The 70,555-nt window shown below is 45.9% G+C and overlaps 4 protein-coding genes and 1 long non-coding RNA gene across 8 annotated transcripts; 1 reads left to right on the forward strand and 4 right to left on the reverse strand.

Annotated features, from left to right (window-relative positions):
- Positions 1-11,742: 11,742 nt before the first annotated feature.
- Positions 11,743-29,977, forward strand: LOC100273824 (uncharacterized). Of its 2 annotated transcripts, XM_008669325.3 has the most exons (23): positions 11,743-12,080; positions 12,344-12,755; positions 12,848-12,979; positions 13,389-13,477; positions 13,608-13,697; positions 14,235-14,952; positions 15,251-15,876; positions 15,986-16,271; positions 16,366-16,489; positions 20,305-21,827; positions 21,926-22,000; positions 22,433-22,556; positions 22,691-22,793; positions 22,864-22,947; positions 24,344-24,494; positions 24,580-24,809; positions 24,899-24,994; positions 27,058-27,207; positions 27,286-27,429; positions 28,059-28,172; positions 28,768-28,950; positions 29,097-29,141; positions 29,667-29,977. In XM_008669325.3, the coding sequence occupies exons 1-23, from the start codon at positions 12,021-12,023 to the stop codon at positions 29,799-29,801; spliced, it is 5,694 nt and encodes a 1,897-aa protein (XP_008667547.1). In that variant the 5' UTR covers positions 11,743-12,020; the 3' UTR covers positions 29,802-29,977. The 2 variants fall into 2 exon arrangements, with proteins under 2 accessions (XP_008667547.1, NP_001315972.1); NM_001329043.1 differs by lacking the exon at positions 21,926-22,000 and having other exon boundaries at positions 11,816-12,080; positions 29,667-29,971.
- A 25-nt stretch (positions 29,978-30,002) lies between these two features.
- Positions 30,003-31,741, reverse strand: LOC100194246 (uncharacterized). Its single transcript, NM_001139287.1, has 3 exons — positions 31,682-31,741; positions 30,465-31,603; positions 30,003-30,291 (listed from the first exon to the last, which is right to left on the reverse strand). The coding sequence occupies exon 2, from the start codon at positions 31,510-31,512 to the stop codon at positions 30,481-30,483; it is 1,032 nt and encodes a 343-aa protein (NP_001132759.1). The 5' UTR covers positions 31,513-31,603; positions 31,682-31,741; the 3' UTR covers positions 30,003-30,291; positions 30,465-30,480.
- LOC100283937 (uncharacterized) lies at positions 30,007-34,060 on the reverse strand. 3 transcript variants are annotated; one of them, XM_008669837.4, is made up of 4 exons: positions 33,789-34,060; positions 33,357-33,703; positions 33,071-33,271; positions 30,007-32,381 (listed from the first exon to the last, which is right to left on the reverse strand). In XM_008669837.4, exons 1-3 carry the CDS (start codon positions 33,987-33,989, stop codon positions 33,112-33,114), a joined length of 708 nt encoding a protein of 235 aa, XP_008668059.1. In that variant the 5' UTR covers positions 33,990-34,060; the 3' UTR covers positions 30,007-32,381; positions 33,071-33,111. The 3 variants fall into 3 exon arrangements, with proteins under 3 accessions (XP_008668059.1, XP_035820710.1, NP_001357493.1); XM_035964817.1 differs by having other exon boundaries at positions 31,479-31,588; positions 33,092-33,271; NM_001370564.1 differs by having other exon boundaries at positions 32,080-32,381; positions 33,092-33,271; positions 33,789-34,050.
- A 738-nt stretch (positions 34,061-34,798) lies between these two features.
- Positions 34,799-35,486, reverse strand: LOC103647649 (uncharacterized). Its single transcript, XR_562947.3, has 2 exons — positions 35,288-35,486; positions 34,799-35,031 (listed from the first exon to the last, which is right to left on the reverse strand). It is a non-coding gene; the product is annotated as an uncharacterized lncRNA (long non-coding RNA).
- Positions 35,487-56,103: 20,617 nt separating this feature from the next.
- Positions 56,104-59,419, reverse strand: LOC100284672 (ATPUP5). Its single transcript, NM_001157567.1, has 2 exons — positions 59,257-59,419; positions 56,104-57,248 (listed from the first exon to the last, which is right to left on the reverse strand). The coding sequence occupies exons 1-2, from the start codon at positions 59,309-59,311 to the stop codon at positions 56,173-56,175; spliced, it is 1,131 nt and encodes a 376-aa protein (NP_001151039.1). The 5' UTR covers positions 59,312-59,419; the 3' UTR covers positions 56,104-56,172.
- Positions 59,420-70,555: the final 11,136 nt, after the last annotated feature.

A 70,555-nucleotide genomic window follows, 5' to 3' on the forward strand; every position in this document is an offset into this window, starting at 1 on the left:
TGAAAACCTCATCATCCGCAACCTCCCCCTGTTCCTCTCCGACACCGCTCGAGCCTAGCTGGAGAATCTGCCTCCGGGGCAGATCTCCAACTGGGACGGCCTGGTCCAAGCCTTCGCCGGCAACTTCCCGGGCACGTACATACGTCCTAGGAACTCCTGGGATCTCCGAAGCTGCCGCCAGCAGCGGGGAGAGTCTCTCTAGGACTACATCCGGCGATTCTCGAAGCAGCGCACCGAGCTGCCCAACGTCACCGACTCGGACGTCATCGACGCGTTCCTCGCCGGCACCACCTGCCGTGACCTGGTGAGCAAGCTGGGTCGCAAGACCCCCACCAGGGCGAGCGAGCTGATGGACATCGCCACCAAGTTCGCCTCTGGCCAGGAGGCGGTTGAGGCCATCTTCTAGAAGGACAAGCAACCCCAGGGCCGCCAGCCGGAAAATGTCCCCGAGGCGTCCACTCAGCGCGGCACCAAGAAGAAGGACAAGAAGAAGTCGCAAGCAAAACGCGACGCCGCCGATGCGGACCTTATCGCCGCCGCTGAGTACAAGAACCCTCGGAAACCTCCTGGGGGTGCCAATCTCTTCGATAAGATGCTCAAGGAGCCGTGCCCCTATCATCAGGGGCCCGTCAAGCACACCCTTGAGGAGTGCGTCATGCTTCGGCGCCACTTTCACAAGGTCGGGCCACCTGCGGAGGGTGGCAGGGCCCACAACAACGACAAGAAGGAGGATCACAAGGCAGAGGAGTTCCCCGAGGTCCACGACTGCTTCATGATCTACGGTGGGCCAGTGGCGAACGCCTCGGCTCGGCACCGCAAGCAAGAGCGTCGGGAGGTCTGCTCGGTAAAGGTGGCGGCGCCAGTCTACCTAGACTGGTCCGACAAGCCCATCACCTTCGACCAAGGCGACCACCCCGACCGCGTGCCGAGCCCGGGGAAGTATCCGCTCGTTGTCGACCCCGCCATCGGCAACGTCAGGCTCACCAAGGTCCTCATGGACGGAGGCAGCAGCCTCAACATCATCTACGCCGAGACCCTCGGGCTCCTGCAGATCGATCTGTCCTCGATCCGGGCAGGCGCGACGCCTTTTCACGGGATCATCCCCGGAAAACGTGTCCAACCCTCGGACAACTCGATCTGCCCGTCTGCTTCGGGACTCCCTCCAACTTCCAAAGGGAAACCCTCACGTTCGAGGTGGTCGAGTTCCGAGGAACCTACCACACAGTACTGGGGAGGCCATGCTACGCCAAGTTCATGGATGTCCCCAACTACACCTATCTCAAGCTCAAGATGTCGGGCCCCAACGGGGTCATCACTGTCGGCCCCATGTACCGACACACGTACGAATGCGACGTGGAGTGCGTGGAGTACGCCGAGGCCCTCGCCGAATCTAAGGCCCTCATCGCCGACCTGGAGAGCCTCTCCAAGGAGGCGCCAGACTTGAAGCACCACGCCGGCAACTTCGAGCCAGCAGAGACGGTTAAGTCCGTCCCTCTCGACCCCAGCAACGACGCCTCCAAGCAGATCCGGATCGGCTCCGAGCTCGACCCCAAATAGGAAGCAGTGCTCGTCGACTTTCTCCACGTGAACGCCGAAGTCTTTGCGTGGAGTCTCTCGGACATGCCTGGCATACCGAGGGATGTCGCCGAGCACTCGCTGGATATCCGAGCTGGAGCCCGACTCGTGAAGTAGCCTCTGCGCCGATTCGACGAAGAAAAGCGCAGAGCCATAGGCGAGGAGATCCACAAGCTGATGGCCGCAGGGTTCATCAAAGAGGTATTCCATCCCGAATGGCTTGCCAACCCTGTGCTTGTGAGAAAGAAAGGAGGGAAATGGGGGATGTGTGTAGACTACACTGGTCTAAACAAAGCATGTCCGAAGGTTCCCTACCCTCTGCCTCGCATCGATCAAATCGTGGATTCCACTGCTGGGTGCGAAACCCTGTCTTTCCTCGATGCCTACTCAGGGTATCACCAAATCAGGATGAAAGAGTCCGACCAGCTCGCGACTTCTTTCATCACTCCCTTTGGCATGTACTGCTACGTCACTATGCCATTTGGTTTGAGGAATGCGGGTGCGACGTACCAAAGGTGCATGAACCACGTGTTCGGAGAGCACATTGGTCGAACGGTCGAGGCTTACGTCGATGACATCGTAGTCAAGACGAGGAAAGCCTCCGACCTCCTCTCCGACCTTGAAACGGCATTCCGGTGTCTCAAGGCGAGAGGCGTAAAACTCAATCCCGAGAAGTGCGTCTTCGGAGTCCCCCGAGGCATGCTCTTGGGGTTCATCGTCTCCGAGCGGGGCATCGAGGCCAACCCGGAGAAAATCGCGACCATCACCAACATGGGGCCCATCAAGGACTTGAAATGCGTACAGAGGGTCATGGGATGCCTTGCGGCTCTGAGCCGCTTCATCTCGCGCCTCGACGAAAGAGGCCTACCTCTGTACCGCCTCTTAAGGAAGACTGAGTGCTTCACTTGGACCCCTGAGGCCGAGGAAGCCCTCGGGAACCTGAAGGCGCCCCTTACGAACGCACCCATCCTGGTGCCCCCCGCTGCCGGAGAAGCCCTTTTGATCTACGTCGCCGCTACCACTCAGGTGGTCAGCGCCGCGATCATGGTTGAGAGACGAGAAGAAGGGCAAGCATTGCCCGTCCAGAGGCCGGTCTACTTCATTAGTGAGGTACTGTCCGAGACCAAGATCTGCTACCCCCAAATTCAGAAGCTGCTGTACGCAGTGATTCTAACGCGGCGGAAGTTGCGACACTACTTCGAGTCTCATCCGGTGACTGTGGTGTCATCCTTCCCCCTAGGGGAGATCATCCAGTGCCGAGAGGCCTCGGGTAGGATTGCAAAGTGGGCAGTGGAAATCATGGGCGAGACAATCTCGTTCGCCCCTCGGAAGGCCATCAAGTCCCAAGTCTTAGCGGACTTTGTGGCTGAATGGGTCGACACCTAGCTTCCAACGGCTCCGATCCAACCGGAACTCTGGACCATGTTTTTCGACGGGTCGCTGATGAAAACAGGGGCAGGCGCGGGCCTGCTCTTCATCTCGCCCCTCAGGAAGCACCTCCGCTACGTGTTGCGCCTCCATTTCCCGGCGTCCAACAACGTGGCTGAGTACGAGGCTCTGGTCAACGGGTTGCGCATCGCCATCGAGCTAGGGGTCCGACGCCTCGACGCTCGCGGTGACTCGCAGCTTGTCATCGACCAAGTCATGAAGAACTCCCACTGCCGCGACCCGAAGATGGAAGCCTACTGCGACGAGGTTCGGCGCCTGGAAGACAAGTTCTATGGGCTCGAGCTCAACCACGTCGTCCGGCGGTACAACGAGACTGCGGACGAGCTAGCGAAGATAGCTTCGGCGCGAACAACGGTTCCCCCGAACGTCTTCTCCCGGGACCTACATCAACCCTCAGTCAAGACAAACGACACGCCCGAGCCCGAGAAGGTCTCGGCCCTGCCCGAGGTGCCCTCGGCTCAGCCCGAGGCACCCTCGGCCCCCGAGGGTGAGGCACTGCGCGTCGAGGAAGAGCAGAATGGGGCCCTGCCTAATCGAGACTGGCAGACCCCGTACCTGCAATATCTCCACCGAGGAGAGCTGCCCCTCGATCGAGCCGAAGCTCGGCGACTGGCGCGGCGCGCCAAGTCGTTCGTCTTGTTGGGGGACGGGAAGGAGCTCTACCACCGCAGCCCCTCAGGCATCCTCCAGCGATGCATAACCATCGTCGAAGGCCAGGAGCTCTTACAAGAAATACACTCGGGGGCTTGCGGTCATCACGCAGCACCTCGAGCCCTTGTTGGAAACGCTTTCCGACAAGGTTTCTACTGGCCGACCGTGGTGTCCGACGCCACTAGAATTGTCCGCACCTGCCAAAGGTGTCAATTCTATGCAAGGCAAACGCACCTACCCGCTCAGGGTCTGCAAACAATACCCATCACCTGGCCGTTTGTTGTGTGGGGTCTGGACCTCGTCGGTCGCTTGCAGAAGGCACCCGGGGGCTACACGCACCTGCTGGTCGCCGTCGACAAATTCTCCAAGTGGATCGAGGTCCGACCCCTAAACATCATCAGGTCCGAACAGACGGTGGCATTCTTCACCAACATCATCCATCGCTTCGGGGTCCCGAACTCCATCATCACCGACAACGACACCCAGTTCACTGGCAGAAAGTTCCTGGACTTCTGCGAGGATCACCACATCCGGGTGGACTGGGCCGCCATGGCTCACCCCATGACGAATGGGCAGGTAGAACGTGCCAACGACATGATTATGCAAGGACTCAAGCCATAGATCTACAACGACCTCAACAAGTTTGGCAGGCGATGGATGAAGGAACTCCCCTCGGTGGTCTGGAGTCTGAGGACAACGTCGAGCCGAGACACGGGCTTCACACCGTTCTTTCTAGTCTATGGGGCCGAGGCCATCTTGCCCACAGACTTAGAATATGGTTCCCCGAGGACGAGGGCGTACAACGACCAAAGCAATCGAACCAACCGAGAAGACTCACTGGACCAGCTGGAAGAGGCTCGGGACATGGCCTTACTACACTCGGCGCGATATCAGCAGTCCCTGCGACGCTACCACGCCCGAGGGGTTCGGTCCCGAGACCTCCAGGTGGGCGACTTGGTGCTTTGATTACGACAAGACGCCCGAGGGCGGCACAAGCTCACGCCTCCCTCGGAAGGACCGTTCGTCATCGCCAAGGTTTTGAAGCCCGGGACGTACAAGCTGGCCAACAGTCAAGGCGAGGTCTACAACAACGCTTGGAACATCCGACATCTACGTCGCTTCTACCATTAAGATGTTTTCAAGTCGTTCATATACCTCGTTTACATATGAAGTCTAACCATCAAGGAAGGGTCAGCCTTGCCTCGGCAAAGCCCGACCCTCCCTCGGGGGCTAGAAGGGGGGAACCCCCTCTGCGTCAAAATTTTCCTCGGAAAAGGTCTTTCTGCCAGAACGTCTTTTGTGCTTTTTGACTACTTCAAAAGAGGGATCCTGAAAACGACGGAGTACACGTAAGCAGCCAAGGCCGACCGAGCCGAGGGACTCCTACACCTCCGGGATACGGATACCTCACTCATCACCTTCTGCGATAAGTAACTCACGCTCGGATAAGCGATTCCGCTGACCAAACAAGTCTTAATGCTCAGAAACTTTTCTGCCGAAACGATTTTTCGTGCCTTCTCGACTATATCGATAGCAGAATCCTACGGACGAGCAAGAGTACACGTAAGCGGCAAGGCCAACCGAGCCGAGGGACTCCTATGCCTCCGGGATACGGATACCTCACTCATCACCTTCCGTGAAAAGTAACTCTCGCTCGGACAAACAATTCTGTTACCGACAAATAAGTCCAGATACTCGAAACAAGAGGAAAAGAAACACAGCTTTACAACGCGACGACAGTATGTTTGGGCCTCGGCGGCCGCAAAAAACATATGCATACTACAGGCGAACCGATCCTGCAGGCTCAGACGTCGATGGAGGGGGAGCAGCAACACCCTCGGCGTCAACTCCACCTTCGGTGAAGTCCGACCGAGCCTCGGATGGCAACACGGGCGAAGGATCTCCGCTTCGAAGGACGACGTCAGCACCACGCCCGGGCCATCGTCGCCAGGGTCTCCTCCAGGAACCCGGCCCGAGCAGACGGCTCGGCCGGCCGCCCCAAAGCCTCAGCCAGCTGTCCCCCGAGGACACCAGCTCGGCTCGTGGCCTCGGCAACTCGACTCCGGCGCTGGTCCCGCCAGTGGACGGCCCGGCCAGGCTCCAGCCGACGAAGTCTTCTTTTCGAGCCAACTCTGCCTCTGTTCATGCTGACACCGCTGCCTTCGGCCCCGGCTCACCGCAGAGTGGCCGAGGGTTCCTTTAACTAAGCAAGAGAAGCCTCGGGCGGCAAGGCCGACCGAGCCGAGGGACTCCTACGCCTCCGGGATACAGATACCTCACTCGTCACCTTCGCACGAGGCGACTCACACTTGGTTAAGGGGTTCAGTTAGCCGACAGGCGAGTCCTAGTGCTCGAAATAAGGAAAAAACACGACTTCATGCCAAAAATACATACACGTTCAGGCCCCGACAACCACAATGAACAGACACCGGCATTCAAGGTGCCATTACAAACGGAACTCCGGTTCCGCCCCCGCGGGTATGAACAACCTCCACACCGGAGAGCCTGCGGGGCGACAAGCTCCGGGCGACTCGCCAGCGACCTCTGCAGTAGCAGCGATGGTCCCAGGACGGACGCTGCAGCTGGAAGGCTCTCGTTCGCGTCCCCACTCAAGGGACGCGAACCAGACATTAAAGCCAAAGAACCGGAGGTCGGTCCGCGGGCAGCGCTGACGGGCTTGTCGGCGGAGAAGCTTTCTTCGGCTGCCACCACGTCAGCACCGACGGCGGCGTCCGCCTGTCCACCAGCGCCGCACCAGCGAGCGCCGGCCGCCCCAAAGCGCACCGGCAGGTCCTCACTCCCGTCCTCACCACGAAAGCGAGGACAGAATGTTGCATCCTAGCTGGGCAGCAACAGTTTGCCTTCCCCGGCATGGCTGGAGGACGCCTCCTCCACAGAGCTGGAGGATGGTTTCCACCCCCAAAAGCTGGAAGAAGAGGTGGCCAGCCGACTCGTGCGGGAGGTAGAGCTCCAGCTCACCTCGCTCTCCGCCCCAGCAAGGATGATGAACATCCTTGAAGCTGAGGGAGGGGCGGAGGCCGCAGCCCGGCTCGCTTCTCCCCACCATCAAACTGGTGGTCACCGTCTTGGGTGACCACCGGTGAGGGGATGCAGCCGGGCTGCCTGATGAAAATCCTTGAAGCCGAACGATGGCTGAAAGGTACCAACTTCCACGAAGTTGCGTTCCTCCAACGACAGCAAGACGAAAGCGACGCGAGTGCTCCCCATCCGGGGGCTCGGAAGGTGGAAGGGCGCGATGCATGAGGAGAGTGCGAAGACATGGTTGCCATCCAAGGGGGTCACCCTCCTTTTAAAGGCGACTCTCCCCACTTGCGTCCTCAGCCGTCGCGGGCCGAGTCTTCTCCAACACGCTCCAAGGTCCCCCCCCTACGACACGAGGGCTGGGTCCCACGCGTCATGCAAGCTGGCCTAGGATAGAAGGAGCCAAAACCGCCGCACGCGGTGCGCGCAGCTGCCCAGCGGTTACAAGCATCCCTCCACTATCGCCTGGACCAGCGGGTGAAAGGGCGGACCGCCATGCAGGCGACATGCAACCGCACCAAGGGGGCGCACCCTTTCGACTTCGACGCGTCCAGCATGGAGGCCCAAGCCCACACGTCATGTAACCGACGCGCCGGTTACTACGTGCGAGAAACTGCACCGCCACTCGCGCCAGTACCGCGCCTTCTCGACTGTGGAACCGGTGCCGCGACTCGAGGCGACCCTGCGCATGACCCAACGGTGCCAACCGAGCACATCGGTCATGGGTCAGTCAGCCGCGGGAGAAGGCGCGACGGTCGATACGGCCAGAAATGGGCCAACAGTAATGACGGTGGCAGGCGGGCGAAAGCAGCAGTCAAGTTGTCAGCAAGCTCACGCCCCCTCCTGGGACAGCAAAAGAGCCCTCTCTCATGGAGTGAAGATGACGCGCCCGTGTTCCGTTCCTCGAATGGCTCGCGCACGCACAACGGCTGCCCCGCGAACCACTCGTCCCGTCACATTAACTCTGCGGCAGGACAGGCAGCACCTTTGGCAGGCGAAGCAGGCGACACTTCACCTCCACCATAATGACCGCGTCAAAAAAGGTGCGCCACGTCGTTCGATTTCGTATCCTTTTCCACTTTCTCTTTCTCTCTCTTGCCACAGGGACCGGGAAAGGGGATACTCCGAAAGGGATCCTTCTCCACGAAGGAAGCGGGCCCCAAACCCCCCTACTGATCAGAGGTTCGAAGGCTGGCCCCTCGGAAGGGTTCAACAGCCGCCTCAGAGCACTCGGGCTCTGCGCCCACTACTGGTCAGAGGTTCGAAGGCTGGCCCCTCGGAAGGGTTCAACGGCCGCCTCAGGCCACCCGGGCTCCGCGCCCACTACTGATCAGGGGTTCGTAGGCTGGCCCCCGAAGGGTTCTGACAGCTAGGGCTGGGCAAAAAACCCGTAACCCGAAACCCGAACCCGGAATACCCGAACCCGAACCCGAAATACCCGAAACCCGAATTTTGTTCGGGAATTTCGGGTAGTAACTTGCAAAACCCGAAATTATTCTGGGTAATTCGGGTATCACAATCGGGTACCCGAAATACCCGAATTACCCGAACTTTCATGTGTCATGTACTCATGACATGCTTAATTCTTAATTTGTACATCTATAATTAAGTGTAAGTGTGCATAACTTGTAATTGTACATTGCTTGTGTTTTATATGTCCATGTATATCATTATTCAAACTATATTTTTATACTAATTTAATAGGGTGTATGTGTTTTTATGAAGCCAACACAATAGTTCGGGTAGTTCGGGAATACCCGAACCCGAACCCGAAATTCCGGGTACCCGAATTTTTGGGTATTGAAAAACCCGTTGTAATTTCGGGTATCGATTCTCAAAACCCGAAATTTTAAAAACCCGAATTACCCGACCCGAAAATTTCGGGTAACCCGAACGCCCACCCCTACTGACAGCCGCCTCAGAGCACGCAGAGCGAGGGATGACCCTGGGTACGTTCGATACATAACCAAGGCTCGGGCTACGCTCCCGAGGTACCCTAGGACATTTCCGAGACCGACGGGAACGATTTTGTAACGGAATCCCACCAGAGGGAGGCATCGAGCCCTCGGACCCCGTCAAAAGGGGACCGGGTCCGGCGAATCACCCGCAGGTACTTTTGGAGCGCGCCTCTGGGCCACTAGCCGACCCCTAACGAATGGGGCACGGGCGTCCACTCGGATTACCCATTAGCAACTCACTAGAGACACCATGTTCGGCGCCCTCCGAGGGCAACATGGCGCTTTCCCCCTCCTCCTTGCGGAAAGGCGACACAGGGGCGTATGAAAAAAGCCGAGTCTGTCCTTGACCGTCCTCTCGCTCTGTGCGGAGGCTCGGGGGCTGCTCTCGCAAACCCGGCCCCGGCCAAACCGTTGACAGCGTCAACATACCAGCCCGAGAACTTGGGACTCGACTATGCACCCGGGTTACGACCAGTTCGCATGAGGGAACAACCAGACCGGCCGAAGCATCACGAAACGCGTTAAGACCTCGAAGGAGTCAAACCACTCCTTCGAGGCCTCGGGGGCTACACCCGGCGGGTGCGCTCGCGCGCACCTACCGGAACGAAACGCAACCGAGAAAGGCCGGTCCCCTTGCAAAAAAGTGCGACAAAAGCCTCCAAGCGAGTATCAACACTCCCTTCGAGGCTCGGGGGCTACTGTCGGGGACCATAATTAGGGGTACCCCCAAGACTCCTAATCTCAGCTGGTAACCTCCATCAGCACAAAGCTGCAAAGGCCTGATGGGCGCGATTAAGGTCAAGGCCCAGTCCACTCAAGGGACACGATCTCGCCTCGCCCGAGCCCAGCCTCGGGCAAAGGCAGCCGACCCCGGAGGATTCACGTCTCGCCCGAGGGCCCCCTCAAGCAACGGACACACCTTCGGCTCGCCCGAGGCCCAGTCTTCGCAGAGAAGCAACCTTGGCCAGATCGCCATGCCAACCGACCGTATCGCAGGAGCATTTAATGCAAGGATCGCCTGACACCTTATCCTGACGCGCGCTCTTCAGTCGACAGAGCCGAAGTGACCGCGGTCACTTCGCCGCTCCACTGACCGACCTGACAAGAAAACAGCGCCGCCTGCGTCACTCCGACTGCTGTGCCACTCAACAGAGTGAGGCTGACAGCAGCTAAGTCCAGCCTCGGGCGCCATAGGAAGCTCCGCCTCGCCCGACCCCAGGGCTCGGGCTCAACCTCGACGCTGGACGACGGACTCCGCTTCGCCCGACCCAGGGCTCGGACTCAGCCTCGGCTCCGGAAGATGACGAACTCCGCCTCGCCTGACCCCAGGGCTCGGACTCAGCCTCGGCTCCGGAAGACGACGAAGTCCGCCTCGCCCGACCCCAGGGCTCGGACTCAGCCTCGGCTCCGGAAGACGACGAACTCCGCCTCGCCCGACCCCAGGGCTCGGACTCAGCCTCGGCTCTGGAAGACGATGAACTCCGCCTCGCCCGACCCCAGGGCTCGGACTCAACCTCGACCTCGGAGGAGCCTCCGCCTCGCCCGACCTAGGGCTCGGACCGACCACGTCACAGGGGGCCATCATTGCCCTACCCCTAGCTAGCTCAGGCTACGGGGAACAAGACCAGCGTCCCATCTGGCTCGCCCCGGTAAACAAATAATGATGGCACCACGCGTGCTCCATGACGACGGCGGCTCTCAGCCCCTTACGGAAGCAAGGAGACGTCAGCAAGGATTCGACAGCCCCGACAGCTGTCCTTCCACAGGGCTCCAGCGCTCCTCCGACGGCCACGACATCACATGAACAGGGTGCCAAAACCTCTCCGACTACCACGACTGCATGTACTTAGGGCTCTAGCTCCTCTCTGCTAGACACGTTAGCACACTGCTACACCCCCATTATACACCTGGACCCTCTCCTTACGCCTATAAAAAGGAAGGTCCAGGGCTCTCATACGAAAAGGTTGGCCGCGCGGGGGAACGGGCCGGCGCATAAGGCTCTCTCTCTCTCCCACGCGGACGCTTGTAACCCCCTACTACAAGCGCACCCGACCTGGGCGCAGGGCAACACGAAGGCCGTGGGTTTCCCCTTTTGTCTGTTTCTTCCCCCCTTCGTGCTCCATCTCGCGCCGACCCATCTGGGCTGGGGCACGCGACGACAATTCACTCGTCGGTCCAGGGACCCCCCGGGGTCAAAACGCCGACACTTGCAAACTGCAAGATTTCATTGCTCTCTCTATATATAGATACACACATGACTGCTTATACAATGTTGCCGTCACAATGTAATACACTTTCGTAGTTTCATATATATTATTATACCTACAAGTTGTCCCTGTATATCAACTACATTTTTTCTTACTGTGTACATTGACAAGGTCAACTCTATGCATCTTTCAAAAAAACCCACATAGGGAGCGAACAATTTATTAGGGCTTGTTCATTTATTTTCAATCTATATAGATTGAAGGAGATTGATACAAATTGAGAGAAATTGTGATTTACTAGGGATTGAAACTCCTTTAGGGCTTGTTCGGTTAGCTCTCAATTCATATGGATTGAGTGAGATTGGGTGAGTTTAAATTCCAAACAAGTCAAACTTTTTCTTATTTTTTTTTCCAATCTTATCCAATTCATAGGTAACGAGATTAACCGAACAAGACCTTAATCTCCCTCCATCTATATGTATTGGTATCGAACGAACAAGCTCAGTTTTTTTCACCATCCAATCCTATCCAGTCCAGTGAGTAAGAATATAATTAAGCTGGTCGCTGCTCTATTTTCACCATCCACCAGCTATGCGACTTTTTTTTTACAGCGTCCCTAGTCTGGCGCAAGGCAGGGCAAAGGAGAGAGGCAGCAGTAAAAATCGGGGAACGACATCATCGAAAGAAAGAAGACAGTGGGAATCAATCAGTGCTTAGACCGCTGACACCACTGTCGGCCGGTGCACCGCAGCGCGTCCCGGCGGCGTTTCGCCGGCTTTGCCTTTGCTACCGCATGGTCAAATGGACGAGGTCCACCGAGACAATAACCACTGCAAACCCATCATCTCGGCGTCTGGCCGCCTGACGCGACAAGACAATCAAAAGCGAGCCCGACCAAAGCGCCATGCGTCCCCACTCCCCCCACCCCACACACACGCTGCTGCAGTAAACCCGCCGCTGCGCGAGCGCAGGTTACCCCATTACTCCATGTCCCCACGCCGGCAGCAGCGGGCGTCCCTTACCGCTTGCAAAATCACTTTTCACCTCTCACATTCTCATCCTCTCCTCGCTGCGGTTAGCCGGGTCACCAACCACCGACTCAACTGAACCACGCCCCTCGCTGCCGCGGCGCCGCGCTATGGACGGTGCGTCGTGGCCCGCGCGGTGGCCTCCGCCGGTGCCACCGCTGCCCAGCCAGGTACGTCCCACGTGCGCATCTCGGGGGGGGGGGGGGGGGGGTCTGGACTTCTGGTTCTATCGTTTAATGCGGGGTGGGGGTAGGTCGTGTTCGACACCCAAACAGTCCGGGAGTTGGTTTCGTGTTTTAGTGGCTTGCGAATGGTGTGTGCGCACGATTTTGCAGTTGAAATGCTGCCGTACGGGATTATTTCGACGTTTCATTGCTTGAGTGTCCGTACTTCGCCGCTAAACATGGCGTTGTTACCGTGCGTGTACATGCAGATGGACGGCGTCACTCTGCGCCACCTGCTCCGCCCCTTCGCCGCGCAGGAGGCCGCGGCGGCCGGCCGAGTGGCAGCAGCGCCAGAGCAGCTGTTCGCAAGTCATTCGACCCTGCAATCCGGGCCGCCTCCGAGAGTGGGGCCGAGCAATGAGTTGCTTACTCAAGTTCCGGGGAACTATTGCACTTTCGATCTTGCGCCGGACCTCACTCGGGCAAATGCGAGCAATGCTGCTGGTACCATTGATTTTACTCGGGCTGGTCCCTCCAGCAGTGCTGCCACTCTGCCCAAGTATCCGAGACATGGATTGCCAGCTAGCAGTAGCAATGAGCAGTCCTCTTTTGGAGCGCTTTTCCCGAACAGAAGTGCTAATGGAATGGGTATTTTTACTTGTCAAAGTTCGGCTAACGAAGGTAAGGTTCCAGTGAATTTGGAGGCAATGACTACATGTCCATAATCGTAGCTTTCCTGTGATCTGACCACTCGCGGCAATTTCAACTTGCAGGAATAGCAAATGTTGGTGTGCAGTTTCAGGACTCAAGTGTCCATGGACTGCAGAAATTGCCATTCAAATCGATGACTCATCAGCATCCTACACTGCCTGGTGATCGAATCCGTGTCACCTGTATGAATGTTGGTGGGTTGAACTTGCAATGTTGTTACAACCTGACTTGACTACCACAGTATCACTGTGGCGGTAGTCTTTGAGATGGCTACAAAGTTACACTGAACATTTTTTTGCCACATCTAAAATCTGTACCTGGGATGTCCTCAAGTAAAGACAGTCATTTGAATATGCACGATTAGTTGTGTGCAACCAAAACATTTACATCCTCCTTGCAAGAAAAAAACATTTATGCCCAGCTATTGGACGATGTTCCTGCTTTCAGCATTTTAATAGCAATATACATTTGGTAAAAGCGAGAAATTTTGAGATTACTATTGGTTGATACTTATAACAATATCTTGATGCTATTTCCCAAATCAATTATCCTCATTTGACATACATTGTTGAATCTCCTGACATGCCCATGGCACTTGAATAGGCGGAGAGTTTTTTGTGGGCGAAGCTGGGCTTTTTGGAGTTATCTGCTTGTGTCATCGGTTGCGAATGTCTGTAGCTAAATTCTGCGAGGTGCTAAAGGATTGTCCTAACTATTTTCTTGGTTTCACATTTAACACTGCCATATATTTTTTCTGCTGGTAAAGCTATCCAATTTATGCCTGAAATTTTAAAGTTATGTGCTCGCATATGCTTGTTACAGCATGCTGGAGGAATTCCAGAAAAAGCTGGTGAAATTGTCTGCTTGGAGAATGGCATGAGTATTGCACAATGGTTCAAATTCTGCATAGGGGTGAGTATTACATCAAGCCGTGGTCCCATCTGTTGTAGTTTGATTGGTCCAAGTTACATATTAGTAGAAGTAAATGCCTTTTGTCCATGAATTAGTTGCAAAATATAACTCATGTAAAAGACTTACTACAACAATGAATTAGTTGTAAGATTTCATTATACAATATAAAATAGTGAAGAGCTAAAGAGCATAAGCATAGTTGCAGCTCTTGGCGAGGTCGGGTCAAGTTACGGTTCCAGTTTGTAATTTCCTTGGGGAACTTGCTCAGCAAGATCCCCTCTTTTGTAAGGCTTTTCTTCCTCTCTATTATAAAGGATGCGCAGTTCTCCTGCGCGTTCGATAAAAAAATAGTGATTACAACTGTCCTTATTTAGTTGTGCTCTTCCTGCACACCTTTTTCTTTGAGACATTTTTCTCTCTGTATGGACAAAACAAAGCTCAGGGATGCACAGTTCCAGCATGACTGATGTGCATGTTGTTGCAGTTCAAACATTTATGCAGAGCTTTCATTACATACCCCCCTTTGTATGTATCTAGGTCGGAGGATCTATTGCTAACACCAGGTGGGATTGGCCGGAATGGGCACATATGAAAAGTTCTCCAGAAGAGCACATATTGAAAAGTCTTGCATCAAGAAACAGTGGAACAGGAAAAATGGGGTTGTTAAGTAGATATGGAAAAATCACTGGACATATGAACAAACCGGCTTATTCCAATGATCTGTCCGTTGAGGGTGGAGGGCACACTAATGTTGAGAAGCTAGTAAACAGGACAGATGAAACATATTACAGAAAGAGTGTTGATGTGCATGAAACTTTTACAAAGAACTCTGCTTTACTTCAGAATTCCGCTGTGGTGAATTTAGGGCCCGCTAAAAACCATCCAGTTCATGCATTCGACTTGAACCCACTTACCACTCCTAGTGGAAGCCCACACTTTGAAGCAAGCATGGGAAGACATTACAATGGAAATCATTTGGCCCATAGTCATGGAATCCATTTGGAGAAAAACTTTGATGCGTCATTTTGTAATCCTATGCCACGTTTTACAGGAGTTATGAACCATGATAGTAGGGCGTGCAGACCAAATTTCTCCAATAAAACATTCCAGGACACTTTGAGCAATGCTTCAAACACTGAATTAAAGCTTGGGCAATCTTCTTATCATCAATCTATGACTACTCTTTCCCCATTGGGGCAATCAACGATGATTGAATTTCAGAAACCCCAAACACATAGGCCTCCGATAAATCAAAGTGAGCTTGCCTTTTGTACCTTGTTTCTTTCATTATTTTCTTTGTGCATTGTCATTCAAAGGTACAGTTTTGTTTCTGCTTCGCATGCCAAGACTCTTAAGTGTCAAATTGAAAGGCCACAATTAGAAACTGTTAAATATTTTTTATTGATATATGTTAATTTTTTGTACGATTTGGAGCATCATAGTAGAAACGTCTGATTTGATTCATAATTATACGTGCACATCCTTTGAGACTTGAGAGCACTTTTTGCTTGTGGAACACATATGACATGTAACACCATGATCATGTGGCTCAGATCCTTCTCCAAAGCAAGCAACAAAGATCAGCAAAAGTCTATCCGAACATAATGAACCATCCATTAGTACCGGAAATAAGAAGCAACCACTTGAAGTTGTTAATGGCATGAAGCGTTCTGAAGGTGATGAGCTTACAGATGATACATCCAAGAATTCATTTATCTCATTATTTCTTTCACACCTTGAGAGGAATAATACACCCGAACCCATCGATGACATTCTCAACAGTAATGAGCACTATCTTCCTAAGGCCCTGGATGTTGCATGTGGTTCTGATCATCCAGAAAGTGCCACTAGACAGATTGAAACAAGGGTGCCTAATGATAAGCACTCAAAGTTGGCCTCAGCCATTGTTCATACGAAAAGGAGATCAGAGGGCATTTCTCTTTCAGTGGCTTCTTCTGGATATAATCCTCAAGATGCATCCCATGCTAATAGTCAGGAACACTTGATTCATGGTGATTCCTTGTCACATTTGCTGCCTAGTCAACCTAACACCGGAATCTCGAAAATTTCTGCAAGGGTTTCATGTCATGCAAATTGCATGAGCTGCATTCACGTGGGTAATAAATCCCATCAGGTTGCACATGGTGAGATTGGGGTTCCCTGTTTCTATGATAAAATGGTAAGTTGACCTTGTTGCACATAGCAGAAGCAACAACAAGCACATCCATCAAAACGGTTGTTTTTTACTTCTTTATTACTTTTCTATAATCCATGCATTTTTTTTGCAGGCCAGGGGCCATGGTACTTTTGAGCGAGTTGATGACTGCACACATAGAAGTTTGAGAGCTTTCACAAAAATCAGTTGCGATAATGGGAAATCTTGTTGTTCTTCTCGTGAGCTTCTACCTAGCTTTTGCCAAAATGATCAGCCAACATTGGGAAAATCGATTTGTGGATGCTGTTGCAAAATTCAGGAAGATGCTTCCAAGCTTGGTTTTATACCTGGTCACATGTGCAGAACTCATTTTTCTAGTGATGTTGGTCCAGTTCTAGCCAATAAGCCTACTATTGAAGGTTGCTTTCTTCATCTGCAATGGTTGTTTCTATGATGAACAACTATTTAAATGTTTCTAAGCTTTAATTCATTGTAAACCCTTTTTTGTTTTAGGGCTAGATGAATTTTGTGCTTGCAGTTGCTCCACTTTTACACAACGATCATCATTATGTTCTCGGGAATACGTCTTGCAGTCTTCCTGTGACTCATGTCCCATTAATGGACTGCACTGCAGAAGGTAAATTGGTTTATTTGATCCTCCTGTTTTCCTTGTTGCTATTCTTGCTGGGTATTGCCATCACACTATGAACCTTTGTTTTCCTTACTGTTTACATTGATCAACGTTTTAACCCCGTGATTGTAACCAAGATGCACTATTATGGTTGTGATCGAATTGCTGCCTTATTCTGGGTATTTGTAGCCGAGTTGATTATGGTCTGAGTAGCACTCCTCAAGTCCTGGGTTCGACTCCATGTGGGAGCGAATTTTAGGTTGGGGTTAAAAAAAGTCACTCGTTGGTTCCCTTGGTCAGCATGGGTGAACCGACCTATGGTCGGCATGCCCTCGTACAAGGGGCTGGTCGTGTGGGTTGGGCCTCAAAGCACGGGTCAAGCCCGAACCAATAGGGGGCGACATCCCCACGTATGGGGGAGTCAACTTTCGTGGCTTTTCTCGTCCAGGCTCTGGTTGAACTCTTCTTAGTGAAATACCGTGGGGATGGTATTTCCCCCACCGACTGAGTTTTTTCTTCTCATTTTAGAGAATATGTATTCTAGCAGCATACATACCATAATTTAAATTATTTGTGAAAGTTCTGTAGTTTAGGGGTTTAGAGTTAATTCCTCTATATTCTGATGTAGGAGCATCCTAATAAAAAAAACCCTGCTAAATACTTCTTTCCTCTAACAGTTCCCCTTATCCCAAATAACATACAAGTCAGACAACATATCACCCCAAATTCGAGGGAGGGGTTTTTTGTTGCATAAACCTTAGTTTTGACTTTAAATGTTATATATGGGAACTCTTGGACATGCTCTAATAGCTCAGGGGGCTTGACACGCTTTTTTCCATCATTTAATTCAAATTATGATATCCTTTCTGAGCTGTGATCCTTCCTGTTTTTTTTCCTGAGTGCAAGGATATAGTTACTGTAACATTTGTGCCAGACTAAGATTTTTTTTTAGATAATGGAAACCAGGTCCCGGCTTTGTCCTCTATGAAAGGAGGTACAGCCTTACAAACAAAGTAACATCAAAAGATCAACACTCCCAACATAGAGTGCAATCTTACACCACAATTCTTAAAATAAACACGACACCCAACAGACATACTATAACCTCAATATGTAATCCTGTTCGTAAAAGTCCAACCAAAATAAGAAAAAAATTGCATAGATGCGACTTCGATCCGTCGACACGTCTCCTTGATTATCTCCTGGTCTTCAACCCTCTGCAAATATCCCCAAAACCTAAGCCAATGGGTCGCCCGAAACAGAACCTGCAAATAAGTAACCATCGGGGTTTTGTTAAACACTAAGTCATTCCGACTTATCCAGATAGCCCAACATAAAGCTGCAACACCTGTAATAATCAGATTTTTAACTTTGAGGTGCACCCCATGCAACCAAGATCCAAAAATATGTTTAAATGATCTCGGGGTACTTAGACCAAAACACCAATATAAAAGCCTCCAAAAGAATCTAGCGTAATGACATTTAAAAAACAAGTGTTGTATAGATTCATTCGAATCACAGAACACACATTTTTTACTTCCCTGCCATCTACGCTTAGCTAGATTGTCTTTCGTGAGAGCTACACCTCTAATAAGATACCACATAAAGATATTAATTTTCAAAGGTATTTTCATCTTCCAAAGCGGTTTGAAATAGAAAATCTTGGGATTACTAATAAGAGCATTGTACATCGAACGGACCGTAAAAAGCCCCGAGGTTGACAAATTCCATTTGAACTCATCTCTCCCAGTGGATAGATGAGTATGAGCAATACTCAAGACCAATCTATTCCAACATAAAAGATTACCACCCACCAGCGCTCTGCGGAAAGAGATGTTTAGAGGAATCCTATTAAAAACATTTGCCACTGTATCACTTTTTTTACGAGCTATATTATATAAGGACGGAAATTTTATCATTAGAGGTTGTTTACCCGTCCACGTGTCCTCCCAAAATCTAATCTGCTTCCCATCTTTAAGAATAAAGGAACCAAGACCAAAGAATTGGTCTTTAACTTTCAGTAGCCCAGACCAAAAATGAGAGTCACCAGGTTTTCTACCTACCTTTGACAAGGTACAAGATTTGAGGTATTTGTTCCTAAGTAAATTCTGCCATAGACCGTCCTCATTAATCAATTTAAATAACCATTTACCAAGCAAACACTTATTTTGAACCTCTATGTTCTGAATACCTAGACCTCCTTGGTCTTTAGGTTGACAAAGAATATCCCAACATGCAAGTCTATACTTTTTTTTATGATGATCTCCTTGCCAGAAGAACCTAGAGCGATAGTAGTCTATTTTTTCCAGTACACCCTTAGGCACTTCAAAAAAAGACAACATAAACATAACTAAGCTTGTGAGAACATAATTAATCAAGACTAACCGGCCACCTACCGACATAAGTTTTCCCTTCCAGCTGCTCAATTTCTTTTCAAACTTTATCTCTATGGTTTTCCAATCACTATTACTTAACTTTCTATAATGCATTGGGATCCCCAAGTATCTGAAAGGAAAGCCGCCTTTTTGGCATCTAAATAGAGAGAGATAGAGTGTTTCTTCCTCCTCAGTCAGACCAAAACCAAAAAGCTCACTTTTATGATAATTTATCTTTAACCCTGAAACTTGTTCGAAAGTTATCAATAAGAGCTTTAAATTTGCCGCTTTTGCTAAGTCATGTTGCAAAAAAAAGGACGGTGTCATCCGCATATTGCAGAATGGATAAACCCCCATCCACTAAATGCGGGATGAGTCCTTCGAATTGACCCTCCTCTTTTGCTCTATTTACCAAAATAGCAAGCATGTCTACAACTATATTGAATAAAATAGGAGAAAGAGGGTCCCCCTGGCGTAAACCTTTATAAGTCTGGAAATTTGCACCAATATGGTCATTCACTTTAATGCCAACATGACCACCTGTTGTGACTGAATTAATCCAGGCACACCACTTTTCGGAAAAACCTTTCATACGTAATGTTTGTTGTACAAAAGGCCATTTGATCTTATCATAAGCTTTCTCAAAGTCAAGCTTCAAAATCATCCCACAATCCTTTTTTCTACGCAGCTCGTGAATAGTCTCATGTAGAACCACTACCCCTTCCATGATATTCCTGCCTGGTATAAAAGCTGTCTGGGAAGGGCCTATTACCTTACTTGCTACCCCCGATACTCGATTTGTAAGTACTTTGGTAAAGATCTTAAAACTAACATTTAGTAAACAAATAGGTCTATAATGTTGAATAGACATAGCATCTTTACTTTTAGGCACGAGAATAATGTGGCCAAAATTAAGTCTAAAAAGAGGTAACTCCCCCTTATGGAAGGCATCAAACAAAGCCAACAAATCATTTTTTATAACATTCCAGAACACCTGATAACGCTTTGAAGTAAGGATCTATCTGGGGTTTCCTTTTTTCCTTCCCTTTTTTGCAACTATTGTTATCATTATGTACTCTGTACTTGATCTGATCCCAAAGTTCATTTAGGATTTTTGTCAGTCAAACCTTTTAACTTCAGCCATCTATATCTAAAACATAATATAAATTGACATAAATCGATGTTAGATCCATCACGAAAAATTAAAGAGGCACGTTTCATTTTGAATTGCTAGTCAATGTGAATTATTGGAGGCCGTTTCATGGCCTAATGGACTTCTATTTTGGATTGGGGAACAGTATAATTCTCTTAGTACTTAAATCTTGATTTTAATGTTATTGCACTTAATTCTCTTACCATAGCCACATTTGTATATATATCAAACTTCATGAATGTGCTTCTGTACCTATCTCCATGCTTGTATTTATGTACGTTTCTTTATTACAGTTGTATGGGACATGCAGCAGATAGCTTAACAAAACACTCTCTGTTTGATCCTCTTAATACAAAAGAACGAGGTTCTTGTTGCAATGGAAGATGCTGCTACTCTGTAGTCCCAAAATGTTTGTCTAGTTGTGACTTTACAAAACACTGTGATGTCATAATTGACCAAATAGGTCATGCTGCACCTAAAGATAACCATCAGCTGCAAATGCCTACCAGATGCTGCACACTGGGGGAGAATGAGAAGTTAATATGCCAATGCTTAAGCAATAAAATAGCTGTAAGAAACTTGCCTCAAACTTCTCATTGTAAAGATGTCTCTGAGAAAGTAATGAACCAGCCTTCTATTGCTATAACGGAGAGACTGGAGAATGTATCAGAACCTTCAGTGGCTGATGACAGTTCATCCAAAGCTGTAGCAGAGAAAAAGGATGCTTATAGAGATTCTGCAGTATCTAAAGGACAGCCAAATTTTGGTTTCTCATCTGGGTCGTCCAGCATTATAGTGACAAAGTTCCAGAAATCACCTGAATTTAACAATGTATCCTCTACTGCTAAACATAGCAAACATAAAAATCTGTGTGATGAAGGATCAAGAATTGAGAAAAGTTCAGCATCCAGCTATGTGCCTACCAGTACAGGATGTGAAGAACCCCTAAATAGTTCTGCCAAATCTGAGCTGGGTCCATCAAGAGTGAAGCGCAAATGTAATCAGATTTCTGAGGGAAGGAGACTGGAAGAAACAGATAATGAGGAACATTGTTCTGAACTGCTAAAAAAGACTAGAACACTGAGGTGCTCTGTTAAAGGTTCTGAATCAGATGATTGTACTAGGGCTAGTTCCCAGTCGTCCCAGAAGGGGGTTTATCAACCACAAAATGAGGTTAACTCATTTTCTTGCAGGGTGTTGAGAACCAAGCGAAAACATCCTATTATGCATCTAAATAAGCATGTGAAACAGCTTCACAGACAGACCAAGTTTTTTGAAGGTGATGAGCAACCAGATGCCAAGGGCAATTTTCTTGGTGGATTAGATTCCTATGATAGAAAGAGGCAAGTAGAGGATATGAGCACTCTGGATAAAACAAGACATCACCAGGAAGGGAGTCGAGCATTTGTCCGCAAACTTCCTAAATATGTGTCTCTGAATTGCATTGTTAATGAACCGAATACTAACAGTGAAGGTGCTTGCAGTGGGAGTGGTGGGATTGATTCTAGTTTAATTGCTACAGGGATTACAAACGATAACAGGAAATCTCCCAAAATTGTTCCTCTCAATCTGGTTCTTAAAAAGGCTAAGAGATGCAATGCTGTTAAACTCCGTAAGACAGAAAGCACCCACTTGTATGAGGAGAAAAGCTCAGATTGTTCTGTGAACAGCTCAGATTATTCTATAGAAAAGTATTCCGTTGATGATGAAAATTGCAGCCCACAAGCTGAATATGAACTGCAGGATTCCAAAAGGAGTAGGTATTCATCTAATGATCTGAGGTCACATGTGGCTCTCCACAAAAGAACATCTGGTGGTATGGTTCTAGAACATTCTTTTCAACTAGTTTGAGCATATATCTTCCTTTGATTTTCTCTTAGAATACTAGGAATATGAAATGCCATCTCATTTCAGTCATTGGAGAAGATGACTCTCTTGGTCTAACAGATGTGGAAATAAATTGCCTGTCAATATCATCATCAAGTAATGGTATGAGAAAAGTACCATAGTATGGTTGGCCGTATATTAGTGAAACTGATTATGCTCCATAAGATGGAAGATATTGCTTTATATGACCTGTAGTTAGCACTTTTTTAGTATTTTTAGAAACTTTGAAGTCATTTCAGGAAAAAAGATTGACTGTGGTTCACCATGTAGTAAACAGTTAAATTATTTTTTCAACGACTTATGGAACTGGTAAGAAACCCATTTTTGTTTTCTAAAACAACATTACACAACCAAGAATTGATTCAATGCCACACAACTACTGCTCTTTTGTTTTCACTGAAAAAAACACATACTCCAGATTATGTATTAACTATTCGCATGAGCAACAGATGTATTTTGTACATAAATACTGTATCAGGATGCACTATTAAACGGCACTTTTATTTTACTAACCTAGTATTCGACCATGTACAGGAACCAAGAATCGAAGAACAAGTGTATCCCTTGCCAGGATTAAGAAATTCGGGAGCAAATCAGTATGCTATTCTGGCAGTGACAAAGACAATGCTGTGCTAGCCCATGAAGTGAATGCTAGGAGGTTGAGGTTCCATTATATGTATCTTATGGATTTGTTTTCCAAGAAAGGATATGTTCTTGGGAGCACACCCTATATTTATCTAGTTTCTTTCATTACTAACCGATCTGACAAATTCTGCTTATTATCTTGTACAGATACAGTGGAAGACTCAGCTCAAATTCTCCATGCTGTGTTTGTGGGATCTCAGACCTGGAGCCTTGCAATCGATTAATAGAGTGCAGCAAGTGCTATATCAAAGTATTTCATACTACTCTGTACATGTGCCCTACTATTACTGCATATTTACAGTGGCCTGTATTTTGTGTAGGTGCACCAAGCCTGCTATGGTGTACTAAAAGTTCCTAGGGGTCAATGGTTTTGCAGACCGTGCAAGAATAATACCATGGATACAGTAAGCAGTCGTTTTCAGAAAATAATTTATTTAAGCATTTATTCTGTCATGACTCATGAGATGAAGGGCATGCCTGGGTGAGAGCTATCTTACCGAGTCACCAGATCGTGGGTTCGAAGCAGCTTCTCCGTATTTGTGGGAAAAAGGCCTGCCTCTGTTGGTCCCTTTCCTAGACGACTAGACCCCACTCATCTCAGAGCCTCTGGCACTGGGTTTATGCTTTTTTATTTAGTACGTCACGAGATAGGTCTGTTCCTTTTTTTATTTAGTATGTCACGAGATAGATTAGTGAACCCACTCATGTGAGAGCCTCCGACACTGGGTTTGTTCTTTTTCTTATTCAGGATGTCACAAGATAGATTAGTGAATGCATCCTTGTGGTGATTTATTTAGCATAATATGTCATATGTGCAATGGCTTCTCCAGTTCATCTTCTTCATTGTTGGTTATGCAAATATGCAATATGTGCAATGGCTTCTCCAGTTCATCTTCTTCAATTGTTGATTATGCACGTTGATTTCTTTGCTTTGAATATGTACTACCTAAAAATACTATATTATCCATTCTTGATGTCCTTAGGAAATAAAGCTTATATCAGTAAATCTCCAATCCGCTTGATCCACAGATTTGATTTCAGGAAAAGGAGCTGTCTACATGGATGCAGTGTTTTTTTTTTAAAAAAAACTAAGTGACCACTGCATCCTATTTGCTACTCCATGGATGTTTTTTTTCTCGAACGTGCAGGAGGGCTGCATATTATTATATTAAAGAAGCACAAAGTTTATTTTACATCAACTTTAGTTCTGTTTAAGTGCATCTGTGCCTTACTGGTCTGAAATGTGGACCCAACCACTTTAACTGAAACTTTGCAAGCATTTTCTAGTGGTAGGCCATTCCCTGTACTGTATTGCCTTAGGGGCCGTTTGGATCCCTTCATTTTAAAGGAATTGGAATTTACTCAATAGAGTAGTTTATTTGGTTTCGAATTTGACATTCCACCACTTTCCAAAATTCAGATATAAGCCTATCCCAAATTCATAGGATAAGAGGTGGAAAATGATTTTATGTATCACTAGTCTATGTTTCTACTTTACAACTTATAACACGCTTTTTGGCTTGCTCTCGTATAGTAGGAATGTAGCCCATAAATATCTCCCCCATATGACCAACAATAGTATATAAATATATTCTTTATAAAATCATATTAGCTTAATTGTTCTATGCCTAAATTACGATTATTAGAAAGCATTTGTTCATGTTACAGCCTTTTTTTACTCGAACCCTCATGATACAGACTACCTTTGGTTTTCCTAAGATCCATCACATAGAGAATAATTGTTTCTAGGGAACAAAAAGTTTGTTCATCCTACCAGTCTCTCATTACATCTGTTTCCAGGTCTGTGTGCTGTGTGGTTATGGAGGTGGAGCTATGACAAGGGCACTGAAAACCAAGAATATTTTGAAAAGTTTGCTCCAAGGTTTGATGAATTTAGAAAGGTCAGAATATTATGTTGATTCCTTAGGAAATGCAAGCAGTGAGTGTACAAGTAAGTAGTTACATGGGGAACGTGTCGAACATATCTTATTTTGTGCTTCCAAATCAACAAGCTTTGAACATTTTATCTGCAACAGGCTTGCAAAATCCAGTAGACAGTGCACATGGGGATAACATTATGAATGCGAAGAACATCACCAGCAATTCCTGGACCTCTGGAAAATACTATTCGAGTTTACTTGGACCACAACCAATGCAGTGGGTTCACATGGTCTGTGGGCTGTGGACACCTGGCACAAAATGCCCAAATGACACCACAATGAGCGCTTTTGATGTTTCAGGTGCTTCACCTGCCAAGAGAAATACTGTGAGTTCCATACATGCATAATCTGACCATGGAATTACCCGTAATGAACTTTTTCTTTACCTTGACTGTTGCAATTCTTTTTTCATCAGGCATGTTCAATATGTGACAGAACTGGGGGCTCATTTGTCAAGTGCCGAGCTGTAAATTGTTTGGTATTCTTTCATGCTTGGTGTGCACATCAGAGGGTATGGTATCTGCACATATACCTTTTTTCTTTTTGCTAAAAGTGTTCCTTACCTTTACTTACTGCACGCTCATATAGGAAATGGTTTGAAACTTTGGTTACAACTTATTACTTTTGTATATTCTATATTATCTAAACTGGAAGGGAGGCCTGGTGCAGTGGTGAGTGCTGCCCCACTGAGTCACTAGGTCACGGGTTCGAATTGCGGGGGAAGGCTTGCATCGATTTATCCTGTTTCCTGCCTGAATTCTCTGCATGTTCTTCAAGCTAGGAATAATGGTGTGTTAAACCCGGAATGACACAGAATGCCTGAATTCTCTGCATGTTCTCCAAGGAATAAGGGGTGTGTTTTGTTGCACTTAGTTTTCATGTAGCTTGATTCTTAAGTAGGGATGTAAAATGGTTCGGAATATATCCGTTCATCCAAATCCGAAGAAAGTGAACAACAGTTCGGACACAATTTTCGGATAACCGGTCATTTTTTCGGATATCGAATACAAATACGGATACTTTGTTCGAATACCGGATACGAATACAATATTCATAATATCTGTCGGATATCGAATATCCAAGATATTTGTCGGATATATCCGACCACTATCCGAATAAAGATCCGATGTGCAAATAGCTAGCACATCCCTTTGTATTCAGCCAAAGCCACTTGGTCTCTTTATATATAGCATCAAAGCATACCACATCCTTTCATTGGCAAGGTGGTATTAAACTTGTGTGCCTAGTGCTGCTGCGTGCCCGCAGCATGTGCTTGGGGTATCCGGCATTGGGCGGCTAGGCAGCGAGTGCTGCCAGCGCTGCCGACGTCAAAGGCCCAAAAGGCCAATAGCCCATGTACGGTTGCATGTGCTGCCATACCATATTCCTTCCAATGTTTTTTTATCTTTTTTATATTGTGATTATAAAAAATTTATCTTGATGATTAATGCTAAAATACTAAATGAATTACTCTTCATAAATATAGTTATTTCTTAAGTGCTATCGTCATGGCTATATGTTCCTGATTTAATTATTGGGTTCCGACCGTTACCGATGCATCTCCAATCAATTTTTTCTGTTATCCCACATTTCCAATAAGAGTACTAGTTCATACTTATTACAATAAGGCCATGTTCTAAACTTCAAAAGCTAATTGTTAGTCAGCTAATACGTTGTTAGCAGATTTTAGTTGAGTTGGAGCAGCTAACAACTAATAGCTATTTGTGAGTTATACCTAACAATTAGTTGGTTTATTAGCTGACCCATTCTAAACCTCTCAACTAATTTTAGCTACTAACTATTAGTTTTATAATAGGGCATAAGTATGGTACATGTGAATGATGAATTTTCTTCATATCCGAAGAGAATATTTGTAACCGATGTTATCCGCATCCGACTTGTTCCGTATTCGACACTTGACTATCCATATTCGTAACCGAGACAATCCATATTTGTATTTGTATCCGAAGCTATCCGCATTCGAATTCGAACAAAAAAATGAAAACAAATATAAAATCAGTAATATTCGTCCGTATTCGATCCGGTTACATCCTCTTTAGGATGGTACAAGCCATGTGCTTTCCAATAGTAACAAAAAAGTTCCTGTTTCTTTTTCCCAGTGTACTGTTTTTCTTTGTTTAGTTGTAAAACAATAAAAAACTCGACATGCGAGGGTAAGACAGCCTCCAGGCATTGTATTAAGAAGACTCACATAGGTCGAGAAACCCCCCGTACCCCTCCTCACCCATACACAACGGTATCGTAGCCCATGTGAGAACGACCACGACAGGGGCCAGGCCTTAGACATGTGCTTTGGCATGGGACAAATGAGGTTTTTTTAACCCCAGCCTGAAATTCGCTCCCACGAATAGTCAAACTCAGGATGACAGGATCTGAGGAGTGCTACTCATACCATCTAACCAACTCAGCTAGAGGCCCTTTCGCAGCTGTAAAAGTTGGTCCTTTTGTAATTTATCACATCTTCAAACTCAGGTTTCAATGGTTGTATCTTATATTATGTTCGTGGAGCTTATATTTTCCATGTCCATATTTGCTTGTGATATCTGTCAACAGGGTTTGCTGCAAAGTGAGCCTGAAGGCGAGCACAATGAAAATATTGGCTTTTATGGGCGATGCGTGTCTCACGCCATTGTTTTTTCTAGTCACGTTAATCCTAAGAAAGAATACTTTAGAAACAACAATTGGACATGTGCACGTACAGAGGTAATGCTTTTTGAACATTTTTATCGTCTGTAAATCAAATATCTGTATGACTGTATAGCTATATGTTATTTGAAACAGGGTTTTAAAGGCCGAAAGGGAGAAGGCTTTTCTGATAGTAGCCATAAAAAATATGAAGAGTACAGTGGCGAGTTCGGTGTTTCCCAAGAACAGATAAATGCTTGGTTACGCATAAATGGTTCAAAGCCCTGCGGACGAGGACAGGTATTTTCTTTCAGTTATCTTTCATTGTAGTGATACATCATAGCTTGCAGCATACTCGGTTCTAAAGTGGAAGATGTTTTGTTTTGGCACTAAGTCAAACTTCTCTTTCACCAAGTTTGTAAAAAAAAATGCACGTCTCTACACCAAATTGGTTTCATTAAATCCATCATGAAATATGTCTTGATAATGCATTTATTTGGTAGTGGTGGAACTTGACCAAACGAACAGATGACCGGGGGATGGGACAGCTTGGTCTTAAACAAGCGCTGCCCCTGCCTCGTTCGGTCTTAGCTAGAGGATTCCTTTTTGTATTGTACAGTGGTTTAAGGGGTCTTTGGTTTAAAGAATCAATCTATTCTAGATGAGGTGGTGCATCATGAGTCCATTCCATAAATTTGGTGGAATGAACACAATCCTCATATTATTACTAATTATTATCCTATGAGAAATGAAATGGTGATGGATCAACTCATTCCATTTCTCAAACCAAACACACGTAACAGTGACCCCCTGCTATTTTCCCTGATTCACTGAAACATCTTACATTTTGGAATGGAAAGAAAATATTACAGAATCAATTGTTGGGACAAAGCACTAAATGTTCCATGCATGTCATTTTTCCATTTCAGAAGGAGTACATCCATTACAAGCAGTTAAAAGGGTGGAAGCATTTGGTTGTTTACAAATCTGGCATACATGGACTTGGTCTCTACACATCAGTCTTTATTCCACGCGGCTCTATGGTAATTCAACTGATAATGGAATTTAGTAAAAAGTCAAGTTACTGCCACCAAGTTTGGCATATGTTTAGATAACCCTGAAAACTAGCCTTTCATTTGGTTTAGTCCCTTCAACTATTCCGGTTATTCCAATTTACCCGTTAACAACATTTTTTACTTTTGTTTGTCCACATTCAAGTTGATTTTTTAATTTCAAAATTTGTGAGGTGATAGTCGACACCATAATTTATGATATATATATATAAAATATTTTTTATAATTATTTTGACCAGTTAGGACATTTAATAATAAATTAACTCTAGAATACAAAATTGCATAAAATATAATTATGAAACAATTATAATATATTTTAAAAAATAAATCATGACATCTATTACCACTTCACAAAATCCGAAATTTAAACTCAACTTTTCCTTGGAGAAACAAAAAGACAAATCTTGTTAAGGGGCAAATTGGCCAATTGAAATGGTTGAGGTAGTAAATCAGACCAAATGTTAGTTTAGGAAGTTATCCGGACTTTGGCCAAAATTCAAGGGAATAATTTCAACATTTTCTAGCAAATAAAACCATTCTCAGGTTTTGCATAAAAATGTTTCAGGTTGTAGAATATGTGGGTGAAATTGTTGGGCAACGGGTTGCTGACAGAAGAGAGATCGAATACCAGTCCGGGAAACGGCAACAATATAAGAGTGCATGTTATTTCTTTAAGATTGACAGGGAGCATATTATTGATGCCACCCGCAAAGGTGGGATTGCAAGATTCGTCAATCATTCATGCCAGGTAATAACTTGTGCTTGAAGCCTTGAACATTCTTTAGATACCCCTTGGAACAAGAGGGATGAGACTTCTTTTGAGATTCTAGTGTGCTTATTATTCTAATGTACGGTTTTATATTCATTCAATTCGTTCATTCTTGGTTGAATCAGCCAAACTGCGTTGCGAAAATAATCTCAGTCAGGAATGAGAAGAAGGTAATCATTTTGCCTATATATATGTTTGTTTTCTTATAAAATTAATATTCTGGATCGTAAATTTTAGTCGTAATGCCTTGTGTCAGCCTCGTTAGCCTAAATATCTCCTACCTCTGACTAAAAAATGGTACTCCCTCCGTCCTAAAATAAATAAATTCTTTTCTATACATATGGTCAAACTTAAAATACTTAGGATAACTCTAGAGGTTGTTTTGGTTTGAGTCGGAGGGAGTAATTCACCTTGGTTTTGTCCTAAGTCAATCTTGTTTAATTTCTACTAGTTTTGTAAAAGAACCTAATAACTAACATCTAGAACATCAAATTTGTTTCATTATATTCTTCACACAGTATATTTCAGTAGAGATTTTATATGAATTTGTAGATTAAGTTAGAGAAGTTTGACAAATCCAAAGTGAGCTACAATTTGGAAGGAGGCCGGAGGGAGTGTATATGTTAAGCTACATGATTCCCACAAGTTCCAGCTGTGGACTAAAATTTGACTTTGTTATTTCTATGTTCATCCAGGTAATGTTCTTTGCAGAACGGCACATAAACCCAGGGGAGGAAATTACGTACGATTACCACTTCAACCGGGAAGATGAAGGCCAGAGGATCCTTTGCTTTTGTAGATCAAGATACTGCAGGCGGTACCTCAATTAGTTTCCGGTGGGCGTAACATGTCTATATATAACTTATATATCTATATGTATATCTTATATATTTACAAATTACAATTGCGATTCATGCCTGCTGTATATGTAGGAACTTGCATCTAGAACTGCCTGTTTATCTTTTGTGAAGTCAAATGAGTTATCAGCTGTTCATGTGACACTGAAGTTTCTTGTCGGGCAAATGCTCACTGGGGGAGAGAAAAGCTGATGTGCATTCAAGGAATCAATGGGAAGTAGGCTCCAATCATACAAATGACGCCATAAACAGCAACTCCTGGTCCAATGTAACAATTGAACCTAAGTACAACAATACCATTATACCAGTAACAAAAGCATAAAAAGTGTCACTATCTCGTTTATGAGAAATCATGCGCCTAATCTGAATGATGGATGATCCAGTGATCTACTTTGGCAAGAAGGGCTTGAGGTCAGACTTGTCCACCTGAAGCTTTGTTGAGATGGCCTCGATCTGCTGATTCCTGCAAATCCAAGAGCCATCCATCTTTGGGAAACAGAATATATAAAAAAAAATGACCAATAACAGAGTTCTTTCTTTGTGTTTTCCACCAGGACCTTCACTTCAGTAATTCCAGATGAAAATCGTAACTTAACCAACTTATACATGATGAGAGGAGTCACTAATTCACACTACCTTATCACGCAGCAGCTCAGAAGCAGTCATCATCCGTGCTGGAGTGCAGCCTCGTCTTGGCCCTCTTGGCATCCGGGCCAGATGCAGCCATGGGGCTCGCCTCCAATTGGCACTCGCTGTACGATGAGCGCGGAGGAGTACGCTGCGGCTGCTCACCGGTGGCTGCCGCCTCGCCATTGTTATTACAGGCGCCAGCTTTCTTCCACTTCTTGATGCCATCGAATCCCCACGAGCTTTTCTTCTTACATTTCACCGTCGCTTTCTCGTCGACCCCCCCTTCCTCCCCCGCAGGCTCCTTGTTCTCGGTGCCATTGCCGCCACTGTGGAACATCCCCGCCAGATGCCTCCTCCTCCCCTTCTCCGCCTTCCTGCAGGGCACCGCTTCCGACGGAGAATACTCGGGCATGAGGACCGACGCGTTGTTGGCGTTGTTATGATCCACCGGGGCCAGCGGCGGCCTTGATGCGCTGCGGTTCGCGTCCTGATCCTTCCTGGATCTGCTCTCCCACGGCGTGATGAAGGCCTTGTGCTTCGGTTTGTCGGAGGACGCCGCGCCGGCGGGAGGAGGCGGGTCACGGAGGTCGATCTCCGACCACTCCTCGGCCGAGGCCTCGGCATCGGGGCACTCGACGACGCCGCCGCCGAACGCGGCGAGCCGCCGCACGAGGGGCGCCTTGGACGCGTTGTACTCCGCCGCGGAGACGCACTTGGCGTAGAGTAGCTCCTGGAGGAAGAGGAGCTTGTCCCGGAGCACCGCGGGCTGCTCGGGGTGCTGCGGCGGCGGCGCGACGAGCGCCGCGAGCATGGTGCCGCGGAAGGCGGCGACGTCGTGGGCCGGGACGATGCCCTCGCGGTGGAGCGCGGCAAGGTGGAGGATGCGGTGGAAGGACTCCTGCTGCCACTTGAGCTGCTCGGCGTGGCGCCGCGCCGCGGCCTGGTCGGAGGTGAGCCGCCGGCCCACGCGGAAGGAGGGCAGGATGGACTTGCAGAGCGACGCGATGGTGTCCTGCAGGCCCGAGTAGTACGTCGGCGTGTACTTGTGCCCCATCGCCGCAGAACTTGCTGCCGGCGCCGCGTCTTTGGCGATCTCTCGAGAAGCTGAGTGACTATCTACCTTTTCGCTCCTGTTTCAAACTTCACTTTACAAACAATATAATATACAGTATTTATTTTCTATTTCAAATTTCATTTTGCAAACTCTACAGAGGCCTGCTTACAGTACAAAACAGAGGCCTGCTAGAGAGAGTGCGGTGGTTCTTGAGAGAGGAGAGGTGTGGTACTTTGGTGGCTGGTGAAGTTCCCTCTGGTTTTTCCCCCTTTTGTCCCAACGGATGCGGAGGTGGAACTAGCCGTTGAGGGGAGGGGAGGGTTGAATCTGTACGCGGGCCCGCTAGTCAGTGAGATCATAATCACGTACATCACGCGTGGCGCGATGGAGCTTGGCAGTGGCACGACTGTTGGATTGAGGTGTGTCAATGCCATCATGTGAAGGCTTCTGAAATGTGAGCCGTCGCCCCGCTTAATCCAACCGTTACAGCTCCTCCTTCGACATTGAACCGTCAGAGTTCAGAAGAGCAGATTTTTACTCTAAGCACGCACATAGCAACTGGTTGGAAATCCAAAATGAGATTTGGTATATTGCAAAAGGGAAAAAAACCCAATGGGGTGTATCTTAAAAGATACACCGTTGAGAACAATCTTATCACAAAGAAATGAAAGTACCAGTAGGATATTCAGATCACCAGTTTCCAAGAGCGCTGTGCGCTGAGCTATCTAAGCTGATTAAAAACAAACATCTTCAGCACACAATTGTCAGCAGAGGGGTAGATGCGGATGATCACAGAGACTGCAGGAGATCGTCACCAGTTGTTGTTGGAGCGTACCCGTTCCCAAACTAGGCAGTAACATCAGCGGTGTCTGCAGGTTGAGAGAGGGTTTAGAGATTTCTGAGGGGGGCGATTAATGATTAGTATGGCTTATTGTGTGGAAACAGGTTATCAGGTGCATAGTTGCACCAAATTCCTCACTCCAATGATTAGTAATTGGAGGCTTTCCCAGAGAGGTAATACATAAGCTTAGCGCTTCAGATTCTAAGCTAATGTTGCTGCTGTTTTTTTACTATTGCTAGCGTTCTACTACTATTTGCCTCCTCAGATAGTCAGATCAGTTAGTTGGCTGCTACACCGCAGCTTGGCACAAGTTGAACAATTTAACAACAGTGACCTACCGAAAATTACACAGGTAGGCCGTCGGTAAATGGCTGTATATCATTTGGCAGTATTGTTGGACCACATATATTCCATTTGCTTTCAGAAACTAAACCACACACACTAGAGGTTAAAATCCAAAAGCAAGGTTGAATTTACAGAACACGAGCTGGCTGTAGGTATAAATTCTATCAACATAGGGTCTAATGGGAATACCTACAATTCTATAAAATTTGAAATTCCCAATCTAATGGGTGGACTGTTATTCTCCCCCCTCCATCGTTTAGCGCTTGTGACCATGTAACATTATATTCTGAGCCCTTTCCAACAGTGCGGCCTTTAACTTGAACTCATTTCTACTAGGACTCGGATTAAATTTACGTATAATCAAGGACGTACCCATATTCACCAACATATTACCTTCTGTGTGCGATCTTATCCTACTTGTTAAGGAATGATTCGACAGTCTTCAACCACCGGAGCAGCTCCATCTTCTCCTTGTTTGCCATGTAGTCGTGCAAGAATCCGGCGAGCTCGGCGTCCACCTCCCTCTCCTTCAAGAACTTCGTCACCGCTTCCCTCTCCTCGCCCCCCAGTTTCCTGCGAACCGGATCACACAGCCCTCAGGAAGCGAACGAATAAACTGCGGGACACACAGCTCGCAGCGCCACACAGTAATCCATACTCGAAATCGCGCCCACCACGACGACCACCACTGCTGCCACCGCCAGCTGCGAGCGTGAGCACGTGGCGGACGGCGAGGTCGTCGGGCCAGGCGGAGCAGACGAAGCCGAGGACGCGGTCGCCCCGGGCGACCTCGACGATGAGGCTGAGGTGGAGGCGGGGCCCGCGCTCGAGCGACTCCACGCGGCGGAAGAGGGGCGCGTCGTCCGGGACAGGCTCCGCAGCGCCGTCGAACATGGTGGCCTCGACCTTCACCTCCTCGCCTCCCCCTCCCGCGCTGGCGCGGAGGCGCACCCACTGCTCCCCCGGGCGGTCCTCCACGGCGAACGACTTGAAGCTACTCGGCGGCTGCACGAAGAGGAGGAAACCATGAGGGTTTTGCTGAGAACGTGAGGCGCAGCGGGGAAGGCGGAGGGAAGGAATACCGCCTTACCACGTGGGGAGGGCGGCGCTCCGCGAGGTAGGTGATCTCGGAGCGGAGGTGGCGGAGAAGACGGTGGTCTAGTGGGGAGCGCAGAGGCACGACGACGGAGGATGAGGAGGAAGTGGAAGCGAAGGCGGCGGCAACTCGGGGGGTCGCGTGGGTGCCGGCGGCGGTGAGGGAGAACGCGCGGCGGAGGAAGGTGCACGCCATGTGTTCGACGCTTGGCCTCTGCAGGGTGCGGTCCAATGTCCTCAAACTCACTATGATAGATGTGACGATTTTGTTTCGGCTTTTTTTTAACCTCTGCCCACCAGAAGCTACTGAAGTCGTCTAACTTTTAGCTCGTTGCCGGTTACCATAATTACGGGTATTTAGATCATAATCGTAAAATCTCTAGCTTGAGTAAAAAGGGTTCATAAACAAAACACGCTTCCGATCTTACCAAGATACGAGAGCCCTAAGTCATGCCTCGCTCGAGACTATCCCCGAGCGAGGGACCCGAGTCCGAATTTTTTGTATTTTAGCCCTTAAACAGAAGTAAAATCACGTTTAGACCTAAAAAAATTTTAAATGCAGTTTTGGACCCTTTGCTCGGCGCCATAGCCTATGGCGCCGAGCTAACACAGCTCGGCGCCATAGGCTATGGCGCCGAGCTAACACAGCTCGGCGCCATAGGCTATGGCGCCGAGGTCGTGTTGCGTTGGCAGCGTCTTGACGCGTGGCGTCGACGTGGAACCGAGCTCGGCGCCACAGATCTTGGCGCCGAGCTCGGTTGTGTTATTAAAATATTTGTTGCAGACATGAGCACAAAGCCCATCTAGCCCACTTGGTAGAGCACAAGGTTTCTAACCATGTGGTCGTGGGTTAAAACCTCATTGTTTGCATTTTTTTGTTTTTTTTTTGTTTATGTCGTTGGTGTGTCCGCTTAAATTTATTTCTCGCCTAGATTTTTTTTATCTTTGTTTTGTCACTGAAGTCAGTTCAGCTTATATAATTTACCTATACTTACACTGAAGTTGCCACAGACCTATTCTTGATCTCAACCTGGGGGTACATCTAATGTAGTATCCAAAAAATTTAACACGCACTTTACAGATAATTGATGGCGGTGTAGAACTTCTGGAGTTAAAACAAAGAGAATGGGATTTGCGCGCTGACTTGCAAGCATCGGCTATTCTTTAGCCTCCAGCAAATGATTCATGACCAGGCGGAGGCTCCTTAGCTGCTTCTAGATTTGAGCGTGTTACTGAGCCTGCAATAATAGCCAACCATAAGTTGCTTCCTCCAATAATGTCTCCAGCTCTCTCATCACGTAAATGCAAAAGGCGTGTTTTTTTTGTAATTAATACATAGAACTGCATCTTGATCGACGGACAGTACAGCCACTACTTGATAATGTATGAAGAACTATTTTAACTGATGATACAAATGGTTTATTAAAGACATTCATCCACTTGTCATATCTTGCAGAAACATCGCTTAGGACATGAAAATTTGACCCCACTTACCAGTCCAAACCTTCGAAGAGCCCCTCTCCCTTTATTGCAGATGTTTTGAAAATCGCCCATTGGCGGCTCTTAATTTTGTGTAGTTCTAATGACTCTGTAATGGCAGCATCATCGAGTGCACCTGGAAGATAAACAAAAATCTAGGCGAGAAATAAATTTAAGCGGACACACCAACGACATAAACAAAAAAAAAACAAAAAAAATGCAAACTATGGGGCTTGAACCCACGACCACATGGTTAGAAGCCTTGTGCTCTACCAAGTGGGCTAGATGGGCTTTGTGCTCATGTCCGCAACAAATATTTTAATAACACAACCGAGCTCGGCGCCAAGATTTGTGGCGCCGAGCTCGGTTCCACGTCGACGCCACGCGTCTGGGGTGTGCCAACGCAACACGACCTCAGCGCCATAGTCTATGGCGCCGAGCAAAGGGTCCAAAACTGCATTTAAAATTTTTTTAGGTCTAAACGTGATTTTACTTCTGTTTAAGGGCTAAAATACAAAAAATTCGGGACCCGAGTCATGCCTCGTCCGAGGCCAACCTCGAGCCGAAGACGCAGTCACGACTCACCCGAGGCCCGTCTCGGGCGGGAAACACATTTCCGACTCGCCTGAGGCTAGCCTCGGGTGGAAAGCGCATTCCCGATTCGCCCGAGAGTGTCTCATGCGATGCTCCGGGATCTACCTGCCTCGACCAACCATTTCCGATTGGCCTCTGCAGGGTGCGGTGATGTGGTCCAATGTAGGGCTGGACGAAATGCTCGTGGCTCGCTGGCTCGCTCGGTTCATGGTCAGCTCAGCTCGGCTCGGATCGGCTCGTTTGAATTTTTCTACGAGCTGAGCTGATATTCTAGCTCGGCTCGTTAACGAGCCAGCTCGCGAGCTAAATGAGCTACCATATTCCAGCAAAACAAAACTATATGCATATCATTTACAGAATAATTGATGAACATGTTATATATATGTGAGGTGTCTATGGCCTATGAGTTAAACTAATGATTAATGAACTATGACTATGTGTTAATTTGGTCTATGCAAATATAATTATGGGTTAAACTAATGAACATGTATGTGAATTGTGAATTAATGAGTGATGAATTGTGCTAATTTGGTGTTACATTGACGTGGTTTGTGAAACTATGAGTATAATTATTATTTTCTATTGTTAAATTAGTTTAAAATTAACTAAAAATAATTATTATGTACATATTATTTTTTTTCTGCTCTGGCTCGCGAGCTAAATGAGCCAGCTCGAGCTCGTAAACGAGCCGAGCCGAGCTGACTTTGTGGCTCGTTACCTTAACGAGCCGAGTCGAGCTGGCTCGTTATCCACCCCTATTCCAATGGCCTCTAACTCACTATGATAGATGTGACGATTTTGTTTCGGCTTTTTTTAACTTCTGGTCACTTGAAGCTACTACAGTCGTCTAACTTTTACGTTGTCGGTTACCATAATTACGAGTATCTAAATCGTAATCCTAAAATCTCTAGATGCTTGAGTAAGAAGGGTTCATAAGCAAAACACGCTTACGACCTTACAAAGACACGAGGGCCCTAAGTCACGCCTCGCCCGAGACCATCCCCGAGCGAGGGACCCGAATCATGCCTTGCCCGAGGCCAACCTCGAGCCGGAGACACAGTCACGACTCACCTAAGGCCCGCCTCGGGCGGGAAACACATTTCCGACTCGCCTGAGGCTAGCCTCGGGTGGAAAACGCATTCCCGATTCGCCCGAGGGTGTCTCATGCGACGCTCCGGGATCTACCTGCCTCGACCAACCATCCCGATTCTGGAACGTGCGTCCGTACATTCACCTGCTGAGAGCGCCTAGAGGGGGGGGGTGAATAGGTGATCCTGTAAAACTTGAAAACTTAAGTCACAAAAACTTGGTTAAGCGTTAGCACAGTAAATGCCAAGTGGCTAGAGATGAGTCTCAACAAAACACAATAACCACAAGAGATCAATCACAGAGATGGCACGATGGTTATCCCGTGGTTCGGCCAAGACCAACGCTTGCCTACTCCACGTTGTGGCGTCCCAACGGACGAGGGTTGCAATCAAACCCTCTCAAGCGGTCCAAGGACCCACTTGAATACCACGGTGTTTTGCTTGCTTTTCTTAATCCCGTTTGCGAGGAATCTCCACAACTTGGAGCCTCTCGCCCTTACACTTGAAGTTCACAAAGAAGCACAGAGCAAGGGAGGGATTAGCAACGCACACAAGACACAAAAATCAGAGTGTCAACACGCACACAAGTCGCAACAAGAGCTCGCAACACAACCCAATGAGTTCACAACTCCACTAGAGCTCTATATGCTATCACAAAGAAACAAATGCGCGGAATCGATGTCTTGGTGCTTAGGAATGTTACAAGTATGCTTGGTGTTCTCCTCCATGCGCCTAGGGGTCCCTTTTATAGCCCCAAGGCAGCTAGGAGCCGTTGAGAGCATTCTAGGAAGGCTGATCTTGCCTTCTGTCGACTGGCGCACCGGACAGTCCGGTGCACACCGGACAATGTCCGGTGCCCGATTTCCTTCCAAAGATGGCGCAGTCGACCGTTGGCAGCCTGAGAGCCGTTGGCGCACCGGACAGTTCGGTGCCTTCTTCTAGCCGTTGGCTCGGCCACGTGTCCCGCGCAGATTGCACGGCCGACCGTTGGCCCGGCCGACCGTTGGCTCACCGGACAGTCCGGTGCACACCGGACAGTCCGGTGCACACCGGACAGTCCGGTGAATTATAGCCGTACGTCGCCGGTGAATTCCCGAGAGCGACCACTTCGCTCGAGCCAGCCTGGCGCACCGGACACTGTCCGGTGCACCACCGGACAGTCCGGTGCTCCCAGACTCAGCAGAGTCTTGGCTGCTTAGCCAAGACATTTCCAATTGGATTTTTCCTGTTTCCAGCACTTAGACACAATACATTAGTCCATAAAACAATGTACTAAGTCTGAGAAACAAACCTTTATCCTTGATTTGTACTTTGTCCACCTTTTTACACTTAGGCACTTGTGTTGGACACTAAATCACCAAAATACTTAGAAATGGCCCAAGGGCACATTTCCCTTTCAATCTCCCCCTTTTTGGTGATTTATGCCAACACAACATAAAGCAAGTAGAACAAGTACAAAATCAATTCAAATAAGAACTCAAAATTGTTTTGATTCAATTTTGACATATATGGATCACTCTATGCCACCACTTGGTTTGTTTTTGCAAATCAAACTCAAATTCCTATCTCTAAGTCAAATCCACTTGTAGAGACATAAAGAGAGGTATTCCATAGAAATTTGATCAAGGATTTCAAAAACTCCCCCTTTTCCCATAATCAACACTTCTCCCCACAAGAGGCCAACTTTTGACATAAGAGACAATAAAAGAGTTTTGACAAACCAAAAGCTCTAATCTACTATTTTCAAAATTCAAGTGGTAGGTGATCCATCTATTGCTTTGGCCTTTATTTTCTCCCCCTTGGGCATCAAGCACCAAAACGGGATCAAGCTTGGCCCTTAAACCCCATTGCCTCACCACAATCTTCAAATAAGAACACAAAGGCAATAAGAGTACATGAGATGAACTTGGAATAAGTTACCCTCTCATCGGAGTGCAGTGGAAGTCTTTCATGGTCCAAGTCCACCTTTTCCCTTTCAAACCTCCTTTGAGACTAAAACAAGCAAACTCAAGCATATGGTTAGTCTCAAAGGGTCAAGTTGTAACACAGCTCCCCCTAAATATGTGCATCACTTGCACGATGACTTGTGAGGTCCGGGAAGTGTTTGTACAACTTGAGCACCATAGTAAACAACAAAATGCATAAGGAACATGATCAAGGGCATAAACACATGTATGTTATAAATTAATCCAAGTTCCGCGAATCTAGGACATTTAGCTCACTACGCAGCCTGCAAAAGGTCTTTTTATCTAAAGGCTTAGTGAAGATATCGGCTAGCTGGTTCTCGGTGCTAACATGAAACACTTCGATATCCCCTTTTTGCTGGTGGTCTCTCAAAAAGTGATGCCGGATGTCAATGTGCTTTGTGCGGCTGTGCTCGACAGGATTTTCCGCTATTCGGATAGCACTCTCATTGTCACATAGGAGTGGGACTTTGCTTAGATTGTAGCCAAAGTCCCTGAGGGTTTGCCTCATCCAAAGTAGTTGCGCGCAACACTGTCCTGCGGCAACATACTCGGCCTCAGCGGTGGATAGGGCAACAGAAGTTTGTTTCTTAGAGTTCCACGACACCAGGGATCTTCCTAAGAATTGGCACGTCCCCGATGTACTCTTCCTATCGACCTTACATCCAGCATAGTCGGAATCTGAATATCCAATCAAGTCAAAGTTAGACCTCTTTGGATACCAGATCCCGAAGCAAGGCGTAGCAACTAAATATCTTAGAATTCGCTTCACAGCCACTAAGTGACACTCCTTAGGATCGGATTGAAATCTAGCACACATGCATACGCTAAGCATAATATCCGGTCTACTAGCACACAAATAAAGCAAAGAACCTATCATGGACCGGTATGCTTTTTGATCAACGGACTTACCTCCTTTGTTGAGGTCGGTGTGTCCGTCGGTTCCCATCGGAGTCTTTGCGGGCTTGGCGTCCTTCATCCCAAACCGCTTTAGCAAGTCTTGCGTGTACTTCGTTTGGGAGATGAAAGTGCCGTCCTTGAGTTGCTTCACTTGGAACCCAAGGAAGTAGTTCAACTCGCCCATCATTGACATCTCGAATTTCTGCGTCATAACCCTGCTAAACTCTTCACAAGACTTTTGATTAGTAGAACCAAATATTATGTCATCGACATAAATTTGGCACACAAAAAGATCACCATCGCACGTCTTAGTGAAAAGAGTTGGATCGACTTTCCCAACATTGAAAGCATTAGCAATTAAAAAGTCTCTAAGGCATTCATACCATGCTCTTGGGGCTTGCTTAAGTCCATAGAGCGCCTTAGAGAGCTTACACACGTGGTCGGGGTACCGTTCATTCTCGAAGCCAGGGGGTTGCTCCACATACACCTCCTCCTTGATCGGCCCGTTGAGGAAAGCGCTCTTCACATCCATTTGGTACAACCTGAAAGAATGGTGAGCGGCATATGCTAGCAAGATACGAATTGATTCTAGCCTAGCCACAGGAGCAAAAGTCTCCTCAAAGTCCAAACCTGTGACTTGGGCATAACCTTTTGCCACAAGTCGAGCCTTGTTCCTTGTCACCACCCCGTGCTCATCCTGTTTGTTGCGGAACACCCACTTGGTCCCCACAACATTTTGCTTGGGACGAGGCACCAGTGTCCAAACTTCATTGCGCTTGAAATTGTTGAGTTCCTCCTGCATGGCCAACACCCAGTCCGGATCTAGCAAGGCCTCTTCTACCCTGAAAGGCTCAATGGAAGAGACAAAGGAGTAATGCTCACAAAAATTAACTAATCGAGATCGAGTAGTTACTCCCTTGCTAATATCACCCAATATTTGGTCGACGGGATGATCCCTTTGGATCGTCGCTCGAACTTGGGTTGGAGGTTCCTGAGGTGCTTCTTCCTCTTCAATTTGAACATCCTGTGCTCCCCTTGATCATGCGCCTCCACTTGAGGTACCTGTTCGTCATCTTGGGTTGGGGGATGCACCATAGTTGAGGAAGACGGTTGATCTTGCTCCAATTGTTCCTGAGGCCGCACATCTCCAATCGCCATGGTGCGTATTGCGGCCGTTGGAACATCTTCTTCATCTACATCATCAAGATCAACAACTTGCTCTCTTGGAGAGCCATTAGTCTCATCAAATACAACGTCGCTAGAGACTTCAACCAAACCCGATGATTTGTTGAAGACCCTATACGCCTTTGTATTTGAATCATAACCTAATAAAAACCCTTCTACAGCTTTGGGAGCAAATTTAGAGGTTCTACCTTTCTTCACAAGAATATAACACTTGCTCCCAAATATACGAAAGTAAGACACATTGGGTTTGTTACCAGTTAGCAGCTCGTATGAAGTCTTTTTGAGGAGGCGGTGAAGGTAGACCCTGTTGATGGCGTGGCAAGCCGTGTTCATGGCTTCCGACCAAAACCGCTCGGGGGTCTTGAACTCTCCAAGCATAGTCCTCGCCATATCAATGAGCGTCCTGTTCTTCCTCTCTACCACACCATTTTGCTGAGGTGTGTAGGGAGCGGAGAACTCGTGCTTGATCCCCTCCTCCTCAAGGAACTCCTCCACTTGAAGGTTCTTGAACTCGGACCCATTGTCGCTTCTTATCTTCTTCACCTTGAGCTCAAACTCATTTTGAGCTCTCCTTAGGAAGCGCTTGAGGGTCCCTTGGGTTTCAGACTTATCCTGCAAAAAGAACACTCAAGTGAAGCGGGAAAAGTCATCAACAATAACTAGACCATACTTACTTCCTCCTATGCTCAGATAGGCGACGGGTCCGAAGAGGTCCATATGCAGCAGCTCCAGAGGTCTTGAAGTGGTCATCACATTCTTGCTGTGATGTGCTCCTCCCACTTGTTTACCTGCTTGACAAGCTGCACAAGGTCTATCTTTTTCGAATTGCACGTTAGTCAAACCTATCACGTGTTCTCCCTTTAGAAGCTTGTGAAGGTTCTTCATCCCCATATGTGCTAAGCGGCGATGCCACAACCAGCCCATGCTAGTCTTAGCAATTAAGCATGCATCTAGACCGACCTCCTCTTTTGCAAAATCAACCAAATAAAGTTTGTCGTCTAGTACACCCTTAAAAGCTAGTGAACCATCACATCTTCTAAAGACAGACACATCTACATTTGTAAATAGACAATTATATCCCATATTACATAATTGACTGACAGATAGTAAATTATATCCAAGAGACTCAACTAAAAACACATTAGATATAGAGTGTTCATTTGATATTGCAATCTTGCCTAAGCCTTTCACCTTGCCTTGGTTCCCATCACCGAATATGATTGAATCTTGGGAATCCTTATTCTTGACGTAGGAGGTGAACATCTTCTTCTCCCCCGTCATATGGTTTGTGCATCCGCTGTCGATAATCCAGCTTGAACCCCCGAATGCATAAACCTGCAAGGCAAATTTAGGCTTGGGTCTTTGGTACCCAACTCTTGTTGGGTCCTACAAGGTTAGTCACAATTGTCTTAGGGACCCAAATGCAAGTTTTATCACCCTTGCATTTTGCCCCTAATTTCCTAGCAACTATCTTCCTATCCTTTCTACAAATAGCAAAGGAAGCATTTAAAACATGATAAATTGTAGAGGGTCCATTCATAACTTTCCTAGGAACATGAACAATATTCTTTCTAGGCACATGATGAATATTTTTCCTAGGCATATCTCTACCATGCATATAGGAAGAACTGGGAGCAAACATAGCATAAGAATCATAGGCATGTGAATTAAAAGCATTACAATTCCTATGTGAGAGCACCTAGAGGGGGGGGGGGGGGTGAATAGGTGATCCTGTGAAACTTGAAAACTTAAGCCACAAAACTTGGTTAATCGTTAGCACAATAATTGCCAAGTGGCTAGAGAGGAGTCAAAACACAATAACCACAAGAAATCAATCACAAAGATGACACGGTGGTTATCCCGTGGTTCGGCCAAGACCAACGCTTGCCTACTCCACGTTGTGGCGTCCCAACGGACGAGGGTTGCAATCAACCCCTCTCAAGCGGTCCAAAGACCCACTTGAATACCACGGTGTTTTGCTTGCTTTTTCTCAATCCTGTTTGCGAGGAATCTCCACAACTTGGAGCCTCTCGCCCTTACACTTTAAGATCACAATGAAACACGGAGCAAGGGAGGGATTAGCAACGCACTCAAGAAATCACAGCAACACCACGCACACAAGTCACAACGAGAGCTCACAATACAACTCAATGAGTTCACCACTCAACTAGAGCTCTAATTGCTAACGCAAAGAATCAAAGGCGCGGAATCGATGTCTTGGTGCTTAGGAATGTTGTAGGAATGCTTGGTATTCTCCTCCATGCGCCTAGGGGTCCCTTTTATAGCCCCAAGGCAGCTAGGAGCCGTTGAGAGCAATCTAGGAAGGCTGATCTTGCCTTCTGTCGACTGGCGCACCGGACAGTCCGGTGCACACCGGACATGTCCGGTGCCCGATTTCTTTCCATAAATGGCACAGTCGACCGTTGGCAGCCAGAGAGCCGTTGGCGCACCGGACATGTCCGGTGCACACTGGACAGTCCGATGTCTCCTTCTAGCCGTTGGCTTAGCCACGTGTCCCGCGCAGATCGCGCGGCCGACCGTTGGCCCGGCCGACCGTTGGCTCACCGGACAGTCCGGTGCACACCGGACAGTCCGGTGAATTATAGTCGTACGTCTCCGGTGAATTCCCGAGAGCGGCCAGTTCGCTCGAGCCAGCCTGGCGCACCGGACACTGTCCGGTGCACCACCGGACAGTCCGGTGCTCCAAACTGAGCAAAGTCTTGGCTGCTCGAGCCAAGGCATTTTCAATTGGATTTTTCCTGTTTCCAGCACTTAGACACAATATATTAGTCCACAAAACAATGTACTAAGTCTGAGAAACATACCTTTATTCTTGATTTGTACTTTGTCCACCTTTTACACTTAGGCACTTGTGTTGGACACTAAATCACCAAAATACTTAGAAATGGCCCAAGGGCACATTTCCCTTTCAATCTCCCCCTTTTTGGTGATGTATGCCAACACAACATAAAGCAAGTAGAACAAGTACAAAATCAATTCAAATAATAACTCAAATTGTTTTGATTCAAATTTGACATGTATGGATCACTCTTTGCCACCACTTGGTTTGTTTTTGCAAATCAAACTCAAATTTCTATCTCTAAGTCAACCACACATGTTAAGACATAAAGAGAGACATTCCAAGAGAAATTGATTCAAGATTTCAAAAAACTCCCCTTTTTTTCATAATCAACACTTCTCTCCACAAGAAGCCATCTTTTGACAAGAGAGACAATAAAAAGTTTTGACAAACCAAAAGCTCTATTCTACTATTTTCAAATTTTCTCAAGTGGTAGCTGATCCATTTATCGCTTTGGCCTTTATTTTCTCCCCCTTTGGCATCAAGCACCAAAACGGGATCAATCTTGGCCCCTTAACCCCATTGCCTCACCAAAATCTTCAAATAAGAACACAAAGGCAATAAGAGTACATGAGATGAACTTGGAATAAGTTACCCTCTCATCGGAGTGCAGTGGAAGTCTTTCATGGTCCAAGTCCACCTTTTCCCTTTCAAACCTCCTTTGAGACTAAAACAAGCAAACTCAAGCATAGGGTTAGTCTCAAAGGGTCAAGTTGTAGCACAGCTCCCCCTAAATATGTGCATCACTTGCAAAAAGGACTTGTGAGGTCCAGGGAGTGTTTGTACAACTTGAGCACCACAATAAGCAACAAAATGCAGAATGAACATGATCAAAGGCATAAACACATGTATGCTACAATTCAATCCAAGTTCCGTGAATCTAAGACATTTAGCTCACTACGCAACCTGCAAAAGGTCTTCTCATCTAGAGGCTTGGTAAAGATATCGGCTAGCTGGTTCTCGGTGCTAACATGAAACACTTCGATATCTCTCTTTTGCTGGTGGTCTCTCAAAAAGTGATGCCGGATGTCAATGTGCTTTGTGCGGCTGTGCTCAACAGGATTTTCCGCTATCGGATAGCACTCTCATTATCACATAGGAGTGGGACTTTGCTCAGATTGTAGCCAAAGTCCCTGAGGGTTTGCCTCATCCAAAGTAGTTGCGCGCAACACTGTCCTGCGGCAACATACTCGGCTCAGCGGTGGATAGGGCAACGAAAGTTTGTTTCTTAGAATTCCATGACACCAGAGACCTTCCTAAGAATTGGCATGTCCCCGATGTACTCTTCCTATCGACCTTACATCCAGCATAGTCGGAATCTGAGTACCCAATCAAGTCAAAGTTAGACCCCTTTGGATACCAGATCCCGAAGCAAGGTGTAGCGACTAAATATCGAAGAATTCGCTTCACAACCACTAAGTGACACTCCTTAGGATCGGATTGAAATCTAGCACACATGCATACGCTAAGCATAATATCCGGTCTACTAGCATATAAATAAAGCAAAGAACCTATCATGGACCGGTATGCTTTTTGATCAATGGACTTACCTCCTTTGTTGAGGTCAGTGTGTCCGTCAGTTCCCATTGGCGTCTTTGCGGGCTTGGCGTCCTTTATCCCAAACCGCTTTAGCAAGTCTTGCGTGTACTTCGTTTGGGAGATGAAAGTGCCGTCCTTGAGTTGCTTCACTTGGAACCCAAGGAAGTAGTTCAACTCGCCCATCATCGACATCTCGAATTTCTGCGTCATAACCCTGCTAAACTCTTCACAAGACTTTTGATTAGTAGAACCAAATATTATGTCATCGACATAAATTTGGCACGCAAAAAGATCACCATCGCAAGTCTTAGTAAAAAGAGTTGGATCGGCTTTCCCAACCTTGAAAGCATTAGCAATTAAAAAGTCTCTAAGGCATTCATACCATGCTCTTGGGGCTTGCTTAAGTCCATAGAGCGCCTTAGAGAGCTTACACACGTGGTCGGGGTACCGTTCATCCTCGAAGCCAGGGGGTTGCTCCACGTACACCTCCTCCTTGATCGGCCCGTTGAGGAAAGCGCTCTTCACATCCATTTGGTACAACCTGAAAGAATGGTGAGCGGCATATGCTAGCAAGATACGAATTGATTCTAGCCTAGCCACAGGAGCAAAAGTCTCCTCAAAGTCCAAACCTGTGACTTGGGCATAACCTTTTGCCACAAGTCGAGCCTTGTTCCTCGTCACAACCCCGTGCTCGTCCTGTTTGTTGCGGAACACCCACTTGGTTCCCACAACATTTTGCTTGGGACGAGGCACCAGTGTCCAAACTTCATTGCGCTTGAAATTGTTGAGTTCCTCCTGCATGGCCAACACCCAGTCCGGATCTAGCAAGGCCTCTTCTACCCTGAAAGGCTCAATAGAAGAGACAAAGGAGTAATGCTCACAGAAATTAACTAATCTTGAACGAGTAGTTACTCCCTTGCTAATATCACCCAATATTTGGTCGACGGGATGATCCCTTTGGATCGTCGCTCGAACTTGGGTTGGAGGTGCCTGAGGTGCTTCTTCCTCTTCAATTTGAACATCCTGTGCTCCCCTTGATCATGCGCCTCCACTTGAGGTACCTGTTCGTCATCTTGGGTTGGGGGATGCACCATAGTTGAGGAAGACGGTTGATCTTGCTCCAATTGTTCCTGAGGCCGCACATCTCCAATCGCCATGGTGCGTATTGCGGCCGTTGGAACATCTTCTTCATCTACATCATCAAGATCAACAACTTGCTCTCTTGGAGAGCCATTAGTCTCATCAAATACAACGTCGCTAGAGACTTCAACCAAACCCGATGATTTGTTGAAGACCCTATACGCCTTTGTATTTGAATCATAACCTAATAAAAACCCTTCTACAGCTTTGGGAGCAAATTTAGAGGATCTACCTTTCTTCACAAGAATATAACACTTGCTCCCAAAAACACGAAAATAAGATACATTGGGTTTGTTACCAGTTAGCAGCTCGTATGAAGTCTTCTTGAGGAGGCGGTGAAGGTAGACCCTGTTGATGGCGTGGCAAGCCGTGTTCACGGCTTCCGACCAAAAACGCTCGGGGGTCTTGAACTCTCCAAGCATAGTCCTCGCCATATCAATGAGCGTCCTGTTCTTCCTCTCTACCACACCATTTTGCTGAGGTGTGTAGGGAGCGGAGAACTCGTGCTTGATCCCTTCCTCCTCAAGGAACTCCTCCACTTGAAGATTCTTTAATTCGGACCCGTTGTCGCTCCTTATCTTCTTCACCTTGAGCTCAAACTCATTTTGAGCTCTCCTGAGGAAGCGCTTGAGGGTCCCTTGGGTTTCAGACTTATCCTGCAAAAAGAACACCCAAGTGAAGCGGGAAAAGTCATCAACAATAACTAGACCATACTTACTTCCTCCTATGCTCAGATAGGCGACGGGTCCGAAGAGGTCCATATGCAACAGCTCCAGAGGTCTTGAAGTGGTCATCACATTCTTGCTGTGATGTGCTCCTCCCACTTGTTTACCTGCTTGACAAGCTGCACAAGGTCTATCTTTTTTGAATTGTACATTGGTTAGACCTATCACGTGTTCTCCCTTTAGAAGCTTGTGGAGGTTCTTCATCCCCACATGTGCTAAGCGGCGATGCCACAACTAGCCCATGCAAGTCTTAGCCATTAAGCATGCATCTAGACCGGCCTCCTGTTTTGCAAAATCAACTAAATAAAGTTTGCCGTCTAGTACACCCTTAAAAGCTAGTGAACCATCACATCTTCTAAAGACAGACACATCTACATTTGTAAATAGACAATTATATCCCATATTACATAATTGACTGACAGATAGTAAATTATATCCAAGAGACTCAACTAAAAACACATTAGAGATAGAGTGCTCATTTGATATTGCAATCTTGCCTAAACCTTTCACCTTGCCTTGGTTCCCATCACCGAATATGATTGAATCTTGGGAATCCTTATTCTTGACGTAGGAGGTGAACATCTTCTTCTCCCCCGTCATGTGGTTTGTGCATCCGCTGTCGATAATCCAGCTTGAGCCCCCGGATGCATAAACCTGCAAGACAAATTTAGTCTTGGGTCTTAGGTACCCAACTCTTGTTGGGTCCTACAAGGTTAGTCATAATTTCCTTAGGGACCCAAATGCAAGTTTTATCACCCTTGCATTTTGCCCCTAATTTCCTAGCAACTATCTTCCTATCCTTTCTACAAATAGCAAAGGAAGCATTTAAAGCATGATAAATTGTAGAGGGACCATTCATAACTTTTCTAGGAACATGAACAATATTCTTCCTAGGCACATGATGAATATTTTTCCTAGGCATATCTCTACCATGCATATAGGAAGAACTGGAAGCATACATAGCATAAGAGTCATATGCATGTGAATCAAAAGCATTACAACTCCTATGAGACTGTCTTCTATCATTGTACATAAAAGCATGGTTCTTTTTAGTACTACTTGCCATAGGGACCTTCCCTTTCTCCTTGGCGGAGATGGGAGCCTTATGGCTTGTTAAGTTCTTGGCTTCCCTCTTGAAGCCAAGCCCATCCTTAATTGAGGGGTGTCTACCAATCGTGTAGGCATCCCTAGCAAATTTTAGTTTATCAAAATCACTTTTGCTAGCCTTAAGTTGGGCATTAAGACTAGCCATTTCATCATTTAACTTTGCAATAGAAGCTATGTGTTCACTACAAGCATCAATATCAAAATCTTTACATCTATTGCAAATAACAACATTTTCTACATAAGTTGTTGATTTACTAGCTATTTCTAACTTAGCATTCAAATTATCATTAATGCTTCTTAAGCTAGAAATTGTCTCATGGCAAGAAGATAATTTACAAGAAAGCATTTCATTTCTCTTAACTTCTAAGGCATGAGATTTTTGAGCTTCTACAAATTTGTCATGTTCTTCATACAACAAGTCCTCTTGTTTTTCTAAAAGCCTATTTTTATCATTCAAGGCCTCAATCAATTCGTTAATTTTATCTACCTTGGTTCTATCTAGGCCCTTAAATAGACATGAATAATCTATTTCATCCTCATCACTAGATTCGTCCTCACTTGAAGAAGCATAGGTAGAGTCTCGAGTACATACCTTCTTCTCCCTTGCCATAAGGCATGTATGACGCTCGTTGGGGAAGAGAGATGACTTGTTGAAGGCGATGGCGGCGAGTCCTTCATTGTCGGAGTCGGACGAGGAGCAATCCGAATCCCACTCCTTGCCAAGATGTGCCTCGCCCTTTGCCTTCTTATAGTTCTTCCTTTTCTCCCTCTTGTTCCCTTGATCCTGATCACTATCATTGTCGGGACAGTTAGCAATAAAATGACCAAGCTTACCACATTTGAAGCATGAGCGCTTCCCCTTGGTTTTGGTCTTGCTTGGCTATCCCTTGCGCCCCTTTAGCGCCGTCTTGAATCTTTTGATGATGAGGGCCATCTCTTCATCATTAAGTCCGGCCGCCTCAATTTGTGCTACCTTGCTGGGTAACGCCTCCTTGCTCCTTGTTGCCTTGAGAGCAACGGGTTGAGGCTCATTGATTGGACCGTTTAGAGCGTCGTCCACGTACCTTGCTTCCTTGATCATCATTCGCCCGCTTACAAATTTTCCAAGGACTTCTTCGGGCGACATTTTGGTGTACCTGGGATTCTCACGAATATTATTCACCAAATGAGGATCAAGAACGGTAAAGGACCTTAGCATCAATCGGACGACGTCGTGGTCCGTCCATCGCGTGCTTCCGTAGCTCCTTATTTTGTTGATAAGGGTCTTGAGCCGGTTGTATGTTTGTGTCGGCTCCTCGCCCCTTATCATCGCGAATCGTCCAAGCTCGCCCTCCACCAACTCCATCTTGGTGAGCAAGGTGACGTCGTTCCCCTCATGTGAAATCTTGAGGGTGTCCCAGATCTGCTTGGCGTTATCCAAGCCGCTCACTTTGTGGTATTCATCCCTGCACAATGAAGCTAGAAGAACAGTAGTAGCTTGTGCATTCTTATGAATTTGCTCATTAATGAACATGGGACTATCCGAACTATCAAAGTGCATTCCACTCTCTACAATCTCCCATATACTAGGATGGAGAGAGAACAAGTGACTACGCATTTTGTGACTCCAAAATCCGTAGTCCTCTCCATCAAAATGAGGAGGTTTACCAAGTGGAATAGATAATAAATGAGCATATGCACTTTGAGGAATACACGAATAATCGAAAGAAAAGTTCGAGTTAACCGTCTTTCGTTTGTCGTAGTCGTTGTCGTCGTTGTCCTTGTGGGAAGAAGTGGACTCATCACTGTCATCGTAGTAGATGATCTCCTTAATGCGCCTTGTCTTCTTCTTCTTCTCATCTTTTCGTCTATGACCCGAGCCCGAGTCGGTAGGCTTGTCATCCTTTGGCTCGTTGACGAAAGACTCCTTCTCTTTATCGTTGATCACGATACCCTTCCCCTTAGGATCCATCTCTTCGGGCGGTTAGTCCCTTTGTGAAGAGAACGACTCCGATACCAATTGAGAGCACCTAGAGGGGGGGGGGGGGTGAATAGGTGATCCTGTGAAACTTGAAAACTTAAGCCACAAAACTTGGTTAATCGTTAGCACAATAATTGCCAAGTGGCTAGAGAGGAGTCAAAACACAATAACCACAAGAAATCAATCACAAAGATGACACGGTGGTTATCCCGTGGTTCGGCCAAGACCAACGCTTGCCTACTCCACGTTGTGGCGTCCCAACGGACGAGGGTTGCAATCAACCCCTCTCAAGCGGTCCAAAGACCCACTTGAATACCACGGTGTTTTGCTTGCTTTTTCTCAATCCTGTTTGCGAGGAATCTCCACAACTTGGAGCCTCTCGCCCTTACACTTTAAGATCACAAAGAAACACGGAGCAAGAGAGGGATTAGCAACGCACTCAAGAAATCACAGCAACACCACGCACACAAGTCACAACGAGAGCTCACAATACAACTCAATGAGTTCACCACTCAACTAGAGCTCTAATTGCTATCACAAAGAATCAAAGGCGCGAAATCGATGTATTGGTGCTTAGGAATGTTGTAGGAATGCTTGGTATTCTCCTCCATGCGCCTAGGGGTCCCTTTTATAGCCCCAAGGCAGCTAGGAGCCGTTGAGAGCAATCTAGGAAGGCTGATCTTGCCTTCTGTCGACTGGCGCACCGGACATGTCCGGTGCCCGATTTCTTTCCATAAATGGCACAGTCGACCGTTGGCAGCCAGAGAGCCGTTGGCGCACTGGACATGTCCGGTGCGCACCGGACAGTCCGGTGCCTCCTTCTAGTCGTTGGCTCGGCCACGTGTCCCGCGCAGATCGCGCGGCCGACCGTTGGCCCGGCCGACCGTTGGCTCACCGGACAGTCCGGTGCACACCGGACAGTCCAGTGAATTATAGTCGTACGTCTCCGGTGAATTCCCGAGAGCGGCCAGTTCGCTCGAGCCAGCCTGGCGCACCGGACATTGTCCGGTGCACCACCGGACAGTCCGGTGCTCCAGACTGAGCAAAGTCTTGGTTGCTCGAGCCAAGGCATTTTCAATTGGATTTTTCCTGTTTCCAGCACTTAGACACAATATATTAGTCCACAAAACAATGTACTAAGTCTGAGAAACATACCTTTATTCTTGATTTGTACTTTGTCCACCTTTTACACTTAGGCACTTGTGTTGGACACTAAATCACCAAAATACTTAGAAATGGCCCAAGGGCACATTTCCCTTTCACTATGAGACTGTCTTCTATCATTGTACATAAAAGCATGGTTCTTTTTAGTACTACTTGCCATAGGGGCCTTCCCTTTCTCCTTGGCGGAGATGGGAGCCTTATGGCTTGTTAAGTCCTTGGCTTCCCTCTTGAAGCCAAGCCCATCCTTAATTGAGGGGTGTCTACCAATCGTGTAGGCATCCCTAGCAAATTTTAGTTTATCAAAATCACTTTTGCTAGCCTTAAGTTGGGCATTAAGACTAGCCATTTCATCATTTAATTTTGCAATAGAAGCTATGTGTTCACTACAAGCATCAATATTAAAATCTTTACATCTTTTGCAAATAACAACATTTTCTACACAAGTTGTTGATTTACTAGCTATTTCTAACTTAGCATTCAAATCATCATTAATGCTTCTTAAGCTAGAAATTGTCTCGTGGCAAGAAGATAATTCACAGGAAAGCATTTCATTTCTCTTAACTTCTAAGGCATGAGATTTTTGTGCTTCTACAAATTTGTCATGTTCTTCATACAACAAGTCCTCTTGTTTTTCTAAAAGCCTATTCTTATCATTCAAGGCATCAATCAATTCATTAATTTTATCTACCTTGGTTCTATCTAGGCCCTTAAATAAACATGAATAATCTATTTCATCCTCATCACTAGATTCGTCCTCACTTGAAGAAGCATAAGTAGAGTTTCGAGTACATACCTTCTTCTCCCTTGCCATAAGGCATGTGTGACGCTCGTTGGGGAAGAGGGATGACTTGTTGAAGGCGGTGGCGGTGAGTCCTTCATTGTCGGAGTCGGACGAGGAGCAATTCGAATCCCACTCCTTGCCAAGATGTGCCTCGCCCTTTGCCTTCTTATAGTTCTTCTTCTTCTCCCTCTTGTTCCCTTGATCCTGATCACTATCATTGTCGGGACAGTTAGCAATAAAATGACCAATCTTACCGCATTTGAAGCATGAGCGCTTCCCCTTGGCTTTGGTCTTGCTTGGCTGTCCCTTGTGACCCTTAAGCGTCGTCTTGAAGCGCTTGATGATGAGGGCCATTTCTTCATCGTTTAGCCCTGCCGCCTCAACTTGCGCTACCTTGCTAGGTAACGCCTCCTTGCTCCTTGTTGCCTTGAGAGCAATGGGTTAAGGCTCATGGATTGAACCGTTCAACGCGTCGTCCACGTACCTCGCCTCCTTGATCATCATTCGCCCACTTACGAATTTTCCAAGGACTTCTTCGGGCGACATTTTGGTGTACCTGGGATTCTCACGAATATTATTCACCAAATGAGGATCAAGAACGGTAAAGGACCTTAGCATCAGTCGGACGACGTCGTGGTCCGTCCATCGCGTGCTTCCGTAGCTCCTTATTTTGTTGATAAGGATCTTGAGCCGATTGTATGTTTGGGTTGGCTCCTCGCCCCTTATCATCGCGAATCGTCCAAGCTTGCCCTCCACCAACTCCATCTTAGTGAGCAAGGTGACGTCGTTCCCCTCATGAGAAATCTTGAGGGTGTCCCAGATCTGCTTGGCATTGTCCAAGCCGCTCACTTTATGGTACTCGTCCCTGCACAAGGAGGCTAACAACACAGTAGTGGCTTGTGCATTTCTATGAATTTGTTCATTAATAAAAATGGGACTATCCGTACTATCAAAGTGCATTCCATTCTCTACAATCTCCCATATACTAGGATGGAGAGAGAATAGGTGACTACGCATTTTGTGGCTCCAAAATCCGTAGTCCTCCCCATCAAAGTGTGGAGGCTTGCCGAGAGGAATGGAGAGCAAATGTGAATTTGAACTTTGAGGAATACGAGAGTAGTCAAAAGAAAAGTTCGAATTGACCGGTTTTCTTCTCTCGTAGTCGTTGTGGTCGTCGTCCTTTTGGGAAGAAGTAGACTCATCGCTGTCGTCGTAGTAGATGATCTCCTTGATGCGCCTTGTCTTCTTCTTCTTCCCATCTTTCCGTCTATGGCCCGAGCCCGAGTCGGTAGGCTTGTCATCCTTCGGCTCGTTGACGAAAGACTCCTTCTCTTTGTCGTTGATCACGATTCCCTCCCCCTTAGGATCCATCTCTTCGGGCGATTAGTCCCTTTGTGAAGAGAACGGCTCTGATACCAATTGAGAGCGCCTAGAGGGGGGGGGGTGAATAGGTGATCCTGTAAAACTTGAAAACTTAAGCCACAAAAACTTGGTTAAGCGTTAGCACAGTAAATGCCAAGTGGCTAGAGATGAGTCTCAACAAAACACAATAACCACAAGAGATCAATCATAGAGATGGCACGGTGGTTATCCCGTGGTTCAGCCAAGACCAACGCTTGCCTACTCCACGTTGTGGCGTCCCAACGGACGAGGGTTGCAATCAACCCCTCTCAAGCGGTCCAAGGACCCACTTGAATACCATGATGTTTTGCTTGCTTTTCTTAATCCCGTTTGCGAGGAATCTCCACAACTTGGAGCCTCTCGCCCTTACACTTGAAGTTCACAAAGAAGCACAGAGCAAGGGAGGGATTAGCAACGCACACAAGACACAAAAATCAGAGTGTCAACACGCACACAAGTCGCAACAAGAGCTTGCAACACAACCCAATGAGTTCACAACTCCACTAGAGCTCTATATGCTATCACAAAGAAACAAATGCGCGGAATCGATGTCTTGGTGCTTAGGAATGTTGCAAGTATGCTTGGTGTTCTCCTCCATGCGCCTAGGGGTCCCTTTTATAGCCCCAAGGCAGCTAGGAGCCGTTGAGAGCATTCTAGGAAGGCTGATCTTGCCTTCTGTCGACTGGCGCACCGGACAGTCCGGTACACACCGGACAGTCCGGTGCACACCGGACAATGTCCGGTGCCCGATTTCCTTCCAAAGATGGCGCAGTCGACCGTTGGCAGCCTGAGAGCCGTTGGCGCACCGGACAATCCGGTGCCTTCTTCTAGCCGTTGGCTTGGCCACGTGTCCCGCGCAGATTGCGCGGCCGACCGTTGGCTCACCGGACAGTCCGGTGCACACCGGACAGTCTGGTGAATTATAGCCGTACGTCGCCGGTGAATTCCCGAGAGCGACCACTTCGCTCGAGCCAGCCTGGCGCACCGGACACTGTCCGGTGCACCACCGGACAGTCCGGTGCTCCCAGACTCAGCAGAGTCTTGGCTGCTTAGCCAAGACATTTCCAATTGGATTTTTCCTGTTTCCAGCACTTAGACACAATACATTAGTCCATAAAACAATGTACTAAGTCTGAGAAACATACCTTTATCCTTGATTTGTACTTTGTCCACCTTTTTACACTTAGGCACTTGTGTTGGACACTAAATCACCAAAATACTTAGAAATGGCCCAAGGGCACATTTCTCTTTCACCTGCCCCAATGAGGGTGCTAAAGTCAACAAAGGACAACACGACTACGGTCTAGTCTACTTTTACCACCCACGACGATGCACAATGCGCGAATATGGGGCATTGTTCCCCTATTCTGGCCACTGCTTCAACCACTCCTAGCGTGACTACGTGTAACATACGGTCCGGGAGAAATCTCCGGCTCGTCCAAGCTCAGCCTCGGCCAACTGTCCTAGCAGACGTGCATTAAATGTTACCTACTCTTCCGTGAATCTCGCAGAGGACCATGCTAAGCACTATGACAACTAATCCAACTCGACCCGCTTCCATGTACATGTTGGGCTCAAGCACATGCCCGTACTCCCGAGTCAAGCCTCGGCTCCCTACCCCGTCAGAAGAAACAAACTACATGGCTCGGACAGGAGGACAAGGGTCATCTCGTCGGTCATGCCGCTACATGGCTCGAACGTGTATCCCCTAACCACAACAACCGCACACCCACTCTTATACCCCTGTGCCTCCTCCTTGCGACTATAAAAGGAGGAGCCCGGGGCCTTCTACGAGGGACGAGACGACCACACACTACACAGCTCACAACTCACCTCACCACGATATTTGCACTCTGCCTTAATCATACTTAGAGACTTGGTACACACTCCCTCTCTCGACTGCTTGTAACCTCTACTACGAGCACTTAGGTGCAAGATAATATAAACCTTCCTCACCCACTGGAAGTAGGGCCTTCTCTTGCTCAAACCAGGATAAATCTCTGTTGTATTCTTGCATCCACCATCCAGAACAGGAGCACGTAGCACAAATTCACTAGTCGGTTAGAACCCCGGTTTCCGAAACACCGACAACGACTTCTATAAAAATCACTTTAGTCAAAACCGTCTAAAATCAGCGTGAACACAGAATCAGCCGAGTTTTACGATAGTAGAAAACCATCACTTTCTATTTTTTAAATTCTATAGACTATATTGTCTTATTTCACACGTAATCTTTACGATAATCAAATTCTCTGCCGTCCAAACAAAAAGCTGAACCAGGCCCGATGTTCGCCCGCCGTTTCGTCGTTGGGCTAGCCCATAAATGCATGTGGGTGTGCATGTTCGGATGTGGAAGCGGTGTCCTCCTAATTTTATATTTTCTTGTTAGTTTTACTCTCAATTTATGTTGATTAAGTGAGATTAGATAAATTTAAATCTTAAATAAATTAAAATCTTTCATCATTTTTTGCAATGAGATGATATCTAATTTGTTACGTTTTTCTAAAAGAGGAGTGTCCAAGAATATAGGACGCGAACCCCCACACCGTGATGACCAGAGCCAAGATCTTGAAGCCACTCATGGGGTCATGGAACCAGATCACCGCGGCGATGCTCGTCAGGGGCACCCTGACAGCGTTCAGCACGCCGGCGAGGACAGTGGACGCCAGGAACAGCACGCCGGTGCCTCCGAGGACGCCCAGCTGGAACGTGAGTGCCGTCCACACCATCAAGTTCGCGTACGCCGGCTGGCCACCGTGCGCAAACCGTGCCGACTCGCGCCGCATGGCCGGGAAGCCCTCCGCGACGGCGAGGCCCGCGGAGGTGAAGGCGAAGGCGCAGAGCGACACCGCCGCCTGCTGCTCCAGCACCACGTGGAACGAGCGCCTACCGAGGGCCCTGGCGAAGACGAGCTCGGAGAGCGCGAAGATGAGGCCGTGGAGCGCCGACCCGAGCACGTCCAGGACGAAGCCGAGCGCGTACTGGCGGGGCGTGACGCCGGGGGGCCTGTCCGACCCGGAGTCCAGCGCGACGATCACCACGCCCGCCGTGATCACGACGACGGCGTTGAGCGAGGACATGTTGAGCCGGTTCTTGGCGATGGCGCGGCCGAAGAGCGCGGAGAAGGCGAGCGACGACGCGGCGACGAGCGAGGCCGTGGACGCCGGGAGGTACGCGTAGGCCCACGCGTACATGAGGTTGTCGGCGGCGCTGAGGAGCCCAAGGAGCACGTACCAGGAGCACAGCGACAGCGACAGCGGCGTCGGCGACGCCCTGCCGAGGAGATACAGCGGCAGCAGGAGCAGCGCGGGCAGGGGCCAGCCGGCGACGGCCGCCCACGACAGGATCCACTTGCTCTGCCCGCCCTCGTTGTAGTAGAGCCGCGACAGGAGGCTCGACGCCGGGAACGCGGTGAGCATGGCGCCGCTGCTCAGGAACAGGAGTAGCCAGAAGGAGAAGGGCTTGCTCCGGTACGTCTCCAGGGAGGTGGCGATCATCTCGCCTGCTTTCCGTCTCAGCGACGGTGCGCCATTTGGCTGCGATGTCTCCTCCACCATTGCTATGTTATCTGTTATTACACGTATAAAAGGAAACTGGAAATTCAGAGACGGCCCGCGAACAGCATGCTGATATGAACAAAGGGGATGTGCGAAATGCAGAGTAAAGGAAGCTCAGGATGTATTGGTTCTAGTAATTGCTGATGACCACTTCTAAGATGTATAGGCCAGCAGAGTGCTACGATTTACAGTGATGCGTGTGGTTTGATAAAGGAAAGAACACATGGACTGAGATTTGGTCAGTTTAGAAGCAGGATATATTCAGAGTTTGTGGCAGAACTTCAGGTAACTGATGTCTTTCGCCTCTTACAATGAGCTTGAAACACAGCTAACATAATGCAAACTAGTGTTTGTCGCGCGCGCGATATTTAATTCGTATGTAAGATTTTAAATTTTACATAATATTATGTACGCACGTGATATCAAATTCATATGTAAGATTTTAAATTGTATATAAATATTATGTATTCCTACTGTTTTAGCTCTTAGTTCTTATGTTTATATTTAAATAGATGATGATAAATCTAGGCACATATATAAAACACATATATTAAATATTGTATGAATGTATTAATTACTTAAAACGAATTTTAATTTAGGAGAGTATGAGTTAATATATAGTACATAAAATGTTTAGAAAATAGTTGGTAAGCATAAACATGTGCACAACTTTTTTTTTGAGTGTGCTGATAGTATAATGTATGTAGCATGTTAGAAGTGGACCAAAGCAACATATTAGTTCGATATTTTTCTAGTAGCATTGTGTTTATCATCATTAGTATGTCTTGGACTAATCTATTTGTTTTAGTAGCTCAAAATATCCACATGTATATACATATACATAGAAAAGGGGTTGCTCATGACTACATATGTTTTAAGGACATACCTAACATCGTACAAAATACATTAACGGTATTAAACATAAGGATGTTGAAAGCATCAGTTTTCTGATACCGCTGCGGAGACGTTTTTGGAAAGCACTCTTTCCTCTCTTTTTTCATGCTTTTTAAAAGGAAAAAAAAAACAGCATCCACCGCAAAAGAATCGAACGGTTTCTATTTTAAGGATGACGTGGCCCTTCGTGGTGACGGCTAGCTGCAGGACTTTAATATATAATAATAAAATAAAATAGAGGAATTTGGATCTGTATTATTAAAAGATTACAACTTTAGATATATAGCTGCAGGATCTTATTTATATGTGGGGTTCACATGAGATAGAATCCTTACGGGCAAAATGGGATTGGTGTGACCAGTTACTCAGAAACAGGGATTGAATTTCACGATACTATTTTAGTACTTAAAAATCATTATAGTACGTATCATATTGGTCACATGAATATATTAATTTAAGTTGGTCGTTGGGAAAAATGCCGAACCACTTCCAAATTCCAATCATCCGTGTACGGCCATGGCAAATTATTCTTCTGCGGAATGTTTCAGGGTCCTTTTCTTTTCTTTCTGGCAGGTGCTCTGCCTTTGCATTAAAGTGGACACCGAGAAAACAGTACAATTTTGTTTCTTTTAAAAAAAAAGCAGTACAATTCTACGCTATTGCCGTAAAATGTTTCAGTGTCTGCTTAGTGGGTTTCATTGAAATAAGAAAAGGTTCCGAAAAGAGTGTGTGTGTACTCAAATCGCAATTCTCATGCCACTGAAAAGAGCATCCAGTTCTACAGGGTACCAACCAAGGCAACTCAAAAAGAAGAAGAAGGAAGAAACAAAAAATAAAGCACCCTAGAAACTGCTGGATGTACCCATTCTGCAGAACCCAACTGTCTTTGAGGCTTTTGATTGAGCATGTTGCTTAGAAACTGCGGGGAAACGGCAACCAGCGAGACGATCAAGTTGAATTCCCAAATCACTCAGAGCGGAGCCCTGGTTTCGGGAGCCAGGTACGCGCGAAACTGTACTGGATGAAGGTTGGAGGCGATACGAGAATTCAACCCTAGAAAAGAAGGGAACGGACTGGTTTTGTCCTGGGAGGAATCGAAGAGAGGAGACGAGTCAAGAATCAGACCTGGGGATGGGACTCGGATGGCGTGGTGGTGGTGGCCGTCGCCTTCCTTGTCCATGTTCCACTGCCTGCAAGTCTGCAACACCCTGGCGTTGGAGAATTGGAGTGGACACTCGGAAGCTCCACTCCACCAGCTGGGAGTCCCACAATCCTACGACGCAGGCAGTTCTGCCTCTCATGTAGAACCTGTAGTTGAGAATTGGAGATGGTTGGTGGACGTGCGCATATCCGTGCACAGACGGGCGGGCCCTGTTGTGGGCCCTTGTGCCTACACGCACGCGCTCCTGAACCTGAGTAACCTACTGATGACTATACAGATAGATACGTGTATATCTTTTTATATCGTATACGGATCTTTTTTTATGATATATCACCAATTAAATTAGCAGTCTTTAAAGATATATAGAAAAATAAATATATTTTTGTTAGTTTCTTGAACTGTATTTCAAGCTGCTATAATCAATTTTTAATATCTTACATCTAGTTGTTGTCGCTAGTATATATAACATAGATCTCTATGGTGAGCATACTTCGATGTCCATGTATACATAAACATGGTAGTCAAAATCACTTTCGATATTCCATACATATTCATTTTATGGCATGGTCTTTTTTCGCCTCGATGTCCCTTGGTCTTACAATTAATTTCTTAGGGCTGGTTTGGTGACCACCAAATTAGCCCTTAAGAAGCTAACCATAGAGAACTTTCTCCTCTCGAGACCACAAATTCTTTTGGTTATTAGAGCGGAGTAATTAGACGTGTTCCTAGATTCGATTGTTCAAGTGCCGTAAAAGGCAATCACGTACATCGCTGATGCAAAATTCAAGAACATTCTTATCAATCCAGCATATGAGCACTAGTTGGCATAAGATCAGTAGTTGCTCAGCTTTCTCGTCAATTACATGAAAAAAACAAGTGTCGTCTTAAGTTGTCACATTGTCCACAACATCGTTAGTTTGGATGAATCTTGAAGGGAAGTTTGTGGCCACGTCCCTCACATGTGTCAAACATTAGGATGTAGTTGTCGAACACTAATAAGGGCAGTATGTCCACCCAGTGTACTTTTCTAATATGAAGGCCTATGGTGATGAGCTTGTCATTGCATGAAAGTTAGTCCAAGATGAGAAGATGATATACTGTCTGAGGCTTTAACCTTGACTATAACCCGCTCAATCTAAGCGGTCTATATGCACAAATGATGGCCTACTACATGTGCCTCGAAATTCTTCAAGAAAACTACTAGTCCTCTATGAATTTTTCATCATGGGGACGTGGCTTCAACCACAAACGTGGTTATAGAAATTGTGGTCACCACCAAGGTGGTCAAATAGTCTCCTATACGGGGATGAGTAGGCGACACCTAAAATTTAACTCAAAACAATCCAAATTCAATCCAAGGTTATGATATTATGTGCTTAAAACAAGATGTGTAAGTTCGGGTTAGTATAAGCACAATACTTGCTCAAGCTTGCTATTAAACATACTTGCTCAAGCTTGCTATTAAACATAATGCGGAACCGGACTTGGTAACACAATGGAATAGAAATTTAGTGCAAGTAAATATAAGACCAGGGAGAAAAGTGAAAATAAATTGGAAGTCAAAAATAAGGAACACACGACAAAGAAACCTACGTCTCCGTTGAGGAGTCCACTAAGGACCAGGATTCTCTCAACCCTTTCCTCACTCAAGTGATGACAAAGATCAAACTTGAGTTCCTCTTTTCTTTTCTCAAGTGAGTCCGAGTCTCGCAAGTCACTCCATAACTTGATGGCTCTTGATAGCTTTACAAATCAATGGGAGTCTGAACTCCAAAGCTCAATGATCACAACACAACTTCACAATTCAGCTCTCTCAAGTGCATAAGCTCTTCCTCTCACAAGGCAAGACTATAACTAGCTTCTCTACTCAATTATGACAATTAAATCACTTGGAATGACTTATATGTGTTTCTCTATGCATATGACTTGTTTGCTCAACTCTTAGATACATAACACAGTAGTTAGGGTCATATATATAGGCCCAAGCCCTCACATAGCCATTGGAATGCAACTCTTAAAACTGCATTGTTTTTGGGTGCACCAAGCCTCACATAGAGCTTGGTCTGGTGCACACCAGACCCTAACACGTATATCTTGTCGGTAGTTGTTACAAGAAAGTTGTCAGTTGTCACCGGGCCCGCTACGTCAGTCGACCATTGGTCCATCCCATCTGACTGTTGGGTTTACTGTGGGTCTGGTGCTCATCGAACCACGGTCTGGTCCGCCAATTGCTTCTTCTCATCTTCTTCTCCAAAAATACCTTCTCTAGTAAATTAGTTTGGTGCGCCAAAGCCTTCTATGCCTAGTAGACGATCTCTGAAATTTTGGTCAGGTGCACATCGGACCCTGGTCTGGTGCGTCGTTGAACACCAAACTAAGTCCTTTTTGGGCCTAACTTTTTTGGTTGGTCTCCTGATCACCTCTATGACTCAGACAAACATATTCTAAGACCATTCAAACACTCTAAATCATAGGTCTTCATGATTTAATCTTCTCAATTCAATTGCTTAGTTTCTCTCAAACTTAGCTCCTCAAACATCATTTTGCATATCTAATCGTTCTAACCATTCTAGTGGGTTCCAAAAAATTAGTAGGTCCTTTAGAAACTTATCCTAACATTCAAACCACTCTGGGTTGTTTCTAACAAGATATGCCCTTTTCACTAAGATTTGAGCTATTTCTCTCATTGTGTTTTCATAATCAATCTTATGAACCTATAGTCAACCACTTAGCAAACTAGTTAGTACATTAAGTTGTCATGGCCATCAAACATGGAGACCAATATAGAAATAACTTTAATGCACATTTCTGTTTCATGGTCACCATCAATCTAGATGTCATGGTTAGGGAGGTAGCTCCAAGCAACAATGGTTGTTGTCCACATCAAATGAGTCAGTGTGCTAGGGTTGTAAAAAGTCTAGGCACATGGCAATGGATTGTTGGCATCGATTTGAGTAGGACTATTAACCAAACAACAAGAATGAGGCTACAATTTAGCGACCTATAACATTAACATCAATGTGTACCTTATAGCGAATCCATCGATCACATCACTACCGAGGTGGACAGTGGCGAAGCTAGAGTAAATCAGAGTAGGGTGCATATGATTTGAGGGTGCATAATAATATCTTCTAGCTAGTGCATATATAGTGAAAATCTAGTCGATTTCACTAGTTTTGCAAATTTTTGTGGGTGAATGTGCACCCACAACTTAGTACCTAGCTTTGCCCCTAGAGGTAGAGAATATGATGGTCTGTGATAAGTAAAGGAACACGATCAAGTCCACAATACTGGTGGATAAGATACGACAATGAGTAATGTTGGTCGTACGATTTTACATATCCCAAATTGCAATTTACATCTTAAAGTATCCTTAATGTTCTTAGAGAACACAAAAGCTCATATTTATTCATAAGCTTGTCACTAGTGATAAAGCCTTCATTCAAATTCATCCATTTTTCTTATCAAGAGTCGAGCAACAAGGAGGATTCTTCATCAAGGCATGTAGATGAGGCCTTTATCCCCTTTAGTGTTCTACTATATCATGTGAAGTAAGTTCACCTAAGCAAGTCTATAGAGTCAATAAGTAGCCTAGCTCAAGACGACATATTTGCTTAGGTCATTTGACTTCACATATCACAAATCATAATAATATTCCTTGTGATAATAATATTCCTTTATTGTTCTTCTTTTCGTCTTCAAATGCATCATCCTTATTTTTATTAAACTTTTCTTCTTGGTTTGGTGCATTGATAAGCAAGATGACCAAGCTCACTATAATTATAGCAATTCATCTAAGATATGACCATTCTCTTGCTACTAGTGAAGAGCTTCTTTTTCCTTTAATCAAATTTGATGCCTTCTCTATTTAGCTTATTTAGCATCTTGGTAGTCTTGTTCATAGTGAGTGCAAGCTTCAAATTATCTACTTCTTTATTGCTTGATCTTTCACTTTAGCTTTGCTTTTCTTCCCATGATTTGCTTTGAGAGCCAAATACTTATTCTTTTTTGAATAAGATCCATCTTTATTATTGATGTGCATGTACATCTCATAAGCATTTATCTTCTCCAAGATTTAAGTTGGAGTAGTGGTGGATAGATCAATTTGATGAAGTACAATGACGATGTGGCCATACTTATCGATTGAGAGAACACTCAATATCTTTCTCACAAGATCCAGTTTGTGTGAATTGTGTGAGCCCCAATCAATTTACTTCGTCTACAAGAATGTTTAGTTGTGAGCCATGCCATTTATATTTTCACAAAGACAAATTTCAAAATAATTTAATTTCTTTGTAACCAAACGATAATGCTCCTCACTGTAAGTGCAATCAACCCTAATTGAGGGTTTTGGTGATTAAATGACAAAACAAACAGAGATTCTAACTAGTTTGCTCCTAGCATGTATACAATTATTTTATAGACAGGAGAAGCATAGATCATATATGTACGCAAATGTAAAAGCACATCGGATTAAAAATCTACATCATATAGCGTGCTCCAAGTGCTTGGGAACAACGGCAGTTTGCATTTTATAATTCTTGAGTCATAGAAATCGTCGTTCAATTAAGAGGGATCCGCAATAGTTAAGTAAGTAATGCGATGAGCTCAGTCCAAACCCTTTCAAATCCTCTAAGAAAATATTTTACTAGATCATGAATGCTCTTGGAAAAACCACCTTCACTCCCCACTAAAGTTTCACCTTGGTTCACCTCAGTTTTCTCAAAATCTGTTCATCAGTTTCAAAAATTTGTTCAACCGGACCTAAAACCGGTTCAACCGGTTTCTGCACTGTTCCTTCTGTCATTTTCTGACCTACCAGTCTGCCAGTCAATCCTATCAGAAAAAGTCATGTGCAGAGTTTTTTGAAAACTGGTTCAACCGGATTTGAGTCCGGCTCAATCAAATTTAGGGCCGGTCGAGTCTCCGACTGAGTCCCTCAGTGAACCGAGAACTCCCTGGTGGAAACCGGTTCAACCGGTTTTGAGTCTACTTTTCCCAACGGCTGCCAGCTTTTGGGGGATCCTTTATATACCCCCACGCTCTCTCTCTTCATTCACTTCTGCTCTCTCCACGAATTCTTGGCTGACCAACCTTCAAACAAGAGCATTCAATTCACCTCTCACACCCAAAATCGCATCTCCTTCAATCGTTTGAAGGACCCTTGGTGTGAGGTGAAGTCAATCTAACTCACTGTTGATTTCATCTTGATTCTCCCATTCTCTTCATCTTTTGAGCTCATTGCAAACTTAATCTTGTGCGTATTTGTTACTCTTGGAACCTTGTGTTCCTTGACGGATAGAGGTTGCTTGGGAGTCTCCAAATTTGTGGATGACCCTAAGAAGTTTGTATCACCCGCTCGTTGAGCAAATTTTAGAAGAGATTGCCTTGACCTTGGTGGTCGGCTTGTGGAGAATTAGGGTTGGAAAAGACCCGGTCCTTTGTGGGCTCCTCAACGAGGAGTAGGACACCTTTGTGGTGGTTGCCGAACCTCGGGTTAAATCGTGTGTTCTTGTGTGTTCTTGATAAGTGCTTTAATTTGTTGGTTAGTTCATATTCTATTATATCGTGTGCAAATCGTGTTAAAACAATTCATATCGATTTGTCACCTATTCGAGTGGATTTTATCTAGGGCAAGTCTTAAGCAAAATCTCTCATTACTTTGTCACACTTGTTCAACTGTTTATCTAATCTAAGTTGAGCAGGTTCAAACTTGTTCAGCTGTAAACAAAATCAGCTGAACCGGTTTGCACCAGTGCAACTTGAATTTGACACTATCTCGAAGTTTTTAGTGAAAAATTTCAGGTGTAGCCTATTCACCCCCCTCTATGCTACTTTCAATTGGTATTAGAGCTTCGTACCTCGTTTTACGCTTAACCGCGTGAGGAAACGATCATGTCTACTCAAAGGGACCATGTGGATCCTCTCCTCGAGGAAATCCCCGTCACATCTTCCGGTGAGGAAATAGACCCTAAGGTCCTCGACCTCGCCATGAAGATTGCCGAGAAGATGTTCCTCAAAATGAAAGAGGAAGATGCTAAGAAAAGGGAAGAAGAAGAAGAATGAAGAAGAAAGGCCGAAGAAGACAAAGGAAAGGGAAAAGTTGAATACAATGATGACCTAGTGGAACTTTTGGTGTCAAGGGTGATGAGCAAGGTAAGTCTCAGCACCGAAGGATCATCTACCAAAAGTAAAGGTAACGAGTTCAACAAAGTTCAATTTGATTATTCTAGAAATTTTATTCCCAACTTCTCTTCCACCCCACTTGGAAAGTTACCAACTCTTAGTGAGTTGAACTATGACGAGTGGGCCGATAAGATGAAGTCACATTTAATCGGTGTACATCCTAGTCTTTGGGAGATTGTCAATATAGGTATGTATAAGCCCGCCCAAGGAGAAGAGATGACTCCGGAAATGATGCAAGAAGTACATCGCAATGCTCAAGTGGTGAGCATAATAAAAGGAAGCCTTTGTCCGAAATAGTACCGGAAAGTCCAAGGGAGAGAGGATGCTCGTGACATTTGGAACATTCTCAAAATGTCACATGAAGGAGACCCCAAAGCTAAGAGACATAGAATTGAAGCTTTGGAGAGTGAGCTTGCTCGATATGATTGGACTAAGGGTGAGTCACTTCAATGACTCTTTGATCGGCTAATGGTGTTGGTCAACAAAATAAGAGTGCTTGGAAGTGAAGATTGGAGTGACTCCAAGGTCACTAGACTATTTATGAGAGCATACAAAGAAAAAGACAAAAGTCTAGCAAGAATGATAAGGGACCGTGATGACTATGAGGAAATGACACCTCACCAACTATTTGCAAAGATTCAACAACATGAGTCTGAAGAAGCCCCAATCAAGACAAGAGACACTCATGCCTTGATCTCAAATGAATAAGATTCCCCCAAGAAGAACAAAGACCACAAGACAAAGAAAGTGGTCGAAACATCAAGTGATGAAGATAGTTCAAGTGATGAAGACACAACTATGTTCATCAAAACCTTCAAGAAGTTTGTGAGTAAAAATGATAAGTATAAATGAAAAGGGAAGAAGAGGGCATGTTATGAATGTGGCCAAACCGGTCATTTCATAGCGGATTGTCCAAACAAAAAGGAACAAGAAGCCAAGAAGGAATACAAAAAGGATAAGTTCAAAAAGGGGGGCAAGAACAAGGGATATTTCAAGAAGAAGAAGAAGAATGGAATTCCGATGAAGAAAGTTCTAGCTCCGAAGAAGAGGAAGTGGTGGCAAACGTCGCCATCCAATCTACTTCAAGCTCGCAACTCTTCACCAACCTTCACGACGACTCCTACACTCCAACTTGCCTCATGGCAAAAGGATATAAGGTAACTTTATTTAGTGATGACTTCACAAATGATGATGATGAACAAATTGCCATGAAAAATAAAATGATTAAAGAATTTGGTTTAAATTGATATAATGTTATTACTAAATTGATGGAGAAGCTAGATAAAAGAAAAGCAACTCTTGACGCTCAAGAAGACTTGCTCATCCTTGAAAAGGAGAGAAACCTAGAGCTTCAAGAATTGCTATTCAATAAAGATGAAATGCTAGAAGCCTTGACTAAGGAAGTATCTTTAGTCAAGATAATTATAGAGGATAAGGAGAAAGAAATGACAAATATGAAAACCTCTATAGTTAATCTTGCAAATGAAAAGGACGCACTTGAATCAAGCATGTTAAGCTTGACAGTCCAAAATCAAGAACTTCAAGTGCAACTTGAAAACTGCAAGAACCTCAATGCTTCATCTTTATTGGTTGAATCTAAGTCTAGCTCCTCAAATAATACCGTTTGTAAACATTGTGTAAAATATCATGCTTCTTGTTGTTTGACTAACCATGCAAGGAAGAAAAGCTCACAGGTTAAGGTCAAAGAAATACTGAAGAAATGTTCTAGCAATGATGGGTTAAAGAAAGTTGAACCCAAGTACAAGTCCTTGAAGCCCAACAATGGGAGAAAGGGGCTTAGGTATAACTTATATAAGGAAAACCCTAGCATAGTGCATAAGGGGTGGAGATCCCCCAAGTTCATAGAGGGAACCACCCTATATGATGCCTTGGGGAGGATTCACTCCTCAAATGACAAGTCAACTCAAGTAAAGGTAAACGTGAGTTTCATAAAGAATAAGATGAAGGAAGCGGTTTCCACAAATGGAGAAAAATTTAAAGCTCCCATTTCTCATTCTTATCTTTGTGATTATATGTTGACTTGGGATTCAGGAAAATTGGTTGTTAAATATGTGGGTGCCTACACTAAGAGAAAAGTCATGAAAATAAGTGTGTGGGTACCTAAGACTATAACTAATACTGTAGGACCCAATTCAATTTGGGTACCTAAAAGCATAGCCTAAATTTGTTTTGCAGGTCTACTCCTCTGGTGGGTCAAGCTAGGTGCTTGACAGTGGATGTACAAATCACATGACCGGGGAGAAAGACATGTTTCACTCCTTGCAATTAACTCAAGAAGCACAAGAGATTGTGTTTGGAGATAGTGGCAAGAGTAAAGTGATTGGTATTGGTAAAATTCCTATCTCTCATCAACAATCACTTTCAAATGTTTTGCTAGTAGATTCTCTAAGATACAATTTGATGTCTGTTTCACAACTTTGTAGAATGGGATATAACTGTCTATTTTCTGATGTGGATGTGAAGATCCTTAGAAGGGAGGATTCCTCAGTTGCCTTTACGGGTCGCTTGAAGGGCAAACTTTATCTTGTTGATTTCACAACAAGTAAGGTGACGCCTGAGACTTGTCTAGTGGCAAAATCCGATAAGGGCTGGCTATGGCATCGCCGGCTAGCTCATGTCGGTATGAGGAATTTGGCCAAACTTCAAAAGGATAGTCACATCATTGGACTAACAAATGTTGTGTTTGAGAAAGATAGGGTTTGTGGCGTATGCCAAGCAGGAAAGCAACATGGAGTCCCACATCAATCAAAGAATGTGGTCACAACTAAGAGGCCTTTGGAGCTTCTTCATATGGACCTATTCGGTCCCGTGGCCTACATAAGTATTGGAGGGAGTAAGTATGGTTTAGTTATTGTTGATGGTTTTTCTCGCTTCACCTGGGTTTTCTTTTTGAGTGACAAAGGAGAAACCCAAGAGATCTTGAAGAAGTTCATGAGAAGAGCTCAAAATGTGTTTGAGCTTAAAATCAAGAAAGTGAGAAGTGACAATGGGACAGAGTTCAAAAATACAGGTGTTGAAGAATTCTTAAACGAAGAAGGAATCAAACATGAGTTCTCGGTCCACTACACTCCACAACAAAATGGTTTAGTGGAAAGGAAAAATAGAACACTAATTGAAGCCGCAAGAACCATGTTAGATGAATACAAGACACCTGACAACTTCTGGGTTGAGGCGGTCAACACCGCCTGTCATGCAATCAACTGGCTATATCTTCATAAGGTCTATAAGAAGACTGCTTATGAGCTTCTCACTGGTAACAAACCAAAAGTTGATTACTTTAGAGTCTTTGGTTGTAAATTCTTTATTCTTAACAAGAAAGTCAAGAGCTCGAAGTTTGCTCCTAGAGTGGACGAGGGTTTCTTGCTTGGTTATGCATCAAATGCGCATGGATATTGAAAGTCACCTAGGGGGGGTGAATAGGCAAATCTGAAATTTATAAAGTTTAAGCTCAACTACAAGCCAAGGTTAGCGTTAGAAATATAATCGAGTCCTAAAGAGAGGGCGAAAACAAATCACAAGCGAATAAGAGCAGATGACACAGTGATTTGTTTTACCGAGGTTCGGTTCTTGTAAACCTACTCTCCATTGAGGTGGTCACAAAGACCGGGTCTCTTTCAACCCTTTCCCTCTCTCAAACGGTCACTTAGACCGAGTGAGCCTTTCTCTTCAATCAAATGGGACACTTAGTCCACTACAAGGACCACCACAACTTGGTGTCTCTTGTTTTGATTACAAGTGAGTTGGAAACAAGAATAGAGGAAGAAGAAAAGCAATCCAAGCGCAAGAGCTCAAAAGAACACAAAAGTCTCTCTCTCTAGTCACTAATTTGTTTGGAGTGATTCCGTACTTGGGAGAGCATTTGATCTCTTTGTTTGTGTCTTGGAATGAAGTCTATAGCTCTTGTATGAGGTTTGATGGCTGAAAAATTGGATGCATTGAAGTGTAGTGGTTGGGGGTATTTATAGCCCCAACCACCAAAATGGCCGTTGGTGAGGGCTTCTGTCGTATGGCGCACCGGACAGTCCGGTGCGCCACCGGACACTGTCCGGTACGCCAGCCACGTCACCAAGCCGTTGGGTTCTGACCGTTGGAGCTCTGACATGTGGGGCCACTGGACAGTCCGGTGGCACCGGACAGTCACTGTTCACTGTCCGGTGCGCCTTCTAGCGTCTGCTCTAACTCAACACGCACAGTCGCGCACTGTTGATCACTGTTCACCTTTTTGCAGACAACCGTTGGCGCTGTTAGCCGTTACTCCGCTTGGCACACCGGACAGTCCGGTGAATTATAGCGGAGTGGCTCCCCAAATTCCCGAAGCTAGCGAGTTTGAGAGAATCCACCCTGGTGCACCGGACAATCCGGTGCGCCAGACCAGGGCAGCCTTCGGTTGCTTTGCTCCTTTCTTTTTGAACCCTTTTCTTTGAACTTTGTATTGGTTTATTGTGAACCTTTGGCACATGTAGAACTTATGATCTAGAGCAAACTAGTTAGTCTAATTTATTTGTGTTGGGCAATTCAACCACCAAAATCATTTAGGAAAAGGTGTGAGCCTATTTTCCTTTCAATCTCCCTCTTTTTGGTGATTGATGCCAACACAAACCAAAGCAAATGTATAAGTGCAGAATTGAATTAGTTTACATGATGTAAGTGCAAAGGTTACTTGGAATTAAACCAATATTCATTTCATAAGATATGCATGGATGCTTTCTTCTTATTTGACATTTTGGACCACGCTTGCACCACTTGTTTTGTTTTTTCAAACTCTTTTTGGAAATTCTTTTCAAAATCTTTTTGCAAATAGTCAAAGGTATATGAATAAGATTTCGAGAAGCATTTTCAAGATTTGAAATTTTCTCCCCCTGTTTCAAATGCTTTTCCTTTGACTACACAAAACTCCCCCTCAATAAAATTCCCCTCTTAGTGTTCAAGAGGGTTTTAGAAATAAATTTTGAAAGGGGTTATACCAATTTGAAATTTCTATCAAAAATAAGATACTAATTGAAAAACCTTCTTTTAATACAAATTTGAAAGACTACATTTTTGAAATTGGTGGTG

This window comes from Zea mays, chromosome 2, assembly GCF_902167145.1.
Source record: "Zea mays cultivar B73 chromosome 2, Zm-B73-REFERENCE-NAM-5.0, whole genome shotgun sequence".
Classification (NCBI taxonomy): Eukaryota; Viridiplantae; Streptophyta; class Magnoliopsida; order Poales; family Poaceae; genus Zea; species Zea mays.

What these genes read in the sequence shown, in the direction of transcription:
- LOC100194246 (NM_001139287.1), bottom strand. Translation starts at nt 31,512, where the DNA reads ATGGGGCACAAGTACACGCCGACGTACTACTCGGGCCTGCAGGACACC.
- LOC100284672 (NM_001157567.1), bottom strand. Translation starts at nt 59,311, where the DNA reads ATGGACAAGGAAGGCGACGGCCACCACCACCACGCCATCCGAGTCCCA. An exon ending in CATCCGAGTCCCATCCCCAG is followed by an intron (nt 57,249 to 59,256) that starts GTCTGATTCTTG and finishes GTGTAATAACAG; the next exon opens with ATAACATAGCAATGGTGGAG.
- LOC100283937 (XM_008669837.4), bottom strand. Translation starts at nt 33,989, where the DNA reads ATGGCGTGCACCTTCCTCCGCCGCGCGTTCTCCCTCACCGCCGCCGGC. An exon ending in AGCGCCGCCCTCCCCACGTG is followed by an intron (nt 33,704 to 33,788) that starts GTAAGGCGGTAT and finishes CTCTTCGTGCAG; the next exon opens with CCGCCGAGTAGCTTCAAGTC. An exon ending in CGTGGTGGGCGCGATTTCGA is followed by an intron (nt 33,272 to 33,356) that starts GTATGGATTACT and finishes TCCGGTTCGCAG; the next exon opens with GAAACTGGGGGGCGAGGAGA.
- LOC100273824 (XM_008669325.3), top strand. Translation starts at nt 12,021, where the DNA reads ATGGACGGTGCGTCGTGGCCCGCGCGGTGGCCTCCGCCGGTGCCACCG. An exon ending in TGCCACCGCTGCCCAGCCAG is followed by an intron (nt 12,081 to 12,343) that starts GTACGTCCCACG and finishes GTGTACATGCAG; the next exon opens with ATGGACGGCGTCACTCTGCG. An exon ending in TAGGCCTCCGATAAATCAAA is followed by an intron (nt 14,953 to 15,250) that starts GTGAGCTTGCCT and finishes CATGTGGCTCAG; the next exon opens with ATCCTTCTCCAAAGCAAGCA.